Here is a 72,089-nt window from a genome sequence, read left to right as displayed (position 1 = left end):
TTACCAATTGTTTGTGCCTGTGTAAGTGATCAAGTTGAGTTAAACTGCTGCAGGAGCCTGCAATGTGTTGGATTGTTTTTGGCTTCTCTTGGCATTTTCATCCTTTATCATCTTGAATTTGTTGGTCGTTTATGATGTATTTTTGATAATTTTTTGTGTTAACTGCCTGGTCCTGTATTGCCACAAGGAAACCTCTTATTATTATTATTAGTTTTTTGTGCATTTGCACTGTTTGTCTTTTGCACATTGGTCCTTCATCAGTCTTTGTGTGTAGTTTCTCATTCATTCAATTATATTTATTTGTTCTACTGTGAATATGGGCAGGAAAATAAATCTTGGGGTAGTATATGTTGAAATATATGCACTTGGATTATAAACTTATTTTGGAATTCGAATGATCATAAATGTCACCAGTGCATCTGCCTCCTCTAGCGCCCCTGGCTCCCATCACTCTCTGTGTAAAAAAACTTAACTCTGACATCACCCCCCACCCACACTTCCCTACCAAACCTTAAAATTATCCCCTCACGGAGGTATTCACAGAAGAACACAGAACGTAGAACATGACAGCACAGTACAGGCCCTTCAGCCCACAATGTAGTGCTGACCTTTCAACAGACTCTAAGATCAATCTAACCCTTCCCTCTCACATAGCCCTTCATTCTTCTATCATCCATCTGAGAGTCTCTTAAATTCCCCTGATGTATCTGCCTCTCCCACCACCCCTGAAGCACAATCTCAATAGAAATGCAATTTGCCCAGCACATCTCTGCTGAACTTAGTGCCTCTCATCTGAAATGAATGCACCTCTCCCAGACCTCTGGGACATTACTCAGATGAGTGATGACATTTGCTGCACATTCATATCTTTCCTTTGATGTTTCTCTGTGTCTGTGGGCAGCTTTGAATATTCTGCTATGGAATACAGATTTGGTGGAGTGAGGATATGATAGATCGTTGGCAGTTGCTTTCTGAATTAATTCCACACAAATGCAAGGCACTGAAGCCTGCATAAATAATATTCACAGAACAATAACTTAATAACTTAATGTGCTGAAATAAAGCAATAAGACTCATTTCAGAGAGTTAGATGATTTTTTTTTCAACATGTATGGCATAGATGGAGTAGTCAGCCTGTATCTCTATCCCTGGTCTGAAATGTCTAATATCAAATCGCATGCATTTAAGCAGAGAGGGGGCAAGTGCAAAGATGTGCGGGGCAAGTTTTTTTTTTGCAGAGAGTGGTGCAGTCTAACCAGAGTTTTATAATGCTGCACATCCCGTTCTTAATGGTTGTTTCCTTCTTCTGACCAGTGAGCCTTCTCTCCAACTCTACTCTCCTGTCCAAGTTCCAAGTAAATATATTATCAAAGTACATATTGTATATAGATAGATAGATAGATACTTTATTCATCCCCATGGGGAAATTCAACATTTTTTCCAGTGTCCCATACACTTATCGTAGCAAAACTAATTACATACAATACTTAACTCAGTATAAATATGATATGCATCTAAAATCACCCTCTCAAAAAACATTAATAAATAGCTTTTAAAAAGTTCTTAAATAGTTTACTAAAATACATTGAATGGTAACTTAAGTATATGTCGCCCTATACTACCCTGAGTTTCATTTTTAGTGGCTATTCACAGTAGATACAGACACAATAGAATCAATGAAAAACCACACACAAGATGGACAAACAACCAATCTCCAAAAGACAGCAAACATCGCAAATACAACAAAGAACAAAGTAAATGAAATAATAATAAATAAATAAGCAATAAATATTGGGAACATGAGATGAAGAATCATTGAAAGTGAGTCCACAGATTATGGGAACAGTTCAGTGTTAGGGTGACTGAAGTTATCTGCTCTGGATTAGGAGCCTGATGGCTGAGGGGTAATAACTGTTACTGAACCTGTTTGTGTGGGTATCTCCTCCCTGACCTGCATGTTGTGTGTGTTGCTCTGGATTTCCATCATCTGCAGAATCTCTTGTTTTTAGAGAATGGAATGGGTCAGCTTGAACTCAATGCGCTGAAGGTCCGGTTTCGATGCTGTATGACTCAGTGACTCAATGATAGTGAAAACCTGGATGAGTTTAATGGATGTCTGATCGGTGAAGCGTGTTTAATACCAAGAAACTTGCAGTTTCTGATTTTCATTTACTGCCTGATCCTTAACCTTCCTTGTAAACTGCTCAAAATGCTACTCCATTGAGAATGGTTAGTGAAGGGCATTCAACGCTGGGCTTGTGAGCAATACAAACATCGACTGAAGTGTATCAAAAATGACATGGTGAACAGGTAACACACACAAGATGCTGGAGGAACTCAGCAGGCCGGGCAGCATCTATGGAAAAGAGTACAGTCGATGTTTCAGGCCAAAACCCTTCAGCAGGACTGGAGAAAAAAAAAAGAGGAGGCAGAGGTAGAAAGTGGAGAGAGGGGAGGAAGAAACATGAGGTGATAGGTGAAACGGGGGGGGGGGGGTGGCATGGAGAGAAGAGGTGAAGTAAAGAGTTGGGAAGTTGTTTAGTGGAAGAGATCTATCTCTTTCGACTTTAGATATTATCCAGACCGTTGACTGAAGACACTGCACCAGGCAAGACAACACACCAAAAGAGACCAACTCAACCTGAGATGTTGGAATGTTCAGACAATGATGGCTGACTTCTCTGATAACCTCCAGCACCAGCACACTGTACTGTACAGCAGTGAGACCTGGACAACATATGCTAAGCAGGACAGGAGGCTCAACACCTCCCATTTAAGGTGCCTTCATCACATCTTGGGCATGCACGTGAGAGACAGAGTTCCCAATGCTGAGGTTCTCTCCTGTGCCAGCCTCCCTAGCAGTTACATAGCCATTGTGTTATACACAATGGTCTACCAGGCTAAAGTACAGCATGACTAACCTTGGGATTGTATAAAACATTGAGGAAAAGGGAGATTTTAAAAAAAGAAAGAAACCATTTTCCACAATTATCAATAGAATCACCTTAACACGAGGAAATCTGCAGATGCTGGAAATTCAAGCAACACGCACAGAATGCTGGTGGAACGCAGCAGGCCAGGCTGCATCACCTTTGCCGATTGCTGGAGGAGGAAGAAAACAAATAATGGGAAAAATGTGAAGAACGGAAAATCTTTAGTATTAAGTCTGAAACATGCTTGAGGGCTGAGACCTAGGAATGCATGCACAGAGTGTGATTAATCATTCACTCACCTATTATCATTCTCAAAGGGCTGCCAGACTCAGGACTCACAATCGATTAACTGAAGGATCTCTGCCCTCTTACAGCTTTGAACAGACAACAGCCATGCTGGGGCTATTAGTGGAGGACTGGAAGAGGATGTGCTCTCGTCCCCCCAAGTCAATCGTATAGGCAATGCAACTGTCAAAGCCACTGGCGGGTGAAAATTAAATGAATGCAGCAGCATTGAAAAGGAGCTGTTCTTTCAGCACTGTAAACTTGTTCTCTCATCCAAATGTTTCACATACCTTAACTCCAAACTGAACATACCTGACATCCAATAAACATCAGCCTAGAAAGAAGACACACAAAATGCTGGAGGAACTTGGCAGTCCAGGCAGTATGTTTGGAGAGGGATAAAGAGCTGACGTTTCAGGCCAAGACCCTTCATCAGGACTGGTTGTAAAAGCTGATATAATTAAGATAATGGCAGAGACCCAGCAGGTTTAGTCAGCATCCATGGAGAGAGGAAATCATGAGGGTCATAAATAGTGTGAATGGTCTTTGCCTTTCTCATGGAGATGGGGAATCAAGGAATAGAAATCATAGGGCTAAGTTAAGAGAGGCAAAATTTCATAGAAACTTGGGAAGCAACTTTAGAAGGTCAATCCAAAGTCTGGAGGATGATACCCTGGATCTGTGAGTTGCAAGTACACTGTGGAAGTCAGAAGCCCCATGTCTGTGGGTCTGCAATTTCACCAAAAGCCAGAGGCCCAGAGAGGCTCAGGGGCTGGAGCACTGTCTGTGTGTGTGACCAGATGGATGGGAAGTAATGTTCCCTCAAATCTTTTTTTACAACTGTGAGAACCAACTATTCTGAGCAGGAATTTTATACGTGGCCTGGAAACTATGCGGCACTTTTTTTTTGTAATATACATACTATGAATATTTAGAATGAAAATAGAAAAATCACATACTTTTGATTTTATTTATTGAATGAAATAGAGCATAATGAAATACAGTACAACAAGGAAAATCTTTCATGTTCTGTAAACTTTTTCTCATCTGGCTTTACTCCAAGTGTGTGGCAACAAGGGCCATGTGCTCAGGAGCATTTCAGTTACTGTACTGCTTAGAGGGATGAGTAGTGGGAGGATGAGGCCCTGTTTAGTTGTTGCTGTTGTTCTGTTGTTGTTGTTGTTGTTGTTTCTTGTGTCGTTCTGCTGAACATTGTGGGGGTGCTGGAATGTGTGGTGACACTTGCAGACTGCCCCAGTGCTGGTTGTTAACACAAATGACGTATTTCACTGTATGTTATGGTGTATGTGTTGATAAATAAATGATTCTGAATCTGAACTTCTTTATACAGAGGCTGTTACAGAGGGCAGTAAATATAAAGAGTGAGCTAGCAGAACAAAAGGCAGAGGCAGATACTACAACAGTTCTTAAAAGACAGTTGTACAGGTACATGGAGAGGGAAGATTTAGAGGGATATGGGCCAAACCCAGGAAAATGGGACCAGGGTTAGCATGGACTAGTTGGGATGAATGGCCTGTTTGCGTGATGTATGACTCAGCACAATCCTCGTTGATTTGATTTTGATGCAGATGATGCATTTCACTATATTTTTGATGTTCATGTGATAAATAAAGCTAATCTTTAAATCTTTAACTCTTTGCGTCTATGACATAGCTTTGATGTTTTGGGTTCATAAGCTGTTTCTCTCTTCACAGAAGCTGCCTGATCAGTTGAGAATTTCCAACATTTCCTAGTTCCTTCCCACTGCACTCAGGTCCATGCAGAATGGCCTCTTTGTGCCGGCAAAGGAAAATAATTCAGGTATCACAAATCTGAAAAAGATCAGAAGATATTCAACGGGTCAGGCAGCATCTGTGGAGAGAGAAAATGAGTTAACATTTCAGGGTGAAGAGCATCTGCCAACCTTTTTATTTCTGTTTTCCATCTACTTCCTTAATGACAGTGCGCGATAGCTAGATTGGAATAATCACAGTACATTACAAAAATTACAGGTTATTTCATGAATCGTTCCCATAGCAACCTGTCTCAATGAAAAAGCGTATTAAAGGAAGGATATTACCTGGTTTAGGAAGCTCCCTTCATCTTTTTATTTCACATTGAACACAGAGCAGTACAGCACAGGAAAAGTCACTTTGGCCCATGATATCTGTGCTGAACACAATAATGAATGAAATTGAATCTCTTTTTCCTGTGCATGACCCATATTCCTCCTGTCCATCACAGGAAAGGCCCTCCCCACCTCTGACCACTTGTACAAGGAGCACTGCCACAGGAAAGCAACATCCACCATCCAGGTCATGCTGTCTTCTTGTTACTACCATTGGGAAGGAGGTACAGGAGCCTTAGGTCCTACACCAGGATTCAAGAGTAGTTATTACTCTATAGCCATCAGACTCCTAAACCAATGTGGAAAACTTCACTCACTTCAACACTGAATTGATTCTACAACTTATGGACTCAGTTTCATGGACTCTACAGTTCATGTTCTCAGGATTATTTATTTATTTTTAAAAATGTGCACGATTTGTCTTCTTTTGCATATTGTTTTTCAGTCTTCGTTTATTCAAAGTACATTCATTATCGAAGTATGAATGCAGTATACGACCCTGAAATCCTTTTTCCCCACAGATAGCCACGAAACAAAGAAACCCATTCAAAGACAAACATCAACACATCACCACACACAAAGAAAACAAACTGCACAAGGAGCAACAAAAAAAATCCGAGTGAAAAACAGAGAATAAAAAATCACAAAATGGAAAGAGTCCTGGCATATTTTGTTCAGCTCGGTGTTTATTATCTGCAGGCCGCCCCGATTCAAAATCGCCGAAAATAGCAACAAAAAATGAGTGACCGGAAAGCTGAAACACATCGTAACATGAACTACAGAGTGCAATCCACTAACCACAGACCCAGAAATTTGGCACCAAGCTCCGCTAGCATCGAGATTGGGAGAGAGAGCGAGAGAGACCATTTGAATGAGGGTCGTTCCTTCGGGAGCAGTGAGCAAGAGGGAAAGCGAGACTGTCACATGCAGACATCTTTCTCCGGCGGCAGCGAGCAAGAAGCTGGTAGATGGCGCTGATCTCCTGCTCGCCTTCTGCTCACTCCTTGGTGCTTTAATCGGCGAGACTGGTGTGAAATATAACAACTGATCATGGGCTCACATCCTGTCTGCAGGGTTCTTGGCCTCCAGGCCATACACGCTACTCAAAGCCTCACAGAACCTTTCCAGAGACAGCAAAGTGCCAGATGGCTCAATTGGCCCAAAAACACGCCAGCAAAATGTAGATCACAGGCTCTAACAGCAGCAGAACCTCGTAAAAGAAATAGTTTCGTGAACTGTCTGGATGTTGTTCACAGGCATGTTTTCATAGATTTACTGTATTTCTTAATTTTTCTGTAAATACCTGCAAGAAAATAAATCTCAATGTGGTATATGGTAACGCACATGTAGACTATAAGACATAGGAGCAGAATTAGGCCATCCGGCCTATTGAGTCGGCTTCGCCACGTAATCATGGCTGATCCTTTTCTCCCACTCCTCCTCAACCCCAATTCCTGGCCTTCTTGGAATCTTTGATGTCACGTCCAGTTCAAGAAACAATCAATCTCTGCCTTAAATACACCCAACTTCCATAATAAATTTCCTTTGACTTTCCTTGCCTATTTATGTTTATGCCTAAAAGCCCTTTAAATACCATTACCATATCCAGTTGCACCACTACCTGTTCTGGGGCATCTCCTTTACTCTGAGTAAGAGACCTGCCACACATCTCCTGTCACTTGCCAGCTTGTACTCCTTCCCTGCTCCCCCTCCCCCTATCTTCTTATTCTGGCTTCTTTACCCTTCCTTTCCAGTCCTGATGAAGGGTCTCAGCCCGAACCGTTGATTATTTATTCCCCTCCATAGATGCTGCCTGACCTGCTGATTTCCTCCAGCATTTTGTGGGTGTTGCCTCTGCACAATCTCTTGTGTTTATCCTTTCATGTTTCTCCTCTTACCCTAAGGGCATTTCCTCTAGTATTTGACAGTTGTAGCCTGGGAAAATAGGGCTTCTGTGCTCTACAGAGGATGAACTGGGCTTCCTAGTGTGAGAAGAATAAATTAAGAGGCTTTTCCAAATAAATATCTGGCATCTCATCAAAACTGAGCAAGAAAGACAGCCTGAGGACTTCCTGCTTTTATGTCTTAATTGCCTAGGAGGTGGGTCTGTCAATCAATGACAGACAAAGCAAGGGCTTTTCTTGACATGTGACAATAAGCAACAACAAAAAAAATCCTTCAGAATATAAACTATTAACTGAAGTTTAAACATATCAGGTTTCAATTTAGGCAAGTCGATCCTTTCTTTTTAACAAATCGCTAAGCTAAGATGAGAGAGGAATTATTTTATTCTGAAACAACAGAAATCTGCAAGATCTCTGCCAGTCAAGCAGCACAAACCTGATGGTTGTAGTACAGTTGCTGTTCTTGAACCTGGTGGTGCGGGACCTCGGGTTTTTATAACTCCTGCCTGACTCTAGAAGCGAGGGGAGGACATAACCAAGATGGTGGGAGCCCTTAACATAAGAACATAAGAAACAGGAGCAGGAGTCGGCCATCTGGCCCGTTGAGCCTGCCCCGCCATTCAATAAGATCATGGCTGATCTGACCATGGACTCAACACCACCGACCTGCCTTTTCCCCATAACCCTGAATTCCCCTACTACACAAAAATTGATCCAACCTCATCTTAAATATATTTACTGAGGAAACCTCCACTGCTTCACTGGGCAGAGAATTCCATAGATTCACCACTCTCTGGGAAAAGCAGTTCTTCCTCATCTCCGTCCAAAATCTGCTTCCCTGAATCTTGAAGCTATGTCCCCTAGTTCAGGTCTCACCAACCAGTGGAAACAATTTTCCTGTCTCTATCTTATCTATTTCTTTCATAATTTTATATGTTTCTATAAGGTCTCCTCTCATTCTTCTGAATTCAAGTGAGTACAGTCCCAGGCAACTCAATCTCTCCTCATAGTCTAACCCCCTCATCTCTGGAATCAACCTGGTGAACCTCCTCTGCCCCCCACCCCTCCAAAGCCAGTGCATCCGTCCTTGATGACAGTTGCTTTTTTGAGGCAATGCCTCCTGTAGGTGCTGTCACTGGTGGGGAGGGGCTGTACCTGTGATGGACCAGGCTATGTGCATTGCTCTCCGCAACCTTGGTTAAGTGAATAGATTAGAATATAGAACATAACCCTGCCAGCACAGTACAGGCCAGGCCCTTCGGTCCACAATGTTGTGCTGACCTTTATCTCTAGAATCAATCTAACCCCTCCTTCCTACATAGACCTCTGTTTTCATACATAGCCCTCTATTTTAATTGGTCAGCAGGCACTGGGAATGTAATAAGCTCTTTGGGTCTGTGTGTGGCACCGAGGTTTTTAAGAGTACCTCGTTTTTCCGAAACATGGCTGACGGCTAACATCCCGGATGTAAATGTAGAATTACCTGGTTTTACTATGGTAAGATTTGGCAGAGATGCCAAAAAGTGTGGGAAGAAGAAAGGAGGGGGACTCACTGTCTACATTAACGTAAGATGGTGTAACCCCGGGCACGTGAGTACAAAGATCTCCGTTTGTGAAAGAGATATTGAGCTGATCGCCGTGAGTATGAGGCCATATTACCTGCCTCGAGAATTCGCAAGCGTCATTGTGGTGAATGTGTATGTCCCGCCGCGTGCCGACGCAACAGTAGCGTGTGACGTCATCAGCTCCGCTGTTGCTAGGCTTCAGACACAGCACCCTGAGGCGGTGATAATTACAGGGGACTTCAACCATGTGACTTTGGACAAGACACTACCTGCTTTCTCCCAGTACGTGGATTGCTACACCAGGGGTAATAGGACTATTGACCTACTGTATGCAAACGTAGAGGAGGCATATAGTGCATCCCCACTGCCTTCATTGGGGAAAGCTGATCACAACCTGGTTTTGTTACAGCCCAGATATAAATCAATTGTGATGAGGCATCCCACTACCACACGCTCTTTTAGGAAGTGGACTCCTGAAGCTGAACAGGCCCTGAGAGACTGCTTCGGTACTACTAACTGGGATGTACTGCAAAGGGGGGTTCTGTGGGGGCGTTGAGGAGGTCACTGAATGCACAACGGACTATATTAACTTTTGTGTGGATGCCGTTGTCCCTGTTAGAACTGTTCGCTGCTATCCCAATAATAAGCCCTGGATCACTAGTCACATCAAAGGCCTCCTAAACCAGAAGAAGAGGGCCTTTAAAGATGGTGATCGGTTGGAGCTTAAAAGAGTTCAGAAGGAACTCAGAGTACAGATAAGGGGGGCAAAGGAGCAGTATAGGAGGAAGCTAGAACAAAAGCTGCAGAAAAAAAGCATGAAGGAGGTGTGGGATGGGATGAAGATCATCACCGGATGCGGTGCAAAGCGGGGGGCAAACATAAGTGGAGATGTGGAGAAAGCGAACCAGCTGAACAACTTCTTCAACAGGTTCGACAGCACAATCTCATCCTTACCACAGAAATCCACACCAGGCTTACTTCCCTCACAGGAAAATAGCCACTCACAGGAGACCTTGCCCACGCCCAGGATTACGGCTGCACAGGTGGAAGGTCAACTGAGGAAGATCTGTACCAGCAAGGCGGCTGGACCGGATGGAGTTTCCCCACGATTACTGAGGGACTGAGCTGGGAGAACCACTACAGCGCATCTTCAACATGAGCCTGGAGCAGAGAAGAGTAACCAGACAGTGGAAAACATCCTGTATTGTCCCGGTACCGAAGAAACCACAACCAAAGGAGTTGAATGACTTCAGACCTGTTGCCTTGACGTCGCACGTGATGAAGACCATGGAGCGGCTGATAATACAGAATCTGAGGCCACAAACCAGGCACGCCCAGGATCCTCTTCAGTTTGCGTATAAGGAGAAGGTGGGAGTGGAGGATACTATCACGTATTTGCTGCACAAATCACTCTCTCACCTAGATGGGGTCAGTTGTGCTGTGAGGATTACATTCCTTGACTTCTCTAGTGCCTTTAACACCATCCAGCCCAAGATCTTAAGGCACAAACTAACGGAGATGGGAGTAGACTCTCACATGGTGGATTGGATAGTGGACTACTTGACAGATAGACCTCAGTATGTGCGGTTGGGAGACTGTAGGTCTGACACGGTGGTCAGCAGCACAGGAGCGCCGCAGGGAACCGTACTCTCTCCGGTCCTGTTCACCCTGTACACATCAGACTTCCAATATAACTCGGAGTCCTGCCATGTGCAGAAGTTCGCTGATGATACGGCCATAGTGGGGTGTGTCAGGAATGGACAGGAGGAGGAGTATAGGAAACTGATACAGGACTTTGTGATATGGTGCAACTCAAACTACCTGCATCTCAATATCACCAAGACCAAGGAGATGGTGGTGGACTTTAGGAGATCTAGGCCTCATATGGAGCCAGTGATCATTAATGGAGAATGTGTGGAGCAGGTTAAGACCTACAAGTATCTGGGAGTGCAGTTAGACGAGAAGCTAGACTGGACTGCCAACACAGATGCCTTGTGCAGGAAGGCACAGAGTCGACTGTACTTCCTTAGAAGGTTGGCGTCATTCAATGTCTGTAGTGAGATGCTGAAGATGTTCTATAGGTCAGTTGTGGAGAGCGCCCTCTTCTTTGTGGTGGCGTGTTGGGGAGGAAGCATTAAGAAGAGGGACGCCTCACGTCTTAATAAGCTGGTAAGGAAGTCGGGCTCTGTCGTGGGCAAAGTACTGGAGAGTTTAACATCGGTAGCTGAGCGAAGGGCACTGAGTAAGCTACGGTCAATTATGGAAAACTCTGAACATCCTCTACATAGCACCATCCAGAGACAGAGAAGCAGTTTCAGCGACAGGTTACTATCGATGCAATGCTCCTCAGACAGGATGAAGAGGTCAATACTCCCCAATGCCATTAGGCTTTACAATTCTACCGCCAGGACTTAAGAACTTTTTAAAAGCTATTATTAATGCTTTTTGAGATAGTGATTTAGATGCATATCATATTTTTTACTGAGTTAAGTATTGTATGTAATTAGTTTTGCTACAACAAGTGTATGGGACATTGGAAAAAAAGTTGAATTTCCCCATGGGGATGAATAAAGTATCTATCTATCTATCTATCTAATTGGATAACTGTTGTCTAATAAGGGTAGTTAATCATCTAGAGTTCCTTGTGCATTTCTTGAATGATCCACTCTTTGTAATGTGGTCTCCTGGTGCTTTCTAATTAAGCTTTCTGAGTTTATTTTGATAGGCTCAGGATGCCATGTTACTTGTATTATTTAAGCAGATGCCTGATTAGCACTAATCACAGGGTCCTAGTTTTGAGAATGTTATTGCTCAGCTGAGCCATCCGTGTTCTGCTGGAATTCTTATGAATAAGCTCTTGGTGCTGTCTCTACATCAGAGTCTGTCTTTCCTCTGCACTTGGGTGCTGTGTGACAGGAAGGAGATTTGCAGGATTGATAAGGTGAGATGCCTCTTTGCTAGGTCATTGTCTGGTGGGCTGCCTTTAAGCTCTGTATCCATTGATACAGGAACCAGACTCCCCTCCATGGGCCTTGTCTACACTTCTCATTGACTCAGCGAAACAGCCACCAATATCCCACCCTAGACATTCTCTCTACACCCCCCTCCAACGACAAAAGCTTGAAAGGCATACCACCAGGCTCAAGGACAGCTTCCTGGCCACTCTAACACATACAGAATGCTGGAGGAACTCAGCAGGTCAGGGAGCATGTATGAAAAGAAATGAACAGTTGAAATTCTGGGCCAAGACCTTTCACTAGCACTGAAGAGAGAAGAGGAAATAACCAAAATAAGAAGGTGAGGAGCGGAAGGAGTAAAAGCTGGAAGGTTGAGGGTGAAGATCACACTTCAATCCCACTGTTATGAGACTATTGAACCAATCTGTTGTATGTTAAGATTGATATTAGTATTGGTTTAACACTTACCAAGATAGAGTGAAAAGCTTGTCTTGCATTCTGTTTACACAGATCAAATCATTACACATAGAAAAAGGTAAAACAATAACAATGTGGAATAAGGTGTAGAAGTTACTAAAAAAGTTCAGTGCAGGGAAATGATTAAGGGCAAGGAGATAAAAAGGACCATTTGTTCACAACAAGATCATAGTGAAGTAAATTGTGAGACCAAGATTCCTCCTTGTTGTACAAGATGTGCATTCAAGAGACTGAAAGCAGTGGGGTGGAAGCTGTCTTTCAGCCTGGTGGCATTTGATTTCAGGCTTCTGTATCTTCTGCCTGATCAGAGGGGAGAGATGAGAGAATATCTGGGGTGGGTGGTGTCTTTGATGACACTGGCTGCTTTACTGAGGCAGTGAGAAGTGTAGACAGAGGCAATGGAGATGGACTGTTGCTCTCAGAATTTACCTCAATATGATTTTGCACTTCATCATTTGCCTGTACTGCAATTTGTCAGTAATTTTTACACTTTATTCTGCATTCTGTTATTGTTTTTCCTTGCTCTACCTCAATGCACTGTGCAATGATTTGATCTGTATGAACAAAATGCAAGACAAGCTTCTCACTGAATCATGGTCCCTGTGACAATAATAAACTAATACCAATAACTGTACCATTTCAGAACGTTTGAACCAACCCTCCTTCACAATAAACCTTCCCTTCTTCACACAATGGACTTGAGCTTTTCTCTAACCCTGTTTTAGATCTAAGCTAATCACTAATCCTTCCAGTTAAAGACATTGTAATTGTCATCCTCACCCCTCCCTTGGCAATTTAATGTCTCTCATCCGACACAGACGGTAATATTTCAATTTAAATTCAGAATTTAGAATCTCTGTGAACAAATTATCCCTTTTACCTCTTTGTTCTTTATATATCTGAATGAACTGCAAAAACTTTTTTAATGGCTCAAACTTCTGCTGATGTTTTGTTAAAATTGATTCGTTCAGAAGGTTAGTTATTATTTAGTCCAAAGTAAATTCATCTGACAAGCTGTCAATGCATGCTGGAGCCTTCTGTGCTGAGTTGCCATGGTAACAGGGCCTAAGAATGTGGAAACAGAGTGGAGGAGAAGGGGCAATGGCCCCACATCCTGGCATTGGCCCTTGTTAAGAGCTGGAAGGAGGAGATGTAGTTAAGTAAATGGATTAATATTGCTCTGATTATTGATCCAGAGACACAGTACAAATCCCACTATAACAGCTGGGGAATTTAATTTGGAGCAACATTTATAAACGGTGAACGGGCAAATTGATTTATTATTTTCATATGTACCAAGGTACAGTGAAAACTTATCTTCTGTGCAGATGATTCACTATAACAGTGCATTGAGGTTGTACATGGAAAATAATAACTGAGAGAAGAGAAAGTGCAGTGCAGGTAGATAATACGGCGTGAGGTCACAACAAGATAGATCATAACTGTCTCATTGTCCCAGTGGTCTTGACTGCTGCCTCAACAGTGCTGTTTATGTTGGGTTTCCCCCTGTAAACCCATGTTTCCTAACGTGTTAGACACTCTACTGTAGGAAAAACACTCTGACTGTCTACCCCATCTATGTCTGTCATTATATTATATATTTCCATCAAGTCCCCCTTCAGACACCAGAGAGAAAAAGATGTCTGTTTATTGTAAATACTCTCCAATCCAGGCAAAATCCTGGAGAACCTCTTCTGCACCCTCTTCAAAGTCTCCAAAATGTTCCTGTAATGGAGAGACCAAAGTTTTATATAACTGTGACATCAGCACCCCAACAGACATCAACATCCTTTGCCTTTTATGCCTTGGCAACTCTATACTTGATTTGATGTTTCTTAAATATTGTGAAAGTATCTGCTTCATTCATTCATCCATTGATTTATTGATCTATTTATTTGTCTATTTATTTATTTGTTTATTAATGCCAGTGTCTGTCTGTCTGTCTATCTATCTATCTATCTATCTATCTATCTATCTATCTATCTATCTATCTATCTATCTATCTATCTATCTATCTATCTATCTATCTATCTATCTATCTATCTATCTATCTATCTATCTATCTATCTATCTATCTAGTTATAAGACCATAAGCCATCTGCCCCATTGAATGAGTTATTTACTCATTCATTCATTTACATATTTATTTAGAGATATGGCAGGTAACGGGTATTACCTCCCCAGGCAGTGTGTTGCAGATTTCATCCACCCCCTGTGTGAAAGATTTCCTCTCAGATTACTAACCACCCTTGTCCTCCTCGTCCCTTGGAATAAAGGCATGTGCACTATTTGCTTGCAGTGTACACATGCTAAAGCATGGCACATTGTGCTTTGTATGTAACTTGTAGGATCATAAAAATATTATACAATAAACTCACAAGGATGCATTGTTCCTGTGCTGACCAGAGGTGGACTAATTTCACGTGGTAATTCAGAGTGAGTGGTGGGATGGAGATACATCTCCAGCACAGGAGGTGTAAGGCGCTCCTTCTCTCTGTCAGCCTATAGGTCACCCTTAGGCAAGGTGATGCATCTGCTTAGCCCACTCCCCTCGGTCAACGTCACGAGAAGTCATGGGAGCAGGTGGTGGACGGTCGTATGAGCAGCTGGTGCACATCACAAGTCCTGGTTATGTGACCACTGACGCCAGGCAGCCAATCTCTGAACAGTATTGATAATGGCTGGGGTCACCCATGTCACATGACACAGCACATAATGATGATGATGATGAATTCAGAGCAAACTCAGCAGGCATTGACATGTCTTCGATGGCAGGAATGACTGTGTCTGGGATGGAGCTGTCTGAGTGTCTGCAGCCTCTTTTGATCCCGTTCGTTGGAGACCCCATAACAGATGGTGATGCAGAATGCTCTCCACTGTGCATCTATGGAAATTTACTGGAGTCTTCAGTGATGAATCAAATCCCTAATTCTCCCAATACAGTACAGCTGCTGGCATGCCTTCTTCCTCCCTCACCATCTGGGACATCTTCTCTTCTTGTTATCACACTCATTGACTCAGGAACAGCTTCTTCCTCTCCATCATCAGATTTCTGAACAGTTCATGAACCTATGAAAATTATTTCCTTCCTTTCTTTGCTTTTTTTTAAATATATTTTTGTAACTTATGGTAATGTTACGTCTCTGCTCTGTCTTGTTGCTGTAAAACACCAAATTTCATGTGATATAAATGGTAGTAAATCTGATTCTGCCTCTAGGTCCTACCCGAGATTCATACACAAGACTGTTGTTTTGCCTGATCTTGTCCCACTGAACTTACTCCTCAAACCTCAACTCTATATTATATTCGCACCCTCACTCCCACGCCCCCCCCGCAACAGGTTCAGTCCCTTCCCACCTATACCTGAAACACCTCACACCCCTTCACTACTTTAACAAATTAGACCATAAATCCATAAAACAGAGGAGCACAATGAGGCCACTCAGCCCATTGGGTCTGCTCCACCATTCCATCATGGCTGATTTATTATTTCCCTCTCAACCCCATTCTCCTGCCTTCTTCCTGTAACTTTGATGCCCTTACTAACCAAGAACCTCTGCTTTAAATATACCCAAAGTCTTGGCCTCCACAGCTGTCTGTGGCAATGAATTCCACACATTCACTACCCTCTGACTAAAGAAATTCCTCCTCATCTCTGTCCTAAAGGGATGTCCTTCTATTCTAGTGCTGTGCCCTCTGGTCCGAGACCCTCCCACTGTAGGAAACAACCTCTCTAGATCCACTTTATCTATGCCTTTCAGTATTTGACAGGTTTCAATGAGATCCCACCTCATTCTTCTAAACTCTGGCAACTACAGGCCCTGGCCCATAAATTCCACTACCCTGGGCCCCACTATGAGAATATTCAACATCTGCAGCCTTTGGTATCTCTTCTGAGATACCAGTCTGATTCCTCTTGTTTAACAGTTATCATGCATATTCCTGTCAAATGCTCTGGGAGACATGCCAGACTGTCAGCTCCATCTAACTGCTGAGGGTGTTACCAATAAAAGCACTCAAATTCATCAAACTGACAATTCGAATCACATTTAAATTCTTACAAAATTCCTCAGGCACCAATGAGAAAGCCTTGACAAAACAGGCTGCATTCATAGTCTGGACGTGGATTGGGAATGATTGTACCTGATCAGGAAGGGAAATAAAAGAAACATCTACTCCAGACCTGAGTTCTGTTCTCTCTGCACCCATGAAAACCGAAAGGCAGTCTTATGAAAATGAAGAAGACGTTGAGGGGACACAAGAGATTCCGCAGATGCTGGAAATCTTCAGCAACACACACGAAATGCTGGAGGAGCTCAGCAGGTCAGGCAACGCCTATGGAGGGGAATGAACAGTTGACATTTCAGGCCGAGACCTTTCATCTGGACATCTTGAGGAGGATTAATTAGATCTGCTGTGGGAGGCTGCTCTCTCAGACTGGTGAGTACAGAATAAAGAATTGGAAAGAGACTCTTAAACATCTCTAATATATCTACTTTTATCACCACCGTTGGTAGTGCTTTCCACTAAATCGCTACACCCTGTGTTAAAAACCTGCCACTGACATCCCCCCTACACTGTCCTTCAATCACCTTAAAGTTATGGCTGTTTCCTCCTGGGAAAAAGACTCTGGCTAGCCATTCTATCTATGTCTCTTGCACACCTCTGTCTCATCCTCCTTGGCTTCGAAGGGAAAAGCCTTACCTCACTCAACCTTTCCTCATGAGAGATGCTCTACAATCCAGACAGCATCCTGGTAAATCTCGTTTGCTCTCTGTCTAAAGCTTCCACATCCTTCCTACCATGAGGTGACCATGGAAACTGGAAGGCTGAGTCATTGCTGGCCATCAATCATCCACATGTATTAGCCTTAAACCAGCATCTCATAGAGAGATACAACACCCTTTAGCCCATCCAATTGGCACCATCCATCAACCGTCTGTTACACTAATCCCACGTTCATCCCATTTTTAAGTTATGCCCACATTCTCATCAGCCCTCCAAGATTCAAACTCTCACCCTCACTCGCACACTACTTACACTAAGTTACACCAACCAATCTGCATATCTACCCGGAGGATGCACCCGGAGCAAACTCACGCAGTTACAGGGAGAACGTGCAAACTCCACACAAACAGCACCCAAGGTCGGTATTGAACCCGGGATAGTGGAGCTGTTCGGTTCTTATACGCTCATGGTTTGGATAGATATCCTCTCCGAGCTCCAGATGGCTCAGAGATCCCGAGAGTGATGCTGTCTGGCACTCAGCTCCTGGTAGGTTCACCCATGGCGGTAAGATCAAGGGGGAGGTTCCAAACAAATAGCAAACCAAACAAGGTCTCAATGGTGGAGCTGGCAGAAGATGCATCACAATGACAGTGAAGAGAGAGGAAGACTGCAGCAGAGAAGGGTTCCCAGTCGCCTTACATTCCATGCCACTGGACCCTGGCCCGTATGGTGGCTGCCCGTGCATCAGCCTCCCCACATTTAACAAGGAGTGACCTGTACAAAAGGGACGGGTTGCACTTGAATCCGAGGGGGACCAACATCCATGAGGACAGGTTTACTAGAACAGTTGGGAGTGGTTTAAACTAATATGGCAGGGGGATGGGAACCAGTATGATAGAGCTGAGGATCAGCCAGCAGGTTTACAAGGAGATGATGGGTGTAACATGAATGTAAGGAAAGACAAACTAATGATTGGGTACAAACGCAGACAGAGCAAAGAGTTAAATTGTATCACAGAGGCAAAATTCAAAAGGGTGAAGAATGCAGGACTGAAGGTGCTTAAATGTGTTTGGCATTTGGAATAAAGTGGCTGAACTCATGACACAATTAGAGATTGGTCGGTATGACGTTGTGGGCATCACTGAGTTGTTTCTGAAAGGCCACAGTTGGGAGCTTAATATCAAAGGATATACTTTGTATTGAAAGGACAGGCAGGAAGGCATAGGCGGTGGTGTTGCTCTGTTGGTAAGAGATGGAATTACATCTTTAGAAAGAGGTGACATAGGGTCAGAGAATGTGAATCTTTGTGGGTGGAGTTAAGAAACTGCAAGGGTGAAAAAACCACTAGGGGAATCATATATAGGCCTCCAAATAGTAGCCATGTTGTGGGGTTGAGATTGCAAAGGGAGCTGGAAAGGGCATGTAATAAGGGTAATGCCATAATTGTAATGGGGGATTTAGATATGCAAAGGAATTGGGAAAATCAGGTTGGGGTTGAATTGCAAGACACAGTTTGTTGAATGCCTATGGGATGGCTTTTAAGAGCAGGCTGGGCTTGAGCCTACTCGGGGGAAAGGCCATCTTAGATTAGGTGTTGTGTAATAACCCAGATCTTACAGGGAGTTTAATGTAAAGGGACCCTTAGGAAGCAGTGATCATAAAATGATTGAATTCATAACACTGCAGTTTGAGAGGGAGAAGCATAAGTCATGTGTATCAGCGTTGCAATGGAATAAAGGGAATGACAGAGGCATGAGAGAGGAGCTTGCCCAGGGGGATTGGAGAGAGGAGCTTGCCCAGGGGGATTGGAGAGAGGAGCTTGTCCAGGGGGATTGGAGAGAGGAGCTTGCCCAGGGGGGTTGGAGGAGGATACTGACGGGGATGACGGCAGAGCAGAGGTGGCTGAAGTTTCTGGGAATAGTTCACAAGGCACAGGGTAGATACGTCCCACAGTTAAATGGCTGTCAAAGAAAGTTAAGACTGCATAAAAGCCAAGAAAAGGGTATATAATATAGCAAATCTGTGTGGGAAGTTGGATGGTTTGGAAGTTTTTAAAATCAAACAGAAGGCGACTAAAAAAGCTGTAAGAAAGGAACAGATGAAATACAAGGGCAAAGTAGTCAATAATATAAAGCACAATACTAAAAGTTTTTTCAGTTATATAAAGAGTTAAAGGGAGGTGAAAATTGATATTGGACCACAGGAAAATGGCGGATAAAGAAATGGCAGATGAACTTAATGGGTACTTTGCATCTGTCTTCACTGTGGAAGGCACTAGCAGTGTGCCAGAGGTCCATGAGTGTCAGGGAGCAGGAGTGACTGGTATTGCTAGGCAAACTCAAAAGTCTTAATGTGGATAAACCGCCTGGGCCAGATGGACTACATCCCAGAGTTCTGAAAGAGGTTGCTGAGGAAATAGCAAATGCGTTGGTCATGATCTTTCAAGAGTCAGTAGATTCTGACATAGTTGCAATGTCACTCCACTTTTTAAGAAGAAAGGAAGGCAAAAGAAAGGAAATTATAGGCTAGTTAGCCTAACCTCAGTGGTTAGGAATGTGTTGGAGTCTATTATTAGAGATGAGGTTTCAGGATACTTGGAGACGAATGATAAAGTAAGTCAAAGTCAGCATGGTTTCTGTAAAGGGAAATCTTGCCTGATAAATCTATTAGAGTTCTTCGAGGAAGTAACAAGCAGGATGGACAAAGGAGAGGCTGGATGTCATTTACTTAGATCTTCAAAAGGTATTTGATAAGGTGCCACATATGAGGCTGGTTAACAAGATAAAATCCTATGGCGTTACGGGAAAGATACTGGCATGGATAGAGGAATGGCTGACAGGCAGGAGGCAGTGAGTGGGAATAAAGAGGGCTGTTTCTGGTTGGCTGCCAGTGACTAATGGTGTTCCTTAGGGGTCAGTATTGGGACCGCAATGGATTTGATGGCTTTGTGGCAAAGTTTGCAGATGATATGAAGACAAGTGAAGGAGTATGTAGTGCTGGGAAAGCAATGCGATTGCAGAAGGACTTAGACAAATTGGAAGAACGGGCAAAAGGGTGGCAGATGGAATACAGTGTTGGGAAATGTATGATAATGTATTTTGGTAAAAAGAACAAAAGTACAGACTATTATCTAAATGGGGAGAAAATTCAAACATCAGAGGTGCAAAGGAACTTAGGAGTCCTTGTGCAAGACTCCCAGAAGGGCAATTTACAGGTTGAATCTCTGGTAAAGAAGGAAGATGCAATGTTGGTATTCATTTCAAGGAATATAAAAGCAAGGAGATAATGCTGAGGCTTTATAAGACTCTAGTCAGGCCACACTTGGAGAATTGCCAAGAGTTTTGGGCCCCATATCTCAGAAAGGGTGTGTTGTCATTGGAGAGAGTCCAGAGGAGGTTCACAAGGATGATTCTGGGAATGAAAGGATTAACATATGAGGAGTGTTTGGCAGCTTGGGCCTATTCTCACTGGAGTTTAGAAGAATATGGCGGGGAGGGGGGGAACCTCATTGAAACTTACCGAATATTGAAAGGGCTAGATAAGGTGGATGTGGAGAGAATAAGAACATAAGAAATAGGAGCAGGAGTCGGCCATCTGGCCCCTTGAGCCTGCTCCGCCATTCAATAAGACCAAGGCTGATCTGACCATGGACTCATCTCCACCTTATTGCCTTTCCCCCATAATTCCCCTATTTTGCAAAAATCTATCCAACCTTGTCTTAAATATATTAAGTGAGGTAGCCTCCACTGCTTCATTGGGCAGAGAATTCCACAGATTCACTACTCTCTGGGAAAAGTAGTTCCTCTTCATTTCTGTCCTAAATCTACTCCCCCGAATCTTGAGGCTATGTTCCTTAGTTTTGGGCTTGCCTACCAGTGGAAACAACTTTCCTGCCTCTGCCATATCTATTCCTTTCATAATTTTATATCTTTCTAGAGATATCCTCTCATTCTTCTGAGTTCCAGTGATGGGATGTTTCCCATGGGGGCAGTGTCCAGAACTAGAGGGCACAGCCTCAGAATTGAGGGTTGACCCTTTAGAACAGAGGTAAACAGGAATTTTTTTAGCCAGAGAATAGTGAATCTATGGAAGGCTCTGCCACAGACTGCAGTGGAGGTCAAGGCCGTGGGTATATTTAAAGCGAAAATTGACAGCTTTGATCTGTCAGGGCATCAAAAGTCATTGTGAGAAAATAGGTGTATGGGGTTGAGTGGGATCCAAGATCAGCCATGATGGAATGGTGAAGCAGACTCAATGTGCTGAATGGCCTAATTCTGCTCCTATGACTTACGGTCTTATGGTTTAAGGCCACGCAGCCATGTTCTCCAATAAGAGGATCCACCCTAACATCCCAGAGTAAGTCCCATGGTGATCAGCAAGTAATGAAGGGTGTGGGATTGTGAGGTCAGGCCCACGCTGCACCAGAACACGTGGATTCCACATCGGATTCACAGCCACCAGTAGGCAACCCCTTAGGAGACCATCATACTAGACTGGAGCAATCATACTGCTACTGGATATCAGGCAGCAAACGATTGGAGAGACGCAGGTATAGTCATGTACTTCGGTAGAAGGAATAAAGGCATAGACTATTTTCTAAATGGGGAGAAAATTGAGAAATCTGAAGTGCAAACGAGCCCTCATAAAGGATTCCCTAAAAATTGACTTGCAGGTAGAGTCAGTGTTAAGGAAGACAAATACAATGTTGGCATTCGTTTTGAGAGGACTAGAATACAAAAACACGGATGTAATACTGAGGGTTTATAAGGCATTGGTCAGACGGCGCATGAAATATTGTGAGCAGTCTTGGGCTGGCATTGGAGAAGGTTCAGAAGAGGTTCACGAGAATGATCCAGGGAATGAAAGAGTTAATGATTGAGGTGTGTTTGATGTCTCTGGGCCTGCACTTGCTGGAGGTTAGAAGAATGAAGGGGGATCTCATTGAAACCTATCAAGTAATGAAAGGCATAGATAGAGTGGATATGAAGAGGATGATTCCTATAGAAGGAGAGTCTAGGATCAGAGTAAACAGCTTCAGTATAGAAGGATGTCTTTTTTGAACAGAGATGAGGGGGATTTCCTCAGCCAGAGCATGGTGAATCTGTGGAGGCCAAGTCAGTGGGATTATTTAAAGGGGAGATTGATTGGTTCTTGATTAGTAAGGGTGCCAAAGGTTAACAAGACAAGGCAGGAGTATGGGGTTGAGAGGGATAATAAATCAGCCATGATAGAATAGTGGAGTAGACTCGATGGGCTGAATGGCCTAATTGTACTCCTATGACTTCTGGATGGGATAGTAGGGTTGTGGTCAAGGATCAGGCATGATCTAACTGTGTTGCAAGGTTTAAGAGCTGAGTGATCCTCACTCACTCCTCTATCCAATGCTACTATGACTGCTCTTTGGGGAATTACCTGCAGGAAGGATGGAAATAACCCTGAATAGGTCATCTAATTTAACAGTTATAAATCTCAAATTCCCTGGGCTCAGAACGTAATGAAAATGTCATTCAAGTGCAACTAAGAGTAGGAGCCCAGCTTTACCATGGGGAGGGGCATGCAATTCGTATCATAAATGGGTGAGAGATGACTAATACAATGAGGGAATAAACTGCAAGGCCCCACTGTCGCTGGAGCTAGAGAAACACAAGAGATTCTGCAGATGCTGGAAATCCGGAGTAACACACACAAAATACCTAGCAGGCCAGGCAGCATCTGTGGAGAGGAACAAACGGCAGGGAATAAACAGTCGCCGGAAATAGGGTTGTGTTTCTCTGTGTGAATTAACTCTGGTAAAAACATTCCTTAATTTTTGCAAAGTAGTTTGAAATCACCAACCCAGGCACGTAGCATTAGATACACAGCATTTACAAGAAAAACATAAACTGGACCTAAATAAAACAGAGTTTTTACAAGAAAGAACACAATTAAAACAAGAAAGAAGCCCGTTGCAGTTCAAAGTGACCGCAGGGGTCACAGAGTTTCCTTTTATAAATTAAACATAATAAAACATAAGCTTTACAAAAAGAACACACACAAAGAAAAGTCCATTGTAGTGCAAATTGCCCAAAGTGATGAATAGGTTTGCTCTGCTGAGGTTCAGGTTGGTTCCAGCAACGAATGTTTGAAGGGAAGCAGCTGTTTCTGAACCTGGGCCTATGGGGCTTCAGGCTTCTTGCCTTCATCAGACAGATTGACTATGAGAGTTGGGACTAGATGTACAGCTGTAGAAGATGTTGGTCAGACCGCACCTACAAGATGTGGGACGCCACCGTGGTGTCACAGTTAGCGCGACACTATTACAGCTCGGGTCCTTCTGGAGTTTGGAGTTCAATTCCGGTGTCGCCTGTAAGGAGTTTGGACATTGTCTCCATGAACCGTGTGGGTTTCCTCCGCGTGCTGCAGTTTCCTCCCACGGTCCAAAGCTGGATCTGTTAGTAGGTTAATTGGTCTCTGTAAATTGTCCTGTGATTAGGCTGGTGTTAAATAAGTGGGTTGCTAGGCAGTGTAGTTCAGGGCCTGTCTCTAAAGTAACACACACAAAATGCTGGAGGAATTCAGCAGGCCAGACAGCAGCTAGGGACAAGAATACAGCTGACGTTTTGGGCCAAGGCCCTTCATCAGAACTGGAAAAAAATGATGAGAAGTCAGACGAAGAAGGTAGGGGGAGGTGATAGGTGAAACCAGTAGAGGGGGTGTGGTGAAGTAAAGAGCTGGGAATTGATTGGTGAAAGAGATAGAGGGATGGAGAAGGGGGGAATCTGATAAAAGAGGACAAGAAGGCCTTGGAAGACAGGGAAGGTGGGGAGTATCAGAGGGAGGTGATGAGCAGGTAAGGAGATAAGGGGAGAGAGAGGGGGAAACGGTAATGAGGAATGGAGGGGGGAGGCAATTACCAGAAGTTCGAGAAATCGACATACATGTCACCAGGTTGGAGACTACCCAGACAGAATACGAGGTGTTGCTCCTCCAACCTGAATTGGCCTCATCGCGGCTGTCGAGGAGGCCAAGGATTGACATGTTGGAATAGAAGTGGAAATAGAATTGAAATGGATGGCCACCAGGAGATACTGCTTTTTCTGGCAGATGGAGTGTAGGTGGTTGGTGAAGCAGTCTCCGAATCTGTGTCAGGTTTCACCCATATATAGGAGGCCATACTGGAAGCACCAGATACAGTAGATGACCCCAACAAACTCACCTGGAAGGACTGTTTGGGGCCCTGAAGGGTGGTGAGGGAGGAGGTGTTGGGACAGGTGTGACACTTTTTCTGCTTAAGAGGATAAGCACCAGGAGGGAGATCAGAAGGGATGGACGAATGGGCAAGGGAGTTGCATGGATCACTGTGGAAAGCAAAAAGTGGAAGGAGGGGGAGGGGAAGATGTGTTTGGTGGGGGATCCCATTGGAGATGGTACAAGTTATGGAGAATTATGTGCTGTACGTGGAGGGTGCACCCCACCAACCTCCACATCACATCTTTTTCCCAGTCCTGAAGAAGAGTCTTGGCCTGAAACGTCAACTGAACTCTTGTCCACAGATGCTGCCTGACCTGCTGAGTTCCTCCACATTTTGTGTGTGTTGCTTTGTTTTCCAGCATCTGCAGATTTCCTCTTGCTTCTAAATAAATAAATGTTGTGGGCAGTTCTGCTCATAATACCACAGGGAGAACGTGATTATGCTGATGGTCTCTGACTATTTTGTTTTTTTGCACTAATGTCTTGTTTTTGCAAAGTCTTTTCTTCCCTCTCATCATTTTCTTGCGTAACTGATGTATATATAATTTATGTTCTGCATGGTGCCCATGAAGTTGCCAAAGGTGTTTCATTAAACCAAAACCTCACCTTACTTGTGCACATGATAATAAACTGAGCTTGTTTTGTTGAATAAAGGCTTCTAAATCACCAGCGTCAATGCCTCTCTGGATCCTTTATTCACAGCCACAACACACAGTTAAAAATTCTTCAGGCCACTGTTTCCAGCATGAGACAACAGTAGTAGGCCACTCAGCCCATCAAGCTTTCCCTACCAATCAATATGACCATGGTTGATGCAGCCCTCAACTCCTCCTCTTGCCCATCCCATTAAATGTTCTTACAGCCACGCAGACCACCCATTACTCTGAGCAGGAAATTTTTTCACTGCCTGAAAACTGCATGGCACTTTGATAAAGCGATATATAAAATTAAATCCCAGCTCTGCAGCAACACAGTCTACGCACATGGGAGCATTTCAGTTACTGCACGGCCATGCTCCCGTGCAGATTAGAGGGAACGCTGCCCATCACCTTCAACCTCTCAACACCAGCACCATCTTACTGAGGTTGTTGGTAAGTCTGGAGAGGAAGATTCCTACCTGGCTTCTCCTATCACTATCTAGCTAGCCTCCTTCCCTTCCCCCCACCTTTTTATTCTGGTGACTTCCTGCTTCCTTTCCAGTCTTGGCCAGAAATATTGACTGTTTATTCATTTCCACAGATGCTGCCTGAACTGCTGAGTTCCTCCAGCATTTTTGTGTGTGTGTGTGTGTGTGTGTGTGTGTGTGTGTGTGTGTGTGTGTGTGTGTGTGTGTGTGTGTGTGTGTGTGTGTGTGTGTGTGTGTGTGTGTGTGTGTGTGTACTGACTGTTTTTTACAAGTCTCCCAGTTGTTTGGCGTTAAATGGTGCTGGTGCAGAGGGGTTGAAAGTGATGGGCAACTGACAGAGGAGAGGAGTTGAGGCCAGCGTTGATCAACCATGATCGTATTGAACGGTAGGGCTAGCTTGATAGATCAAATGCTCTACTCCTTGTGCTCTTCTAACCAGCACCCCATTTCATCAATGATCTTGCCATTTCCGTTGTCACATTTTGTGAGTAATTTTGGGCCCATGTGTTGTGGCTGTGAATAAAGTCACCAGATTTTAAAATGCAGCCAGTGATTTAGAAGTCTTTATTCAACAAAACAAGTAGGCGTCATTGGAGACACACTGGGTAATGGCTCCCTGACCCAATATTACATCACATTTTATATGATAAAGATCAAAGGTAATGATGGCAGGACATTCTAAAGTCCCAATGTAACCACAATGCTTCCTTTGAATTATATGTCATTTTCAAACATTTACAGATGGGCACTCCAGACACCCAAAATGAATGTTAATCCCTGCTGTCTTCAAGCTGCATTCATACATATGCAGACATCCCAGGTCCATGGAGTGTTTCCTGGTCTGCAATCAGCCCCAGTCTGCGGCTCCAGGAAGACCATCGTTCTGAACTGCATTTTAAATTCAATCTACAATCCACATTCAGATCTGAAGACTGGTTGCTGTTGAAATTAATACTTTCTATAAGTCAATAACTCCAGAATATGCCCTAATACCACATGTAGTAGTAGGCCTCCGTTTGTCTCGATAGACCATGGATTTGCACCTTGGAAAGTTTCCAGGGCGCAAGCCTGGGCAAGGTTTTTTTTATGGAAGACCGGCAGTTGCCCAAGCTGCAAGTCTCTCCTCTCCATGCCACCGATGTCGTCCAAGGGAAGGACCCATACAGCTTGGCACCGGTGTCGTCACAGGGCAATGTGTGGTTAAGTGCCTCAGCCAAGGCCTGAACTAGCGACCTTCAGATAACTAGACGAATGCCTTAACCACTTGGCCACGTGCCAACTAATACCATGTACACACAGAAGGAAGCATTGGCTGTGGAGAGGGTCCAGAGAAGGTTCATAAGAATTATCCCAAGAATGAAAGGTTTAAACTATGAGGAAATTTGATGTCTTGAGGGAATTCAGAAGGATGAGGGGGGATCTCATTGAAATTTGACAGATACTGAAAGGGATGGATAGAGTGGGGACCTATGGAGAATGTCTTCATCAATGGGAGAGTCTAAAATCCAAGCTACTGTCCCAGAATAAAGGGACGCCCCTTTAAAACTGAGATGAAAAAGAATATCTCCAACCAGAAGGTGGTGAATCTGTGGAATCCATTGACACAGAGGGTGGTGAGGCCAAGACAGTGGATATACTTCGGGCAGAGATGGATAAGCTCTTGATTGATAATGGGGTTAAGGGTTAAGGAGAGAAGGTGGGAGAATGTGGTTGAGAAGAATACCTACTATGGGGAGAGTAGGTCAGCATAGTGCTTAGCACAACATTTCACAGTACAGCTGACCAGAGTTCTATTCCTGCTGCCCATAAAGAGTTTGTATGTTCTCCCCATGACCGCAAGGGTTTCCTCCCACATTCCAAAGACATACTGGTTGGTGGTTTAATTGGTCTTTGCAAATTGTCCATGCCTAGGCTAGGGTTAAATCGGGAGACTTATGGATCAAAGGGTCTACACTGCACTGTATCTCAATAAATACAATAAATAAATACATAAATAAATAAATCAGACATGATTGATTCAATGGGCCAAATAGCTTAACTCTGCTCCCATGTCTTTATAGTCTTACTATCTTTCCTTTCGGTTAGTCCTGACGAAGGGTCTCGGCCCGAAACGTCGACAGTGCTTCTCCCTATAGATGCTGCCTGGCCTGCTGTGTTCCACCAGCATTTTGTGTGTGTTGTTGTTTGAATTTCCAGCATCTGCAGATTTCCTCGTGTTTGCTCTTTATAGTCTTATCGCTTTTGAGTCCAACCTTTTATCCAAAATATAAAACACTCAAGAGGTCAGGCAGCTTCTGTGAAGACTCAAAGGGAGATAGTGTCTCTCCGGCAGCTCCAGTCTTCTTTTGATTCCTTTTTGTAGGAATCCACTCCATGTTTTACAAGGTTCCATTCCACGCTCACTGACTGTTGCCCTATGCCAGCTCAGGGAAAAATCAGACGAAACTACTTTTTAATAAAAAAAAACTGCTGAAGGAGTTAGTTCACAAAAGCAATTTGAACCCTGGATGCTGCTGATACCTGAAAATGTGATTGTGTTTAACTCTATCTGATATAAGAGGGGCCACATGGTTAGGAATTTTGCATTTAATTTCAAGCTAAAAATCTCTGTTCAAAGTATAATTACATTGGTAGGAGGATCAATCAATAATGCACATGGATGGTAACATCTGTAGTCCACTGATAGGCAATAGAAATATGCACCTAATCACAGATTATTATTTAATCATTGTCCAGGACTTCAGACATCAAATTTAAATTTCTTTGGGAAAAAGACCCAGACAAATCTTCTGGCAAAGCTCAGATATCTCATTCAACTGTAGTTGCTGTTTGGGTGGTTGAGGAAGAGAGAGGGGAAAGATACAGCAAGAGAGAGAGGAAAAGAGAGAAAGAATGAAGAGGGGAGATGGAGAGAGTGAAGGAAAGAAGGAAGAGAGAGGGAGTGGGAGAGAGGGTGAGGAAAAGAATGAAGATGAAGAGAATGGGAGAGAGTGAGGAAAGAAGAGAGAGAGAGAAACATAGAGAACCTACAGCACAATACAGGCCCTTCAGCCCACAAAGTTGTGCCGAACATGTCCCTACCTTAGAAATTACTAGGCTTACCTATAGCCCTCTATTTTACTAAGCTCCATGTACCTATCCAAAAGCCTCTTAAAAGACCCTATTGCATCTGCCTCCACCACCATTGCCGGCAGCCCATTCCATGCACTCACCACACTCTGAGTAAAAAACTCACCCCTGACATCTCCCCTGTACCTACTCCCCAGCACCTTAAACCTGTGACCTCTTGTGGCAACTGTTTCAACCCTGGGGAAAAGCTTCTGACTATCCACACGATCAATGCCCCTCATCATCTTATACACCTCTATCAGGTCACCTCTCATCCTTCGTTGCTCCAAGGAGAAAAGACCGAGTTCACTCAACCTATTCTCATAACGCATGCTCTCCAATCTAGGCAATATCCTTGTAAATATCCTCTGCACCCTTTCTATGGCTTCCACATCCTTCCTGTAGTGAGGCGACCAGAACTGAGCACAGTACTCCAAGTGGGGTCTGACCAGGGTCCTACATAGCTGCAAGATAAGGGAAAGAGGGGAGACTGTGAGTAGGAGAGAAAGAAAGAGGGAAAAAGGGAGAGAAGGTGGGATAGAGTGAGAGAAAGAGGGGAGTGAGAGAGGGGAAAAGAGCAAAGGAATGATGTGAGGGAGAGTGAGGTGAAGAAAAGATAGAAGGGAGAGAAAATGACAGAGCAAGGGAAAGAGGAGTGAGGGAGAGTGTGGGAGTGAGGGAAAGAGGAGTGAGGGAGAGTGTGGGAGTGAGGGAAAGTTGAGAGAGGGAGAGTGTGGGAGTGAGGGAAAGGGGAAGAGAGCATAGTAATGTAAATATATAGTTTTATTAAGCATTCTTTGTTGTTTTACTAAATCATTATGGGTTACATGTTCAAAGTTTGCAAATGGCATACACCATTTTGCCACCAAATCTTATGTGTGCACCTCACCAGAAGTAAAGAATGAAGTAGACGCAAGATATCCCTGGCTTTCCCATGTTTAATGTTTTGGAATTACAAAACATAACAGTTGAGTAAGTTTTAAAATGAACCTGAGACGACTACTTAACTGTTGAAGCACAGTGGGATGTTTGAGTTAAAAAAAAAGGCAGGACAAGAACAAAATTCACGGGTTCATAAACAGCGAGTACCAGGCAATAAAAATCATAGATATAAAAAGCAGAAGTGGCTGGGTACATTGGAAAGATAGACACATTTGACTGCACAAGAGATAACTGGATATTGTATACTGAATGAATTGAACAGTATTTTGAAGCAAATGAAAAGTGAGTGCCAGATTTGCTGAGTGCATCGGGTCAAAACGTATACAGTTTGCTTAGAAGTTTGACTTCTCTGAACAAACCAGCTGAAATGCAGGAACAGTTAGAGCCAAAACCATTATAGATTGCAGAACACTTTAGGTTTCATAAGCAGAATCTAAAAGAAGGGGAGTCCCTTTCAGCTGAACTGAAAAGATTGTCTGAGCATTGTCAGTCCAGTGATGGGCTTAATGATGCATTGAGAGATCATTTATTTTGTGGAATCTTACAAGAAAGCATTCAAAAATGGCCCCTAACTGAAGCACTGCTTACATTCAAACGAACAGTGGAGATTGCTGTTTCAATGGAAACCGCAAACAGAGACTCAATTGAGTTGCAGTCAGGAATGAAAGTGACAGTGAACAAAATTGCAATGTTTAAACAGAAACCAGCCTGGCCAAACAAATTGTGTTACTGTTGTGGCAGGGGCTCATGTGCTCCAAACCAATGCAGGTTTAATGGTGAAACTTCTAGAAAATGCGAAGTAGGACATGAACAAAGAACATGTTGGGTAAAATAAATGACTGCACAGGGAAGAGAAAACACTAAAAAATCAAGTTGCAGTTTCAAGCAGAGCACTAATCTGCATATTGTTAATGAAAAATATGATATTGGTGAGAGTGACACAGGACTGAGTAGCCTTGATATTTACATGTGAAAACTAACAATAGACAAGCAATATGACGAACATCAGAAGTGAACAACAAATTAATTAAAATGGAATTGGACACGGGCTCACATTTCAGTCATTCCACAAAAATAAGTTTGAGGTGGCATTTCAAAGATACTGAACTGAAGCCTGTAGATATCCAACTAAGAATTTATACTAGAGAAAGGTAACTCCTGTGGGAATAGCATTCGTAAGAGTGGAATACAATAGCCAGCATGCTGCATTGGGCTTGTATGTGGTAAAAACAGGAGGACAAACATTGTCGGGCCATGATTGGTTGAACAACTACAGCTTGATCCACCATTTGCATGCCACATCCCCTGCAATAGAGTAAACATAAAGCAAATTAAGAAAGGTACTGGTTGTTGCCACAGCAGTGTTTAAGGATGGCATTGGACAACTCAAACATGGCAAGAGTAAAATAGTGTTAAATAAAAATGCCATAGCCAAATTTTACAAAGCCCGTTGGGTTCCTTATACAATCCATGATGAAGCAGCCAGTGAGCTAGATCGCATGGAGACTGAAGGAATTTTTTCCAAGGTTGAGTGGAGCCTATGGACAATGCCAGTGGTCCCAGTAGCTAACTAGGATGGGTCTGGCAGGATCTATGGTGATTTTAAGGTCACCATCAATCCAGTACTGAAAGTAGATCAATACCCTCTGTTCAGGATTGAGGATATCTTTGCAAACCTTTTTGGAGAGAAACACTTCAGCAAAATCGTCTTAACTGAAGCTTAACTACAGCTGGAGATAAAAGAGCCCAAAGTGTTTCTCACCAGAAAGATCTCACAAAGGGCTTTATTGCTAGAATAGGTTTGTTTTTTGGAGTGGCATCTGAACCTGCTCTCTGGCAGAAAGCTATGGGTCAGGTGTTGCAAGCCTGCCCAGGCACTGAGTGTTCCCTGGACGACATCATTGTTACTGGGGAGGATGACAACGGATATCTCAAGACAGTGTTAAAAAGATTAGAAGATTATGGGCTTAGAGCATGACACAACAAGTGTGAATTCTTTAAACCACACATCACTTACCGTGGTCACACCATTGACGCACAAGATTTACACAAATGTGCTGACAAAATTCAAGTAACGGTGGATGCCGCAAGGCTGAAGTTTTTGTCACAACTGTGGTTCTTTTTAGGATCTGTCATTTATTATAAAAGGTTCCTGCCAAACCTGGCTACTGTGCTCCAGTCTTTGAAGTCATTACTACAGATCGGGAACAATGGCAATGGACAAAACAATGTGAGGTGACTTTCCAGAAGGTAAAGGAAATAGTGATATCAGACACTGCACTCATACATTATAATCCACACCAACCAGTGTAGCTTGCCTGTGATAGCTTGCCTTATGGTAGAGGTACAGTCGTATCATGTTGTGAATGACAGAGGTGAAAGTCCCACGGCCATTCCAACACATTCTCTACTGTTGCAGAGAAAATAAGATGCACAGATTGACAGAGTCTGGTTTGGGGTGTACAACATTTCGACCAGTACCCATATGGGAGAGAGTTTATCCTCATTCCTCATCATCAACCTCTTGTGTTCAATTTCAATTCACAGAAGGGGGTTGCACTATCAGCAGCAGCATAAGTAGTGATAACTTTATTTATTTATATAGCACCTTTCATACATTAAGATGCAGGCACAATGTGTTTTACATAGACTGCAAACAACATCAACAGGCACTAAGTAATCCCATAAGTTAATAAAAGTAGGTTATGAGAAGTGTTTTGAAACGTTTCACAGTACTAGCCTACCATATCTACAGAGATGGGCTCTGTTTTTTGGAGGACACAATTACAAGATCGAATTCAAGAGGACAACTGATCATGGAACTACTGGTGGATTGTCTGTTTTACCCTGGAAAAGGAAATAGCTGTAAAATTTACAGAAGAGGACACTCCTTTTGTTGCATTCTCCCGAATGCAAATCCGAAGTCTCCCTATTACGGCAGAGGTGATCCAAAGGGAAACCAGAAAAGACTCCTTACTGTCTCAGGTCTACATAGCAACCCAAAATGGCTGAAATTCCAGTTCTCCTATTTTTACCAGTGCTGCAATGAAATTGCTCTTGATGGGGCTTATCTTAGGTGGGGATTGAGAGTTGTTGTACCACCCAAACTGAGAGCTAAAGTGTTGGAGGAGCTACACGCTAGTCTGCTAGGCGTGGTCAAAAGGAAAGTATTGGCTCAAAGCTTTCTCCCTTGGGATAGATCGGCAGATTGAGCACCTTGCCATGTATTGTTTGGGATACCAACACGTCCAAAAGAAAGGTGTCGGAACTACTCCTTGCAGTCCCAAAGTCAAATCCTATAACCACAAAGCAGGAAACTACAGAACCTGAAATTGTTTCACAGCCACTAGACTCACCTCCCAAGAAGGGTGACCTCCCTTGTCAGAAAAGGTGTTACCCCACCAGAGTTAGAAATCTTCCGCGGTGATTAAATCTTTAGACGATATAACAATTACTATGCTGTGGATGTCAATATTCTATTATATACAATACTGGATACATGGGACATACAGTACTTCGCACAGTATTGTCTTAGGCACATATATAGAGCTAGGGTGCCCAAGACTTTTGCACAGTACTGTATTGTAGTAATTTTAAGTACTGCTGCCACAAAAAAAAAACAAATTTCATGACACGTGAGCAATGATAAGATATGCAAGTTGAAATGCATTCTATATTGAGTTGGAGTTTATGGCTAAACAGGGAGGAGAGTTGTGTATTTAATGCTTCAGTAATATTTGAGTAATTTTGTAAATATATTATTTGTTGAAGCATTCTTTGTTGTTTGCATAATACTTTACTGGTTATATGCATGAAGAACGTGAATGGCATACGTCATTTCACCACCACATATTATGTGTGCACCTCTCTAGACGAAAGAACAAAGTAGACACAAGTTATCCCACGTTTCTCCTGTGTTTTTCTTTCAATTAGTTTTTGGAGAGAGAGAAAGTGAGAATGGAGTTACAAAACGAGAGGGAAAAGTGAGAAAGAGCAAGGGAAAGAGAGGAGGGAGTGAGTGAGGGAAAAAGGTGAAGAAGTGGGAGAGATAGAAGAAAAGAGGGGGAAAGAGAGAGGCGAGAAAGAAGGGAATAGAGAAAGGAGAAAAGGGGAGAGAGGAAAAGGAGGAGAGTGAAAGAAAGAGAAAGGGAGAGGAGGGAGAGAGAAAATGGAGTGTGAGAAAAAAAGAATGAGAACAAGGGAGGGTGAGAGGGAGAGGAAAGAGAGATGAGAGGACCAAATAAAAAGGGGTAGAGGGGGCAACAGAGAAAGGGAGAGGTAAAAAGAGAAGACAGGAAAGGAGAGAGGGGGGTGGGGGAGAAAGTGAGTGACAGGAGGTCAGGTTTGCAATGTTTTGAGCCTGTGGTGACCGCGGGATGTGTGAAGTGTGTGGTGACGTGGGAAATAACTCGAAAACAACACGCACACAGCCAGCCAGATCTCAGAACAACCCGAACCGAACAGGCAAATTACTCGAGAGTTAAGTATTGTTGGAGGACGCGGAGAGAATAACCAGTCCACACAACTCATCATGAGGTGACACGCGTACACAAATCAAACACAAGACCATATCACAGGATGTGTTGGTGACTGAAGTCCGGGTGACAAATTAGTCTGTTGGCCAGTGGACAGGATCGTACTTGGGCCAGCTCACTGGTCTCACTACATCACTGACAGACATCAGAATTAGAAAGCGTCACCCTGATGGGCACAGGAAGTTGTGAGCAGCACGGCTTACGAGTTCCCTGCAGGTTAGCAGCATCTCAGCTCCAGGTGTGTGTGTGTGTGTGTGTGTGTGTGTGTGTGTGTGTGTGTGTGTGTGTGTGTGTGTGTGTGTGTGTGTGTGTGTGTGTGTGTGTGTGTGTGTGTGTGTGTGTGTGTGTGTGTGTGTGTGTGTGTGTGTGTGTGTGTGTGTGTGTGTGTATGGTATGCATACATGTGACTTGTTTGTGAGTGTATTTGTATGTAATTGTGTATGTGTTAATGCATTTTTGTGTGTATTTGTATTTGTGTGTGTCTGTGTGTGTGTTTGTGCATTGGTGTGAATGTGTGTGTCTGCACGTGCATATGTTTTTGTTTGTGTGTGTGTGTGAGAGAGAGAGTGTGTACGTGACTGTTGCAATGGCCAAGGAAGTGAATATGTGCAGAATGAGTGTGTGAAGTGAGTGAGTGGATGGAGTGTGTATTGAGTGTGTGGGCATGTGAAGGAGTGTGTGGGTGTGTACAGTGAGTGTGTGGGTATGTGAAGTGAGTGTGTCGGAGTGTGAAGTGAGTGAGTGGATGGAGTGTGTATTGAGTGTGTGGGCATGTGAAGGAGTGTGTGGGTGTGTACAGTGAGTGTGTGGGTATGTGAAGTGAGTGTGTCGGAGTGTGAAGTGAGTGAGTGGATGGAGTGTGTATTGAGTGTGTGGGTGTGTGCAGTGAATGTATGGGTATGTGAAGTGAGTTTGTGGGAGTGTGAAGTGAATGAGTGGATGGAGTGTATATTGAGTGTGTGAAGTGAGTTTGTGGGAGTGTGAAGTGAGTGTGTGGGCGTGTGAAGGAGTGTGTGGGTGTGTGCAGTGAATGTATGGGTATGTGAAGTGAGCGTGTGGGAGTGTGAAGTGAATGAGTGGATGGAGTGTATATTGAGTGTGTGAAGTGAGTGTGTGGGAGTGTGAAGTGAGTGTGCACTAGCAGTGAGTGTATCAGACAAGTCCCAGAGCATTGATCACCGCTGAGCAGATTCCCGACAGACGTTGCAGGGGTAACCCCTCATGATGGATGGTCTGCCGAGGTCCTGCTACACTGAGATATTCATACTGCCTCTGACTCAGGAGTGTCTTTAGTCCTGAGGTGTTTATTAAATGAAAAATAGTTCAATTTTCCAGGCAATGGTGAGTATAAAAATATTCAGTGTTCAATCAATTACTAATTTTTCAAAGTCAGAATTTTTCTCCACGGGCTGGGCTTAAAAATGAAAGCAGTCTTGATTCATTTCAGTGAATGTGTGTTCGTATTCTCTATGTTCTCCTGTCATGCACAAATTGAATTTGTCAGTGTCAAACAAAAAAAAGGCAGAGCAAGAGAGATCTGAATTATTTTAAATTTTAGTTTTATTTTATTTAGAGACACAGGCCCTTCTGGACCAACGAGCCCACACCCAATTGCACCCATGTGGCCAATTAACCTACTAACCCTTATGTCTTTGGAAAGTGGGGATTAAACCCACACAGTCATGGGGAGAACGTACAGGCAGTGGCAGGAATTGATCTGGGGCTAGTGATGGTGTAATAGCATTACACTAACTGATACGCTAGAGTACTGCCATAAAATTATAAAATGCTGGGACTAACCAGCAGGTCAGGCTGCATCCCACACGTCTCGCATCTCCATCATGGGTAACACAGTGGTGCACATCGATGTTGGGTGCTGTTGCAGGAAAGCAGCATCCTTCGCCGCTGTCCAGGCCATGCTCTCTTTTCACGGCTGCCATCAGGAAGAAGGTACAGGAGCTTCAGGACCCACACCAGGTTCAGGAACAATTATTACCCCTCAACCCTCAGGTTCTTGCACTAGAGGGGATAATTTACTCAACTTCACTCACCCCAACACTGAACTGTTGCCACAACCTATGGACTCATTTTCAAAGACTCTTCATCTGTTGTTCTTCATATTTATTATTATTACTTTTTTGTATTTGCACAGTTTATTGTCTTTGATAGTCCATCCTGTTGGGTGCAGTGTTTCATTGATTCTATTGTGTTTCTTGGATTTACTGAGTATGTCCACAAAAAATGAATCTCAGGGTTGTATATGGTGACATATATGTACTTTGATAATAAATTTACTTTGAACTTGTTTGTTACATCAACACCTCCTGGTTTATTCAATCATTTTTCCAATGGGTTTTGTTGACAAGGCCAACAGTCATTGCCCTCCCTAGCTCTGTAGATGTTCCGTGGAGAGCATTCTGACTGGTTGCATCACTACCTGGTATGGAGAGTTCAATGCCCAGGATCACAAGAGGCTGCAGGGGGTAGTAGACTCAGCCACCTCCATCATGGCCAGGAGCCTCACCACACTTGTCATCTGGGGACAGGCCCTCTTCTCGTTACTACCAGTGAGGGGTGGGGGGAGGTACAGGAGCCTGAAGATCCACACTCAACAATTCAACAACAGCTTCTTCCCTCTGCAGGGAGAACGTACAAACTCCTTACAGGCAGTGGCAGGAATCAAACTTCTATTTAACAGCTGACAATGTAATAATGTTACACGAACCACTACACTACCATGTGCATGCAGAAGAAAGCCTTTGCGCTACCATACACACGTCCTCTGCAATGAAAACCCCAGTAAGCCAGGTAAAACTACCAACACTTTAAGGTCTCCAGCTATTAAAGCCTAAAAGCCTGATCTCGGAAACATTCGTCACCATTGTGTGCTGTGTTGTATGATGTGGGCGATCATGATTTATCCATGACCATGACTGTTGGCAAATTTTTCTACTGAAGTGGTTTGCCATTGCCTTCTGCTGGGCAGTGTCTTTACAAGACGGGTGACCCCAGACCCCAGCCATTATCAAAACTGTTGTGTATTTAATACTTAAGTAACGTTTGAGTAATTTTGGATGCATATTAATTGATTAAGCATTCTTGTCATTTAAGTAATTAATTACGGGTTTTATGTTTCAATACTTAAATTGCATACGTCGTCATGGTACTGACATGGGGTGAGAGGTTGATGTTGTTACACCATTCACCCAGATTTTCAGACTCCCTCCTATATGTATCATTATCATTCTCTAACTCAGAACTACCACCCTTACTATCAGTGTCGACCAATTTTCATGTCACTCATGGACTTGCGATTCATTCCTTTTATACGTACAATAAGTCATTAAACAACAAGGATCCCAGTGCAGAACATCACTGACCAATCACTTCTAAATGCCAAAACAATCTTTTTCTCCTGTCCTTCCTTCTATCATCATCATCATCATCATCATCATCATGTGCTGAGTCATATGATGTGGGTGATCATGGTCTCTTGATTGTGATTGATCTTGGCAAATTTTTCTGCCGAAGTGGTTTGCCATTGGCTTCTTCTGGCAGTGCCTTTACAAAGACGGGTGACCCATAAGACCTTAAGACCATAAGAAATAGGAGTAGAGTTAGGCCATTTGGCCCATCAAGTCTGCTCTGTTATTCAATCATGGCTGATCCTTTTTTTCTCCTCCTCAGCCCCACTCCCCGGCCCTCTCCCTGTAACGTTTGATGCCACGTCCAGCCATTATCAATACTCTTCAGAGATCGTCTCCCTGGCATCAATGGTCGCATAACCTGGACTTGTGATATGCACCATCTGCTCATACGACTACCTGCTCTCATGGTTTCATGTGACCCTGATCAGGAGGTTAAGAAGGCGATACATCTTGCCCAAGGGTGACCTGCAGGCTAGCAGAGGGAAGGGGTAGCTTACTCCTCCTTTGGTAGAGACAAATCTCCACCTCCATAACATTGGCCCTCCAGCAGGAGTTCTCCAGAATACAATAAAGAAAGCAAAACTTTCTTCAATAGCTATAAAAAATGTAGGAGATGGAAAATGTTGTTTGATGACTTCATCCCACCAAGAATTCCTGGGCATTCATCTTCTTGTAGGAAGTGTGGGGAGGGCAAAGTGGTCAAGATAACCCAAGGAAATTCGGATTGACCCTGGTGGCCCTTCCCAACATTTAAGACTCGAAGATTCAAGATTCAAAAATTCAAAGTATACTTATTAGCAAAGTGTGTATGCAATATACAAGCCTGAGTTTCGTCTTCCCACAGACAGCCACGAAACAAAGAAAACCATGGAACCCATTCAAAGAAAAATATCAAACCCTGACCTGCAAAAAAAAAAGAACAATCGATCTGAACTGAATTGTCTTTATTTCTTACATCCTTCACATACATGAGGAGTCAAAATCTTTACATTACGTCTCCGTCTAAATGTGCAATGTGCAATCATGGTAATTTGTAATAAATAGAACAGTCAATGTAACATAGAAATACACTCAAATCAGTGTGAATTAATCAGTCTGATGGCCTGGTGGAGGAAGTTGTCCTGGATCCTGTTGGTTCTGGTTTTTATGCTGTGGTACCGTTTCCTGTATGGTAGATGAGTCTGCCATGGATTGCACATGCAGGGGTTCCCAGTGTAGGAAAGGGGGCACATAGCGGGTAAATGCCATCTTTCTGATGTTCAGGAGGGTCAGTCTATCATTTCTGATGTAACAATCAGCTACTTGAACAGAAGATGCTAAGAAAATTGTAAAATTAGTAGTATACTATAGATTTGGAACGGAACTCACCACATAGCCGCCGTACGCAGCAAATGATGCAAATGGCAAAAAATGAACGAAAGAGCACAGAATATAAAACATCAAACCACAAAGTCATTGGAACAGTCTAGTTCAGTTCAATTTTGCACTGTGTGGCTCATTGACTGGAGTTCTGCAGAGCCAGTCCGTGTGTAGAAACATAGAAAACCTACAACACAATACAGGCCCTTCGGCCCACAATGCTGTGCCACACATGTCCTTACCTTAGAAATTACCAAGGGTTACCCATAGCCGTCTATATTGCGAAGCTCCTTGTACCTATCCAAGAGTCTCTTGAAAGACCCTATGGTATCCTCCTCCACCACCGTTTCCAGCAGCCCATTCCACGCACTCACCTCTCTCCGCATAAAAAGCTTATCCCTGACATCTCCTCTGTACCTTCTTCCAAGCACCTTAAAACTGTGCCCTCTCGTGCTAGCCATTTCAGCCCTGGGAAAAAGCCTCTGACTATCCACACGATCAATGCCTCTCATCATCTTATACACCTCTGTCAGGTCACCTCTTATCCTCTGTCGCTCCAAGAAGAAAAGACCACGTTCACTCAACCTATTCTTGTAACGCATGCTCCCCAATCCAGGCAACGTCCTTGTAAATTTCCTCTGCACCCTTTCTATGGTTTCCACATCTCTCCAGTAGTGAGGCGACCAGAACTGAGCACAGTACTCCAAGTGGGGTCTGACCAGGGTCCTATATAGCTGCAAAGTTATATAGCTGCAATGGTCTATAATTTCCTGGGCTATCTCTTCTCCCTTTCTTGAATAAGGGACAACATCTACAACCCTCCAATCCTCCGGAACCTCTCCCAACCACATAGATGATGCAAAGATCATCACCAGAGGCTCAGCAGTCTCCTCCCTCACCTCCCACAGTAGCCTGGGGTACATTTCATCTGGTCCCGGTGACTTATCCAACTTGATGCTTTTCAAAAGCTCCAGCACATCCTCTTTCTTAATATCTACATGCTCAAGCTTTTCAGTCCACTAAGTCATCCCTACAATCGGCAAGATCCTTTTCCATAGTGAATACTGAAGCAAAGTTTTCATTAAGTATCTCTGCTATCTCCTCCGGTTCCATACACACTTTCCACCTGTCACACTTGATTGGTCTTATTCCCTCATGTCTCATCCTCTTGCTCTTCACATAGCTTGGGGTTAGAATACCTTGGGGTTTTCCTTAATCCTGTCCGCCAAGGCCTTCTCATGGCCCCTTCTGGCTCTCATAATTTCATTCTTAAGCTCCTTTCTGCTAGCCTTATAATCTTCTAGATCTCTATCATTACCTAGTTTTTTGAACCTTTCATAAGCTTTTCTTTCCTTCTTGACTAGATTTACAACAGCCTTTGTACACCACGGCTCTTGTACCCTACCAGTCTTACCCTGTCTCATTGGAACGTACCTATGCAGAACGCCACGCAAATATCCCCTGAACATTTCCCACATTTCTTCCGTACATTTCCCTGAGAACATCTGTTCCCAATTTATGCTTCCAAGTTCCTGCTTGATAGCATCATATTTCCCCTTACTCCAATTAAACGCTTTCCTAACTTGTCTGTTCTTGTCCCTCTCCAGTGCTATGGTAAAGGAGATAGAATTGTGATCACTATCTCCAAAATGCTCTCCCACTGAGAGACCCGACACCTGACCAGGTTCATTGCCCAATACCAGACCAAGTACAGCCTCTCCTCTTGTAGGCTTATCTACATATTGTGTCAAGAAACCTTCCTGAACACACCTAACAAACTCCACCCCATCTAAACCCCTTGCTGTAGGGAGATGGCAATTGATATTTGAGAAATTAAAATCTCCCATCACAACAACCCTGTTATTATTACACCTTTCCAGAATCTGTTTCCCTGTCTGCTCCTCGATGTCCCTGTTTCTATTGGGTGGGCTGTAAAAAACACCCAGTAGGGTTATTGACTCCTTCCTGTTCCTAACTTCCACCCACAGAGACTCTATAGACAACCCCTCCATCACTTCCTCCTTTCCTGCAGCCATGACACTATCTCTGATCAACAATGCTGCGCTCCCACCTCTTTTGCCTCCCTCCCTGTCCTTTCTGAAACATCTAAAGCCTGGCACTCAAAGTAACCATTCCTGCCCCTACACCATCCAAATTTCTGTAATGGCCACATCATATCTCCAAGTGCTAATCCACGCTCTAAGCTCATCCACTTTGTTCACAACACTCCTTGCATTAAAGTAGACACATCTCAAACCATTGGTCTGAGCGTGTCCCTTCTCTATCACCTGCCTATCCTCCCTTTTCCACTGTCTACAAGCTTTCTCTATTTGTGAGTCAACCGCCTTGTTTCCATCTCTTCAGATCGGTTCCCACCCCCCAGGTCACACCTGCCCCAAAAGTGGTCCCAATGATCCAGAAATCTGAATCCCAGCCCCCTGCTCCAATGCCTCAGCCACGCATTTATCTTCCACCTCATTCTATTCCTATACTCACTGTCATGTGGCACAGGCAGTGATCCCGAGATTACTACCTTTGTGGTCCTGCTTCTCAACTTCCTTCCTAACTCCCTGTAGTCCGCTTTCAGGACCTCCTCCCTTTTCCTGCCTATGTCGTTGGTATAAATATGTACCACCACCCCGGCTGTTCTCCTTCCCACTTCAGCATATCGTGGACACGATCAGAAACATCCTGGACCTTGGCACCCAGGAGGCAAACTACCATCCGTGTTTCTTTCCTGGGTCCACACAATCGCCTGCCTGTTTAGTTTCTTCGAAAGCATCCTGTCTGAATGGGTCACAGGTTGGTATGCCAACTGCTCTGCCTAAGACCATCAAAGATCTCAGGGCTGTGAACACAGCCCAGTCCATCACGCAAACCAATCTTCCTTCCATTGACTCTGTCTATACTTCCCATCGTCTTGGTAAAGGAGATCGAACCACACAGTGAAATGCGTTTACGTTAACAAACAACACAGCTGCCCACAAGTGTCACCATGTTCCAGTGCCAGCGTAGCCTGCCCACAATGAGCAACAAAAGAGGCAAAAACAGCAAAACAAGAGAACAAGAACAAACCACGCCCCTTTTCCTATCCCTCTCACCCACCCACTCACACCTAGATAGGCCTCCAGCCCCAGGGCAGCCTGCTATCCAGCCTCCAGTCCTTGTCCCCACATTCTTAGGTTTGCAGACATCAGGACCCCAACTTTGGGCTTTGCCCCAGCCCATGGATCAGGGATTTGATCTTTGGGCCTTGACTTGTGGGCTTGCGTGGACCTCCGACCCTGGTGACCTGGGCCATCATGATTCCTTCGGGCCTCTGCCTTTAGGCTTCAGACCTCCACCTCTGGACTTGCCATGCTCTGGGCTTCGCCCTTCAGTTTCCCCTTCTGGATTTCATCAGGTTTCACCTTCAGACCTCCACCTCTGGACTTGCCATGCTCTGGGCTTCGACCTTCAGTTTCCCCTTCTGGATTTCATCAGGTTTCACCTTCAGACCTCCACCTCTGGACTTGCCATGCTCTGGGCTTCGACCTTCAGTTTCCCCTTCTGGATTTCATCAGGTTTCACCTTCAGACCTCCACCTCTGGACTTGCCATGCTCTGGGCTTCGACCTTCAGTTTCCCCTTCTGGATTTCATCAGGTTTCACCTTCAGTCCTCCACCTCTGGACTTGCCATGCTCTGGGCTTCGACCTTCAGTTTCCCCTTCTGGATTTCATCAGGTTTCACCTTCAGACCTCCACCTCCGGACTTGCCATGCTCTGGGCTTCGACCTTCAGTTTCCCCTTCTGGATTTCATCAGGTTTCACCTTCAGACCTCCACCTCCGGACTTGCCATGCTCTGGGCTTCGACCTTCAGTTTCCCCTTCTGGATTTCATCAGGTTTCACCTTCAGACCTCCACCTCTGGACTTGCCATGCTCTGGGCTTTGCCCTTCAGTTTCCCCTTCTGGATTTCATCAGGTTTGACCTTCAGGCCTCTATTTCTGAACTTAGGCGGGCCTCTGACCCCAGTGACCTGGAACAGTCACCAGTCTCTGTGACCCCCACCCTTTGATTTCACTTGAAGTTGCCCTCCTACCCACTCATACAGTGGGGAGGGATTGGCTCTCTGATACCCCGATCTTGATGGGTGAAGCCTGAGGTGAGCCATCTTGAGTTATGGCCCCTTTAAGTTCTCCTGAGGGAGGGGATGGATTCACATGACCTTGTGGGCTTGCTATTATCATTCTGTCACTAGAATTGGAAACATGTCCTTCCCTGTGGACTGCCATCTGCTCTGCCTCCCTTCATCCCCCACCTGTCAACCTTGTGCGGGTACTGCTCGTATGCTTGGAGGAGTGGCGAGGTGGGAGCAGGTTAAACAGAAACCTGTTCATGGAAATCAAATAAGTATTCGAGTCAAACAGACTGAAACAGGCCCTTCAGCCCAACTGATCTGTGACAAAGAATATTCCCATCTAAGCTAGTCTCAATTGCCCCATGTTTGGTCCCACTCCTGCTAAACCAGGGCTTCCCAACCATTTTTTTGCCATGAACTCCCACTGTTAACCGAGGGGTCCACGAACCCCAGATTGGGAACCCCTGCTCCAAACCTTCCTTGTTCATGTACCTGTCTCAATTACTTTTAAAAGTTATTTTTGTACCTGCCTCAACCAATTCTTCTAGCGGCTCATTTCACATACTCTGTCTGAAGAAGTTGTTCCTTGGGCTCCGTTTTAAGACTTTCTCCCCTCATCTTGAACACGATTCTGCTTGGCTGGAGGAAAAGTCTGTGTACACTCAACCTATCGGTGCCTCGACATGACTTTAGGCACCTCTATAAAGTCAGCCCCTCAGTCTCCTACACTCCAAGGAATAGAGTCCTAACCTACTCAACCTCTCCCATCTAAGATGGACCCATTTGCCTGAGTTTGGCTCACGTCACCCGAAAGCAGGAATTCCCAACGTTTTTAATGCCATGGACTAGTACCACTTAGCAAGGGATCTGCGGACCCCAGGCTGGGTACACCTACTCTAAACCTTCCCTATCCGCTCAGCATTTCAGGAACAGCTTCTTCCCCTCCACCATCAGATTTCTGAATGGACAGTGAACACAGCCTCACCATTTTTTACTCTCTTTTTGCATCATTTATTTGAATTAATTATATATAATACACACACACAGTATTTCTTATTGCAATTTATAGTTTTATTACATATTACATTGTACTGCTGTTGCAAAACAACACATTTCACAACATATGTCAGTAATTTTAAACCTGATTAAGATTCTGATCCATGTACCTGCCCAAATGTCTTTTAAATGTCATTAATGTACTTGCCTCAACCACATCATCTGGCAGTTTGTTGCATACCCTGAGTGAAAATATTACCTCTCAGGTTCCATTTAAATCTCTCACCTCTCACGTTGAATCTACACCCTCTTGTTTCTTGAATTTCTAATCCTGGGGAAAAATGTGTGCATCCGTGTCCCTCAGGATTCTATACATCAGCATATATATCTCAATAAGATTACCCCCATTCTCCCACGCCCCGATGAATAAATTCCTACTCTGTTCAGCCCCTCCCCCCCTCCCCGTCTCTCTATAGCTCACTCACTTCAATCCTGGCAACATCCTTGTTAATCTTTTCTGCATCATTTCATAAGGTGGAAAGGCATCTTTCCTGCAGCAGGACAATCAAAACTGAATGCAGTCCTCCAAGTGCAGCCTCTCCAAATCCTTGTACAACTGCAACATAACGTACCAACTTGTATAATCAATGACTTCAATTGATGAAGCCCTGTCTACCTGAGGCACCGTTTTCAGGGAAGCATGTTCTTGTTCTCCTCTGTCTCTCTGTTCTACCATTCACAGTGAATATATTTGGTGGGAAAAGTTGCCTTGGGCAAATCATGGGACTAACTGGATAGCCAGACACAATGGGCTGAATGGTCCATGCTCTTGGGCAAATAAAGCAGAAAAACAATTTTTTTTTCATTTACTCATTCCAGGGTTGTGGACTTCAGACGTTGAGCCAGCGTGTAATTGCCCCTGGAGAAGGTGATGAGTTGTCTTTTTGAAATGCTGCAGTCCATGAGGTGCTGGGATCAGCCACAAATCTGTTAAGGAAGTGCCGTGAATTGAAATGGTAAGAAACATTGAGGCTTGATACATGATCTATCTAATTAAGTACTAAGATAGGTTGCAAATACACAGCAGGAAGGAGTCCCAGGGTTTCAACTCAGTGACAGTGAACTATAACAGGGTTCAATAGTCCTACAACAGGGTCATAGCTGTTGGCCCTCTCCTTGAGCCTGGTGGCATGAGTTTTCAAGCTTTTTTATCCTTTACTTTCAATTCCAATTCCCATTCTCATTCCAACATGTCGGTCAATGGCCTTCTCTTGTGCCAAGATGAAGCCAACCTCAGGGTGGAGGAGCAACACCTCATATTTCATCTGGGTACCCTCCAACCTGATGGCATGAATACCAATTTCTCCTATTGGTAAAAAAAAAATTCCCTCCCCCTCCCCTCTTCTTCTATTCCCCACTCTGGTCTTATCTCTTCTCACCTACCTATCCTCTCCCCCAGTGTCCCTCGTTCTTCCCTTTTTCTTATGGTTCACCTCTCCTATCAGATTCCTTCCTCCCCTGCCCTTTACCTTTCCCACCCACCTGGCTTCACCTGTCACCTCCTTCCCCTTCCCCCCACCTTTTTATTCTGGCATCTTCCCGCTTCCTCTTCAGTTCTGAAGAAGGGTCTTGGCCTGAAACATTGACTGTTTATTCATCTCCATAGATGCTGCCTGACCTGCTGAGTCCCTCCAGCATTCTGTGTGTGTTGTCCTGAAGAAGGGTCTCGACCTGAAACATTGACTGTTTATTCATGCAGGATGGGTGGGGTCTTTGATTGCGCTGGCTGCTTTACCTAGGCGATGAGACGTGTAGAGAGGAGGGGAAGCTGGTTTCTGTAATGTGTTGGGTTGTCTTTGTTAGAATTTACTCATCAAAATAAAGCACTCGGTATTTAAAATAATAGAACAGCTTCAACAGCTGGAAGCATCTCCTCATTAGCTGGGAGATAACTAACTAACATGAAATTAATAAGAGCTAATATTCAGAAAAGAAACTGAAGTACTTAAGAAAATTAGTATTTGAAATATAAATTAGTACAGTATAATCAGTTCCAAAAGTTGTTATAGCTGGGGATGGTAATGAGGAGAATCTCCCACTACCAGTTAAATGTTCCCGATGACGTGCATCTCCAAGAGCCTCTGACAACCAAGTCCATCTCCTGGCCTACTTCGCCTGGCAGAACCATTTCTATGAGAGGAGACAGGACAAAGGCAGGTTACTCTCACCTTAAAACCAATCGCTTTGGGCAAATGAGACTTGCCAGCCATGGTGAAGCGGAGCTCTGGTCTAGGCGAAGGAAAACTCCAATCTCAAACCTCCGCTATACCCCCTCGGGGGAAAGGCTTCGGGAGTGAACATTGAGATGAAAATCTGGAACTGGATTCCCTAAGGCAGTCTTACGATGAGTTTGACGGCTGACGGCACAAGTCCTGCAATGCCGCGGGTGCCGAACTGAATTGGTCTCTGCGTGGAGAGGGGGAGCCTGTTACATAGACAGCAGCTTGCTCTCCATGTTGTACTGCCCCGGCTTACGTGTCACGTAGACATCTAGGATGCAACATCCGTGGTCAACCCTGACCAACAGAGGGCCTCAACTGTATACTCTCTCTGAAGTGGAAGTATCAGTGGACACATAAATGATAAGGTCTTGACTTAAGTTCAGGACTCTAGACATTCCATATCATGGCACTCTATCAGGAGGGCTATAGTGGCAGCTCAACAGTTCTTCCCAAGGGCAAGTGGGAATGGAGAGCAAAGGCTAACTGTGCCCAGATCTGGCAACATGAATAAAAATATAATCTGCTGTCAAACCCATTAAGAATTCTGAACAATTCAATCACATCACAACTCTAGAGAGTACAGGCCTATGTTGCTGATGGGAGAAAGCACACCCCCTCCTTTTTGAGGAAGCAATACAGTACAATAACTCCAGTAACAGAAGCCTGTGGCCAGAGGGTGTTGAGGTTGAAACACCAGTTAATAAGGAAAATGCAGTCTGCGCATTGTTAAATGCCACGAGTGTTTTCCACACAGTGTCACCACCACATCCATCAAACACACAACACAACTCAGATTTCAGTCTGCTATTTTTCTTCAGAACCTAACACCAGGACAGTTCTAACTCAGCAAGCAGCTCTTTGAGAAGCGGACCCTCAGTGCTGAGGCTGAAAGTCCCCGGAAAATCTGTTGCAATGAAGGAAGTACCTCACCTTGAAGATAAATTCCACTATTATCAGGTGAGAAACAATTCAGAAAATCATCCCGTGCGGTTTACCCAAGGTGCGATAATTACTTTGTGAAAACTTTTCCCTATACCACAGACCTCTTCTGCAATGTCAATTACAGTTTTGTTTCCACAGGATGAGACAGGAAGTGGCCAATGTCGCTATTCTCTATTGGTTTATCCCAGACTCCAGCAGACAACTTGAAAGCAGCCACTGTCAAGGCAACTCTTCAGGTTCCCTTAATAAATATACTATGCTTCCTCAATTTCTATATTTCTCCCTGACTTTATGTGCGACATTTTATATATTGTTGGGCTGTGTGGGATAATTTAGTATGACAGCATTTAGAAGGGAGAAGAGAGACCTCCTCACTATTACCATCAGGAAAAGGTACAGAGGCCTCAGCTCCCACACCACCAGGTCCAGGAGCAGTTATTATCCTGAAACCATTAGGTTCCTGAACAAGTGTGGATAACTTCACACATCTCAGCTCTGAACTGACTTCACAATATACAAACTCACTTTCAAGGACCCTGCAAATCGTTTTCTCAGACTTATTTGTTTCTTTAGACTTGCCCAATTTGCCTCTTTTGTATATTTACATAAATTCTATTGTATTTCTTTATCTCCCTGTAGTTACCTGCAATAAAATGGTTCTCAAAGTAGCGTATGGTGACATAAATGTATTTTGATAATAAATCTACTTTGAACTTTGACTTCATCCTGAACCTCTGGCTGTGTTAGCCAAGCAGAATCTTTAATCTCAAAATTAGAACCAGGTTTAATATCACCGGCATATGGTGTGAAATTAGTTAATTTGCAGCAGCAGTGCAAAGCAATACATGATAATATGGAATAAAAATTGTGAATTACAGTAAGTATAGAGAAATACAGTGCCTAAAAAAAAGTATTCACTTCCCACCCCCCCCCCCCCCGGAAGTTTTCATGTTTTATTGTTTTACAACGTTGAATCACAGTGGATTTAATTCGACTTTTATGACACTGATCAACAGAAAAAGTCTCAAGTCTGAGTGAAACAGATCTCTACAGAGTGATCTAAATTAGTTACAAATATCAAACACAAAATAATTGATTGCATAAGTATTCACCCCCTTTAATATGACACACCAAATCATCACTGGTGCAGCCAATTGGTTTTAGAGAGGTCACTTGTGTGCAGTCAAGATGTTTCAATTGACTGTAGTAAAAATACACCTGTATCTGGAATACCTGTATCCTGGCATAAACTGCACCATGAAGGCCAAAGAACACTCCAAGCAACTCCGCAAAAAGGTTATTGAAAAGCACAAGTCAGGAGGTGGATACAAGAAAATTTCCAAGTCATGGGATATCCTTGGAGTACTGTTAAGTCAATCATCAAGAATGGAAAGAATATGGCACAGCTGTAAATCTGCCTAGAGCAGGCAGTTCTCAAAAACTGACTGACTGTGCAAGAAGGGGACGAGTGAGGGAGGCCACCAAGAGACCTGTGACAACTCTGGAAGAGTTACAAGCTTCAGTGTCTGAGATGGCAGAGACTGCACACAGAACAACTGTTGCCCGGGTGCTTCACCAGTCACAGCTTTATGGGAGAATGACAAAGAGAAAGTCACTATTGAAAGAAACCCACATGAAATCCTGGCTAGAGTTTGCCAGAAGACATGTGGGAGACTGAAGTCAACTGGAAGAAGGTTCTATGGTCTGATGAAACCAAAATTGAGCTTTCTGGCCATCAGACTTAACACAATGTTTGGTGTAAGCCAAACACCGCACATCATCAAAAACACACCATCTCTACCGTGAAGCATGGTGGTGGCTGCATCATGCTGTGGGGATGCTTCACTGCAGCAGGCCCTGGAAGGCTTGTGAGGTTTGAGGGTAAAATGAATGCAGCAAAATACAGGGAAATCCTGGAGGAAAACCTGATGCAGTCTGTAAGAGAACTGTGACTTGGGAGAAGATTCTTTCTTTAGTGAGAGAATGACCCCAAGCATAAAGCCAAAGCTATGCAAGAACAGCTTAAAAATAAAAAAAGTGAATATCCTGGAGTGTCCAGACCTCAATCTAATTGAGAATTTGTGGTTGGATTTGAGAAGGGCTGTTCTCTCATAATCCCCATGCAACCCGACAGCTCGAGCAGTTTTGTGAAGAAGAATGGGGAAAAATTGCAGTGTCCAGATGTGCAAAGCTGATAGAGACCTATCCACACAGACTCATGGCTGTAATGGCTGCCAAAGGTGCATCTACTAAATGCTGACTTGAAAGGGTGAGTAATTATGCAATCAATTATCTTGTGTTTAATAATTGTAATAAATTTAGACCAATTTGTAGAAATATGTTTTCACTTTCACACATAAGAGTCTTTCCTGCTGATCAGTGTAAAAACAAAATGGCCTAATTAAATCCACTGTGATTCAATGTTGTGAAACAATAAAACATGAAAACTTCGGGGGGGGGGTGAATACTTTTTATAGGCACTGTATATCAAATGGTTAAATTAAGTAAGTAGTGCAATAACAGAAATTTTAAGGAAGTACTGAGGTAGTGTCCATTCAGACATCGGATGGCAAACGTGAAGAAGCTGTTCCTGAATTGCTGACTGTGTGCTTCAGCCTCTGTACCTCCTTCTTGATGGTAACAATGAGAAGAGGGCATATCCTCAGTGGTGGGGGTCCTTAATGATGGATGCCGTCTTCTTCAGACATCGCTCCCCGAAGACATCCTGGACACCATAGTACTCACAAAGGAGCCGACCAATTTTACAACTCTCTGCAGCTTATCTAGATCCCATGCAGTAGCCCCCTCCATACCAGATGGTGTTTCATGTTCCTGTCTGGTGAAGAATGCTGGTGAAGAGGATGGTTTCTCTTCTGTGTCAAAAATGGCCTCAGAAGTCCTTGCATATTATAGCCGTCGCTTACTCATGGGCCATGGGTCATGCTGACACTTTGGCATCTTTTTCTAATTGCCCTTCAGCAAAGCTTCTTTGGGCCATTGGAACTGGTTCATCTTTGCCACGTACTGTGGCACAGTGAAGAGCTTGTGCCGTGTCCTGTTTGTATGGATCAGGTCATTACACCGTGCGTTAAAGTAGTGCACAGTAAAGCAATAACAGATGCAGAATAAAGAGCAGGTCTTCTCATTGCTACCATCAGGTACAAGACACAGAATCAATGTTTCAGGAACAACGTCTTCCCCTCCACCATTAGACTTCTGAAGAGACAAAGAACCCATGGACACTACCTCAGTATTTTTGCTCTCTCTTAACACCACTTTTCACTCATTTGAAATATTAAGTTTAATAATTTTTTGACATCAGTGATATTAAAGCTGATTCTGAATCTGAGTTACAGGGAAGTTGGAGTGTGGGTAGACAATAAGGTGCAAGATCATAACAAGGCAGAGTGAGAGGTCAGGAGTCCATCTTGTCACACCAAGTAACTGTTCAATGGATCTGCAGCCTTCTATGCTTCTTTAATGTTAGACTATAAGACATAGGAGCAGAATTAGGCTATTCAGCCCATCGAGTCTGCTCTGCCATTCAGTCATAGCCCGTCTTCTCCCCATAACCCTTGACCCTCTTACTAATCAAGAACCTATCCATCTCTGCCTTGAGTACACCCAATAAATTGTTCTCTGTCGCAATACATTCTGCAGATTCACAGCTTCTGACTGATTTGCCCATTGCTGTTTGTTGAATCCTGCTGTGCCCAAGTGATCAGACTCCCACTGCTCTACTGCCCCCGCTCTCACGCCTGTGTGGCCGGGCACAGCTCAGGTGTCAACTGTAATTTCTCCGACGACACCACTGCCATTAGCGGAATCTCAGGTGGTGACATACAGAAGGGAGATAGATTGGCTAGTCGAGTGCTGTCATCACAATAACCTCTGACTCAACGTCAGCGAGGAATTGACTGTGGATTCAGGAAGTGGAAGTCGGGAGAACACAGAGGAGTTCTCATCGGGGGGGGGGGGGGTGTCAGCAGTGGATAGGGGAGATCCACACTCAGTGATTTAGGGCCAGATTTTCCTCCTCTGCCGTCATCCCATGAACACTGCCTCACTATCCCTCATTTTCTGTTTGCGTTTTTCTGGGTTTTATAATAATCTTTAATGTCTCTCACTGTGCTGCAGCTTCAAAACAACTAATTTCAGAATCGGAATCAGAACCAGTTTTAATGTCACTGGCATACGTCAGGAAATTTCTCTCAATATGTCAGTGATAATAACTCTGATTCTGATACATAGAAACCGTACTTGTAAAACAATTCTCTGTTGTCTGTAGAGAATATTCAGGGCATGAAGTTGTGCAAAGCAACTGCACAATATAACAATGAGTCTTTTCATGCTATTTTGCACTCAGCAGCATCTGAATCAGCTGTTTACATTGTGTTAAACCTCAAAGAAGCAGTTTATATACTAATGGGTCTATTTATATGTTTTTAATGGTTTACTTTGCTGAGGTAAAGAATTACTAAACTGTATCACTGTAGATGCAATTGAAGTGGAACATAACAGCTAGTTTAAATAGGTACGTACAACGACCTGTCAAAAGTCCCCCGGCCCATCAAGATCAAAATCTCCACTAAGACTGGATGCAAAATGAGGAGGGTTGGGCACGGGGCTCGCAACCCCATCCCATTTAAACAAAAAACCAGAGCTACAGAAATGCCAACAGCAGCTCCGAAGACCTCACCCCTGGGGAGGAAGGATCTTCGCCTAAAAATAAATGTATGAAGTCATGTGGTGAAAGGGCTGATCGGGACAGATGATTCTGGTGAGCCTTAATTGCCTTTGCCCCAGTGGGGGTGATTGGTTTAAGCAGAAGAAGATCAAGATCAAAGGAAGGGCAACAATCACTGGTGTAGCACCAGTGACATTAAAACGGGTTCTGATTCCGATTCTGAAATTAGTTGTTTCAAAGCTGCAGCACAGTGAGAGACATTAAAGATTATTATAAAATTCAAAAAACAAATGTCCCACAGCTAATGAAGTACACCTTGAAATCCAGTCAATGTCACAATGAGGGAAGCGGGGCAACAAGATCCCACAAGCTGGAAGTATTGGAGACACTGAGAGACAGGATGCAGACTATGGCATATGGAAATGATATCTCGGGTGGACAGGGAGGTGAAGCAGGAATCTGACACACTGACCTTCATCTGTCTGGGCATCGAGTGTAGAAGCTGGGATGTCAAGTTGCATTTGGACAAGAGGCTGGTGGGGCCGTGCTTGGACTAGATAGATAGATAGATAGGTAGATAGATAGATAGATAGATAGATAGATAGATACTTTATTCATCCCCATGGGGAAATTCAACTTTTTTTCCAATGTCCCATACACTTGTTGTAGCAAAACTAATTACATACAATACTTAACTCAGTAAAAATATGATATGCATCTAAATCACTCTCTCCAAAAGCATTAATAATAGCTTTTAAAAAGTTCTTAAGTAGTTTACTTAAATACATTAAATACAATCAACCCCGGCACTTTAACATATCTTACTCCTGGCGGTTGAATTGTAAAGCCTAATGGCATTGGGGAGTATTGACCTCTTCATCCTGTCTGAGGAGCATTGCATCGATAGCAGCCTGTCGCTGAAACTGTTCAGCTTTCTGTTCAGTTTTGATAACTTTGCTCTAGGAACTAGGCCATAAAGTCAGCATCATTTATTTCTTTTTTTTGTATTGGCACAATTTGTGTCTTCTGCAATCTGGTTGAACACCCAAGTTGATGTGGTCTTTCATGGATTTTGTTACGGTTATATTCTGTAGAGTTATTGAGTACGCCCACAAGAAAATGAATCTCATGTTTGTAAATGGTGACATGTCCGTACTTGGATAATCATTTTACTTTCAACTTTGAAATTGCACAGAGGAGATTTTGCTGAGATGAGGAACAGAGTTGTGGAGAGAGTTTGAACAGAGTGGGGCAGTTTTCATTGGAGCTGATGAGAATGAGGGATAATCTTATCAAGGCGTATAAAATCATGAGGAGATAGATTTATTTATTTCAACTGGCAATAAGACATGGTGAAGGCCCTTACGGCTCTTCAATCCGCATTACCCCAGCAGCCCCTGACAACTCCAATTTAACCTGAACGTGATCATGGCACAACTTACAATGGCCAGTTAACCTACCCAGTGGGTCTTTGGACAGTGGGAGGAAACTGGAGCACCCAGAGAAAAGCCAGACATTCTGCGTGGAGGATGTACAGAGACTCCTTACGGGTGAGGCTGGGATGAACTCTGAACTCCGACCTGAGCCGTAATGGTATCGTTCTAACCGCTAGGCTACTGTGGTGCCATAAAGATGGGGTCAGTGTACACAGTCTCTTTCCCAGGACTGGGGGAATCCAGAACTAGAGCCACAGGTTTAAAGTGAGGGGGGAGAGAGTAACAGGAACCTGAGGGGCAACTTTCTCATCCAGAGGAAGTGGCTGAGGCAGGTACATTCACAACATTTAGAAGATACCTCGACTGGTATATGGATGGTTGTAAGAAGCATAGGTTGAGAGGGCAGCCAGAGATCTTTTTCCCAGGGCAGAAGTGGCTAATAAAAGCAGGTATAATTTTAAGATGATTGGAGAAAAGTATTGGGGGGATGTTTGAGGGAAGTTCCTTACACAGAGCGTGGTGAGTGCATTGAACACCCTGTCAGTGATGCTGGTAAAACAGATACATAAGGGGCATTTAAGAAATGGATAGGCACGTTGAGAGGCATTGATTGTGTGGATAGTCAGAGGCTTTTTCCCAGGGCTGAAATGGTTGCCACAAGAGGACACAGGTTTAAGGTGCTGGGGAGCAGGTACAGAGAAGATGTCAGGGATAAGTTTTTTACTCAGAGAGTGGTGAGTGCGTGGAATGGGCTGCCAGCAATGGTGGTGGAGGCGGATACAATAGGGTCTTTTAAGAGACGCTTGGATAGGTACATGGAGCTTAGTAAAATAGAGGGCTATAGGTAAGTGTAGTAATTTCTAAGGTAGGAACATGTTCAGCACAACTTTGTGGGCGGAAGGGCCTGTATTGTGCTGTAGGTTTTCTATGTTTCACATGGATGAAGAAAAATGAGGGCTATGTAGGAGGGGAAGGGTCAGATTCTTCTTGGAGTAGGTTAAACGGTCAGAACAACATTGTGGGTGAAAGCACCTGTGCTTGGCTGTGATGTTCTGTGCTCTATGCGGTATGTTTGGAGGGATAAGAGCCAAACATGGGTAAATGGATCTAGCTTAAACCGGAATCTTGATTAGTATACGCCAGTTGGGTTTGAAGGGCCTCTTTCTGTACGGTATGACTCTGTGATTCTACTGGAATTTCCAAAGGGTGGGATAGTGTTTTAGACGCAAAGGCTGATTTATACTTGTGCATTGCATCTATGCTGTACCTACCCCATACCCTACACCGTAGGGTGACGTGCGTCTCCCCAAAAAACTCACTCACGTGTTGCTGCGACGCAGACCGCAACAACTGCGATTGGTCTGCTTGGGAGCATCGCATTTCTGGTTGCTTCTTCTCCGCCATGTCTGTACACCGATGCAAAATAGATGAACCAAATCGTCAAATCTACCTGCCGACATGCGAAAATGTTTGAAATGCATTTCCTCATCCATGTCTGTCACGAAGAAACTCAACACAGTGGCATAGAAACCCCACCGCCAACTAGTGTTTTGGTGCACACCAACGCATGCTCACTACGGCGTAGAGCGACGCAAAAGTGCAAATCAGGGCTATGGCGTAGGCTGTGGCGTAGCCCGTACGCACAAGTATAAATCAGCTTAAGGGTTAGGGTTTGTGTTAGTTAGTGTTTATTCAAGTTTAGCTGTTGATTTGGTCCCATCCATGCAGTTATCTGGAACCAGATGGTCCACACCCTGGCCCACTGTGCTTTCTTGCTACACTACTGAGTTCAGAGCTCTGCATATCACCCAGTGGTCTGGCAAGGATCCTGAACGAGTCTGAAATGCCATTTCTCACAGTCACTCCCAGCACACAGACCGCACTGCTGTAGAAATACACCCGTTGCCCCTGAAAACCACTTCTATCAACCTTATTGGATTTGAGAAGCCGAGTCCAGCACACTGTTGTTATGGTATCAGAATATCTGTCAAGGAAACTGGGGACCAGCCAAGTTATGCTGATAGTGAGAAACAAAAGAATTCACACTGTTACGATACGGAACCAGCAGCAATGAATATAGAATTGAGTCCAGGTTTTTATAAACAAAGAAACATTTATTTAAACTCAGCTCAACAACAAATGAAAAGTAAACAAACGACTAACTTAACCGGAAGTCAACTGCTATATGGCAACTCAAACAGTTCTTAAAGCGATAAATGTGAACACAGTTCTTAAAGTGATAAATGTGAAAGTCCAAGTGAAACAATTTGGGTAGAAATAAGAAATAGTAAAGGGAAAAAAGCAGTGGTGGGAGTAGTCTATAGGCCTCCAAACAGCTGTAACTCAGTTGGTCGGAGCATAAATCAGGAAATAGTTGGGGCTTGTAATAAGGGAACAGCTATAATTATGGGGGATTTTAACTTTCATATTGACTGGACTAATCAAGTCGGACACGGCAGCCTTGAAGAAGAGTTTATTGAGTGTATTCGGGATGGGTTCCTTGAACAATACGTTACTGAGCCGACAAGGGCGCAAGCAGTCTTAGATCTGATCCTGTGTAATGAGACAGGACTAATAAAAAATGTCCTAGTAAAGGATCCCCTTGAAATGAGTGACCATAACATGGTCGAATTCCATATTCAATTAGAGGATGAGAGGGTTGGATCTCAAACAAGCGTACTGAGCTTAAATAAAGGAGACTATGATGGTATGAGAGCGGAATTGCTTAAGATGGATTGGGAAAATAAATTAAAGGGTAGATCGGTACTTGATCAGTGGTGTATATTTAAGGAGTTATTTTACAACTATCAAGAAAAATATATTCTACTGAAGAAAAAAGGGTGTAAAAGAAAAAATAGTTATCCGTGGCTAAGTAAAGAAATAAAGCAAAGTATACGACTAAAAAGAAAGTTATATAGGGTAGCTAAATCTAGTGGGAAGATTGAAGATCGAGAAGCTTTTAAAGATCAGCAGCAAATAACAAAAAGATTGATTAAGAAGGGGAAGATAGATTATGAAAGTAAATTGGCGAAAAACATAAAAGCAGATAGTAAGAGTTTTTATAGTTACATAAAAAGAAAAAGGGTGGCTAAAGTAAAGGTTGGTCCCCTAGAAGATGAGACCGGGAAATTAATGGTAGGGGACATGGAGATGGTGGAAACGCTGAACAAATATTTTGTATCAGTTTTTACAGTAGAGGACACTCAAAATATCCCAACACTGGATAAACGGGGCTCTAGGGGGAGAGAAGCTAACTACGATTCAAATCACAAAGGAAATGGTACTTGATAAATTAATGGGACTGAAGGTGGATAAATCCCCTGGACTGGATGGTTTGCATCCTAGGGTCTTAAGGGAAGTGGCGGTCGGGATTGTGGATGCATTAGTGATAATTTTTCAAAACTCGCTGGACTCGGCAATGGTCCCGGCAGATTGGAAAAATGCTAATGTAACTCCTTTATTTAAAAAGGGCAATAGACAGAAGGCTGGGAATTATAGGCCAGTTAGCCTAACATCTGTGGTTGGCAAAATGTTGGAATCGATAATTAAGGAAACAGTAACAGGGCATTTGGATAAACATAGCTTAATAGGACAAAGTCAGCATGGCTTTACAAAAGGGAAGTCATGTTTGACAAATTTGTTGGAGTTCTTTGAGGACATAACATATAGGGTAGATAAAGGGGAACCAGTGGATGTGGTGTATTTGGACTTCCAAAAGGCATTTGACAAGGTGCCACACCAAAGATTATTACTTAAAGTAAAAAAAATCATGGGATTGGGGATAATATTCTGGCATGGGTGGAGGATTGGCTTTCTAACAGAAAACAGAGAGTTGGGATAAATGGTTTATTCTCAGACTGGCAGTTGGTGACTAGTGGTGTTCCGCAGGGGTTGGTGTTGGGACCCCAACTCTTTACAATCTATTTTAATGATTTGGAGAAAGGGACTAAGTGCAACGTATCGAAGTTTGCTGATGACACAAAGATGGGAGGGAGTGTAATGAGTGCGGAGGACATTGAAACCCTGCAGGGGGACATAGATAGGCTGAGTGATTGGGCAGACATTTGGCAGATGAAATATAATACTGACAAGTGTGAGGTCTTGCACTTTGGCAGGAAAAATAATAGAGCAAGTTATTATCTAAATGGAGAGAAACTGGAAAGTGCTTCTGTGCAAAGGGATCTGGGGGTCCTGGTGCAGGAAACACAAAAAGTTAGTATGCAAGTGCAGCAGGTGGTCAAGAAGGCCAATGGAATGCTGGCTTTTATTGCTGGGGGATGGAGTATAAGAACAGGGAGGTCTTACTGCAGTTGTACCGGGTATTGGTGAGACCACACCTGGAGTACTGCGTGCAGTTCTGGTGTCCATATTTAAGAAAAGACATACTGGCTCTCGAGGCAGTGCAGAGAAGGTTCACTAGGTTAATTCCGGGGATGGGTGGGTTGATGTATGATGAGAGGTTGAGTAGATTGGGACTCTACTCATTGGAGTTCCGAAGAATGAGAGGCGATCTTATTGAAACATATAAGATTGTGAAGGGGCTTGATTGGGTAGATGCGGGGAGAACGTTCCCAATGATGGGTGAAACTAGGACTAGGGGGCATAATCTTAAAATAAGGGGATGCCGTTCCAGGACTGAGATGCGGAGAAATTTCTTCACTCAGAGGGTAGTGGGGCTGTGGAATTTACTGCCCCAGAGAGCTGTGGAAGCTACTACACTCAATAAATTCAAAACGGAGATAGACATTTTCCTGAATAAAAATGGCATTAGGGGATACGGTGAGCGAGCAGGTAAGTGGACATGAGGCTAGGTTTAGATCAGCCATGTGATCTCCTGGACCAGTTTTCGATAGCCTGGATGGGTCGGAGAGGAATTTTCCAGATTTTTTCTCCTCAATTGGCAACTCGTTTTTTTTTCCCCGGGTGATCACATGGGTTTGGGCAGGATGAATAATAAAATAAAATGGGTGGCATGGTGCCCTGTTGGTTGGCACTGTTGCCTTGTGGGATTCGGTGAAAACTAGAGTTAAGATTGGATCAGCCATGATCTTGTTGAATGGCGGAGCAGGCTTGAGGGGCTGATTGGTCTACTCCTGCTCCTATCTCTTATGTTCTTATGTATGTATGTTTATACAGTCAATTAGGAGAGACTTTCCTGAAGTAACAAATTCCTCTACGACATGACATTACTGCTGATCCCAGCCGAAATATGCCTTGCCCGAAGAAGGAAATAAAAATGGCTTGAAAGAACTGACTTTTTCCTTGATGAATAATGCTGCCCCAACCCTTTCTGCTTTTACAGCAGGGATTATCTCGAATGCAGGTTACTATCTCTATGAACGAAGATCCAATAAGGTCGATCCTGTATTACTGCTGATGACACCAACTTTACTCGATCCTTCGGGTTCCCATACTTTGATAAATTCTTCACTCTCCAACTGAATTGCAAAGGTAGAAACCAAACCACAACTGGCAGTGTTTGGTGAAACTGCCGGCAATAACCTTTGAGACTTAAGACAGAAAGTAAAACTCCACTTTAAAACAAAACTGCGTCATGAGACGAATACGCAGCATAACGGAGTAACTGACGAATTAAACAATGAACTGACCTGCGTCACAGCAAGGCTTTCCCATTTTATACCTGTTGAAACAGGCCATCACATACCTCTCACTGGTGGAAAAATTACATCACCCCACCATCACAAGACAATTACATCATGCTCACCAGATACTCAATTATATCATGGTCATAAGACAGTCACAAGATACCCACGGGGTATGTAACAACACAAATAAAGAGAAAAAGCTTTTTTCCATCTGTACTTGCTCCCAAACAGAGAAATTTGCCCAACCCGTTCAGAATAAACCTATAACAATAGAAGGATGCATTCAAGTTGCTGCTGTAGTTGATGGTGAGGAAGGTTGTCTACAGGTTAAAGGAAAAAATTAGCTTTATTTGTCACATGTAGATCCAAATACTGAAACTTAAAGTGAAATGCATGTTTGCATCAGCAGCAACACGTTCTGGGAAGTGCTGGGGCAGACCGTGAGTGTTGCCATGCCAGTTCCGGTGACATCATCATCCAGAATGGCAGCTTAAGTCAATAGCTCCTCTGGAAAAACACACATTTTGCCCGGTTAATCCATCAAATATAAGATCTTTTGAAAATATCTGAATTGATAAGGGGGGCAAGAATGGGGAAAAAGAATGGAGATGAAAAAAGCATCACTGCGGAGCCTGTGGGCGAGAGGGGTGCAGCGAGCGGCTCTCCTACCCGAACGCGTGGCAGCGTGCGGCTCTCCTACCCGACTGCGTGGTAGCGAGGCTGACGATGGGCTTCGTTCAGGCGAAGCAGCAAAGTTCTGGAAGAGATACGGGGATTCCAGACAGATGTAAAACAGCAACTAAATGATATCAAGTCAGAGCTCACCAACGTCAATCAAAAAATAGCGGTGGCAGAGACACGAATTGAGAAGGTGGAAGGTCGCATGCAAAACGTGGAACAGATACTAAGTAGCATGATAAAAATATTAAATCAACAAGAGAGTAAACTGATTGACCTGGAAGGAAGATCATGACAGCAAAATATCAGGATATACAATGTTCCTGAAGGAGCGGAGGGTTTGTCTATGACAGAGTTTGTAGGAAAGTTGCTGTGGGACACGCTGGAGCTTCCCTCGACTATGGAGCTGGAAATTGAGAGGGCGCATTGTGCGCTCGCCCCACGGCCTACTGGAGACAGAGAAGATACGCCACGCTCAATAGCAATTAGATTCCTTTGAGACAATACCAAGGCGGAGATTCTACGAAGGGCCTGGGGTAAGAAGAGGGTGTTTTTAGATGGGAAATTAATATTTCTGCAGAGTTGTAAAGAATACTCTAAAGTAAAGTGAATATTAAAGCAAGGAAAGATTAGATTTCAAACTCTATACCCTGCTAAACTGCGAGTGTTTTATGAAGATGGGATCCAACTGTATCAGACAGTGGAAGAGGCAACTACAGACATGGCCAGAGGGTTGCCCGTCAGCGTGATCAAATCGAGGGAAAGCCTGGCTGAGCTGTTATCCCGCTGTTATCCCGCTCTGCTTGGGAAATTGTGCGAGAATCGAGAAAGCAGGGGACAGGAGGAGGGCGAGAGAAATATATCAGGAAGAGACTGTGAGTTTTCCGAAGACAACCCTCATCCCCTCCAGTAGAGCCATGAGGTTTGGCTAACCTTAAAAGTGTTGAGAAGCTAAACGGAAGCAAAAATAGATGGTGATATACCTATCTTGAGAAATACTTATTATAATATGGATTTTATGTTACTCAATTATTCTTTTTTTATTCATTCATTCACTCCTTTTTCCCCACTTAAATGAGAATATATATGTGGGAGGAATACACAAGGAAATCTTTTCTGTGTAATGGACATAGATTTGTTCACTTACTTTTATGGGTACTGCAATGGGGGCCCTCAACTCACAGGTAGGAGGGGCTATCCCACACAGCTAGACGTTTCCTCTAGCTGAACCCAGGGTCATCTACTAGAGACCTCAGCCTTGGAATCACACCTTCGTTGCCATTTTAAATTATTATTTGCGTTTCTTGGTTCTTAATTTTCAGGTTAAGATCGATTAAGCTTTATTCTGCTAATTTCAGTGATACATTGACAAATAAATACACATGGCTCAGGACAAAGTAAAATTCATTTCTTTTAATGTCAATGGGCTGTTAAATCCAATCAAACGTAGCAGAATTCTATCCAAAATGAAAAAAGAACAAGCCCATGTAGTATATTTACAGGAAATTCACTTAAGTGATAATGAGCATAGAAAACTAAAGAGAATGGGATTTACTAATTTGTTTTTCTCCTCATATAAATCAGGACATAGGAGAGGAGTTGCTATTCTTATCTCAAGCAAGCTCAATTTTGAAAAAGTATTCAAAATGGGAGATAAGGAGGGCAGATATATTCTGGTAAGGGGGAAATTCAGTTACTCTATTGAATATATACGCACCCCCAGGAAGTGATATTAGTTTCTTTCAGAAAATTACTAATATTATGGTAACAGAAACAGAAGGTCTCCTGATACGTGGGGAGACTTAAATTTACAATTACAACAAAAGTTAGACTCTTCCAATAGAAAAACCTATGAAACAAAATCTTTACATAAGAAAGTTAATACACTTTCTGAGGATGTTGGTCTAATTGATATATAGAGGGACCTTTTCCCCAACAGAAGGGATTACACTCATTATTCTGCCCCTGATTCTGTATATACAAGAATAGACTATTTCGTAACATTTGGAAAAGACAAAGACAAAATAAACACCTGTGGAATTGGGACAATAGATGTAAGTGACCATGCACCAATATACTTATCTGCTGTTGGCGCTGTTCTTTTTTGCGGGGGGAGGGGGTTGCGGTTTTGATGTTTTTGCTGGCTTTTTTGTGAGGATCGGGGTTGGAGGTTTGGAGTTCTTGATTCTCTGACTGCTGACTTCTGGCGGGGCGATCTCTTGGTTTTTGTGTGAGGTGGGGGTGGGGTCTGGTGTTTCAGCTGCCGTTTTCCATGTGGGCAATAGGTTAGTTTCTTTTCGTGCGAGGGAGGAGGTGGTGGGTTTATGTTTTGCCAGTTTTGTTTCTTTTTCCTTTTTGTGTGAGGGGAGGGGGGATGCCTTTTCTTTCAATGACTCCCATGGTTTTTCTGTATTTCCTGACTATCTGGAGAAGACAAATACCAGAGTTGTAGTTTATATGCATACTTTGACAATAAAATGAACCTTTGAATGTTGGTAAAAAGAGGTACATCGAACATGGATCAGCAGAGGCCCTTCAGCTAACAATGTGGCAACTTCTTAACCTACTGCAAGATCAATCCAACATCTCCCTCCCAAATTGCCCTCCATTTTTCTTTCATTCATGTTCCCATCTAAGAGACTCTTAAGTCTTCCTAATCTCTCTTAAATCTCAGTAAGTACAAGGAGAAGAATGGGATAGAAGGGGTGGGCTCAAAGGAGAAGAGGCTATTTGAAGCACAAATGATTACTAGCATGGAAGATAGGCCAAATGGCCTTTTACTTGGTTGCCAGTTCAATGCAATCGCATAGAATTTACTTACTTACTTAAGCCCATCACTCCTGTTGGGGTATGGGTCACCAACAATAGCTGGCCATTTCTGGGCCAGTGTTTCACATTGTCTCCAACTGTAACCTATCTTCTTGGTGTATCCTTCTTCTCCAGGGACGAGGTCTTTAGAGCTTCTGTTGGTGTTTCTATTGTTCCTTTCCACACCCTGTGTCACATAGGGTGGCAACCTCGCCGTTTCTTTAGTGTTTGTCTGTTCCTTACAAGGCTGAGTTACTAGCTCGACACTCAACCCAGTATGGAAAGAGAGTGTGCAAGGAGCCGCCCAAATTCAAACCCGAGACAATTCATTTCACGGTCTGATGCAGACGCCATTACACCACCAGCCATCTAGGCATTTCTGTAGCTCTGGATTTTTGTTGGATGGGGTGTCTAGCCCCATGTCCAACCCTCTTCCTTTCGCAGCCAGGCTTGGGACTGTCTATGGCAGAGATGTTTGAAAAATACTGCAAAATAAAAACAGCTAAATAACACTGGACAACAAATTTTTTCAAAAGTGTTGCCTACTTAGAATTTTTTTTGTTTATGATAGACTGCTTGAAGATGAACACAAATATAATTTCAGAATACTTGTATCACGTAAGAATTTGGAGAAACAACAAATTAACTTTTATTGAATATAATGTGTTTAATTGTATAATGGTGCTGATGCTTTGCAATAGTTCAACCAAGTTAAAAATATTTTGATAATGATTTTCATTTGTACTCTTAAGTGTCCAACAATAATTCACCAGCATTGATGGATTTCAGTTGCCCTGATATCTTTTCTCCATGACTGCAATGTCCTGGTGAAACCTTTCATCGTGCTCGTCACTAATAGCACCAAGATTTGCAGGGAAGAAGTCTAAGTGGGAACGCAGAAAATGAATCTTTAGTGACATGTTGCATTTCATGGTTTTAGAGCGGCATGCAAAAGTTTGGGCACTCCTGGTCAAAATTGCTGTTACTATGAACAGCTAAGCGAGTAAAAGATGAAATGATTTCCAAAACGCATGAAGTTAAAGATGACACATTTCTTTAATATTTTAAGCAAGATTACTTTTTTATTTCCATCTTTTACAGTTTCAAAATAATAAAAAAGGAAAAAGGCCCAAAGCAAAAGTTTGGGTGCCCTGCATAGTCAGTACTTAGTAACACTCCCTTTGGCAAGTATCACAGCTTGTAAACGCTTTCTGTAGCCAGCTAAGAGTCTTTCAGTTCTTGTTTGGGGGATTTTTGCCCATTCTTCCTTGCAAAAGACTTCTAGTTCTGTGAGATTCTTGGGCCATCTTGCATGCACTAGTCTGTTGAGGTCTATCCACAGATTTTCGATGATATTTAGGTCGGGGGACTGTGAGGGCCATGGTAAAACCTTCAGCTTGCGCCTCTTGAGGTAGTCCATTGTGGATCAAGAGGTGCAAGATCCTCATTGTGGATTTTGAGGCGTGTTTAGGATCATTATCCTGTTGTAGAAGCCATCCTCTTTTCATCTTCAGCTTTTTTACAGACGGTGTGATGTTTGCTTCCAGAATTTGTTGGTATTTAATTGAATTAATTCCTCCCTCTACCAGTGAAATGTTCCCCGTGCCATCTGGCTGCAACACAAGCCCAAAGCATGATCGATCCACCCCCGTGCTTAACAGTTGGAGAGGTGTTCTTTTCATGAAATTCTGCACCCTTTTTTCTCCAAACATACCTTTGCTCATTGTGGCCAGAAAGTTCTATTTTAACTTCATCAGTCCACAGGACTTGTTCCCAAAATGCATCAGACTTGTTTAGATGTTCCTTTGCAAACTTCTGACACTGAATTTTGTGGTGAGGACGCAGGAAAGGTTTTCTTCTGATGACTCTTCCATGAAGGTCATATTTGTGCAGGTGTCGCTGCACAGTAGGACAGTGCACCACCACTCCAGAGTCAGCTAAATCTTCCTTAAGGTCTTTTGCAGTCAAATGGGGGCTTTGATTTGCCTTTCTAGCAATCCTACGAGCAGTTCTCTCGGAAAGTTTTCTTGGTCTTCCAGACCTCAACTTAACCTCCACCATTTCTGTAAACTGCCATTCTTAATTATATTATGAATTGAGAAAACAGCTACCTGAAAACACTTTGCTGTCTTCTTATAGCCTTCTCCTGCTTTGTGGGCATCGTTTATTTTAATTTTCAGATTGCTAGGCAGCTGCTTAGAGGAGCCCATGGCTGCTGATTGTTGGGACAAGGTTTGAGGAGTCAGGGTATTTATAAAGCTTTGAAATTTGCATCACCTGGCCTTTCCTAACGATGACTGTGAACAAGCCATTGTCCAAACAAGCTAATTAAGGTCTGAGACCTTGGTAAGAGTTATCTGAGAGCTCAGATCTCTTGGGGTGCCCAAACTTTTGCATTGTGCTCCTTTCCTTTCTTCCACTCTAAAATTGTACAAAACAAAAATAATACACTAATCTTGCTTAAAGTGTTGAAAAGAATGTTTCACCTTTAACTTTATGACTTTTGGAGATCAGTTCATCTTCTACTCACTTAACTATTCACAGTAACAGAAATTTTGGCCGGGGTGCCCAAACTTTTGCATGCCACTGTATATGCTTGAAGCATGCTTTCAACCAGTTGCAAGTAGTTTGGTGCTCTGAAGATGCCGAGAAAAGATTTCAACAACTTCCTTGAATGGCTTCCATGTGATTTCCTCCGGTCCCACTAGAAATTCTTCAAATTGCCTGTCATTGATGAACTGTTTGATTTGTGGACCAACAAAAACGCTTTCCTTAATCTTGGCAGCAGTTATTCTGGGAAGCAACTGTTTCAAATATCAAAATCCTTCATAGAAATTTTTGTGCCTGATGATAGCAAATTCCATCCTTACTGTCCTGAACCCAATAATCATTACTGAAACCTGTCCTGCCATGCAGCAGCCGTGCTGCCCAAGCACGCCTGGACAAGATAGGAAACTTTCCAGCTTACATTGTAGGCAACATTTTAATTGACTTGAATTATGAATTGAAATAATAAACATAAGTTTGTTTTTAAAAAATGGTGCGTGATAGGGAAATTTCATGGTGATTTTCATGATCAATAGCCCAAAATTCATAAGATACACCTAAAGGTATTTAGGAAGCAAAATCTTGCTGTCCAGTAAAATTTCTCTAAATGAAATGAGTTAACGGGGACGAAGTGTACGTTCTTTGGATTTCAATGCTGTGATTCTGTTTCTAATGCACAGTCTATCCAGAGGATATGCCATTGTTCACTCCTCTGCTAGAGAGGGGAAAAAAAGCTTCGCCGTGAATCTTTTATTAAGCCTGTTTCTTACTGCAAATGCCAGAAGGCTTATCAAAACTCCCTGGGACATTGCTACAAGATTGTGGGTCTTAGCCAGTAATTGTACTTGAACATGACTGCAATGATTCATGGGGACAGTTCACCACCCTGACACTCTTGAGTGTGAATGGGATTCTGTTAAATCTCAACAATCAAATTTCAAAGTAAATTTTATTATCAGATCCATGTATGTCACCATATTCAACACTGAGATTCATTTTCCTGTGGGCATACTCAGCAAGTCTATAGAATAGTAACTATACCAGGATCAATGAAAGATCAAACAGAGTGCAGAAGACAACAAACTGTGCAAATACAAATATAAATAAGTAGCAATAAATAACGAGAACATGAAATAACAAGATAAAGAGTTCCTAAAGTGAGATTATTGGTTGTGGGCAAATGAGTGTAGTTATCTCCTTTTGTTCAAGAGCCTGATGACTGAGGGATAGTAACTGTTATTGAACCTGGTGGTGTGAGTCCTGAGGCTCTTGTACCTTCTTCCTGATGGCAGCAGTGAGAAAAGAGCATGGCCTGGGTGGTGAGGATCAGTTCTTACTGGGATCTTCAAGGGATATGGCAAGAAGGCAGGTTGAGTGGGATCAGGGATCAGCCATGATGGAATGGCAGAGGGCTGATGGGCTTAATTCCTAGTCTTATGGTCTCATCTCTGATGACGGGTGCTGCTTTCCTATGACAGTGTTTCATGTCGATGTGCTCCACTACCTTTTGTAGTATTTTCCATTTGAAGGCATTGCTGTTTCCATACCCAGCCAGTCAATACGCACTCCACTACACTTCTATAGAAGTTTGTCAAAGTTTTAGATATCATGATGAAGAATGAAGTTATTGCTTGCATGGTGGTTGAGGCCAATTAGGGATAGGTAATAAATGCTGGCTGATGTACGGTGCCACTTTCTGAAAACAAAATGGAGATAAAATCTTAATAAACACAAGAGATTCTGCAGATGCTGGAGATCCAGAGAAATACACACAAAATGCTGGAGGAACTCAAAGTTCAAAGTAGACTTATTATCAAAGTGTATACATCACCATATACAACCCTGAGATTCATTTTCTTGTAGGCATTCACAGTAAATACAAAGAAACACAACAGAATTAATGAAAGACTACACACGAACAAAGATGGTTAAACAACCAAAGTGCAAAAGGCAACAAACTGTGCAAATATAAAAAGAAAAAAAATCAAACAGAAGAATAATAATAAGTAAATAAGTAATGAATATCAGGAACGTGAGAGGAAGAGTCTTTGAAAGTGAGTCCATAGGTTGTGGGAACAGTTCAGTGTTGGGGTGAGTGAAGTTGTCCCCCTGGTTGAAGAGCCTGATGGTTCAGGGGTAAGAACTGTTCCTGAATCTGGTGGTGTGGGTCTGATCAAGTGGCATCTAAGAAAAGAATAAAGAGTTGACGTTTTGAGCTGAGATCCTTCATTAATGCAACCTCAGATGTAACTATCCTATTGAAATATGAATGAAATGCTGTTTGCTTTACAGTGGGATTATCGTGTACTGCACAATGAGTGATCAAAGGGAAGCCACAGGCAAACAATTTCTGCTGCACAGTGTAGGCTTCAATTACCCTGATTGATTTACAACCGTGTCCTTTGTTCAACTCTCCCAGGAAAGAGACCTCACAGACTACAGGAGTGCTTGCTTGACCTGTTACCTTAACACTAAATCTAAGGTAGTGATCTGTGGATTCAAGGTCTGCCGAGTTGGAACTCGCATGGCTACATTTGGGAAAACAGACTTCTCTTTGAGATAACTTGACACCGACTCAGATTGGAAATGATTGGGTGATTATCTGTCACTGAAGCTAAGTGACAACACAGGGGTAATTAGAAATGCTTAAACACCCGTTATGCCACTGGTGCTGAGAGCAGCAGTGAAGGAGCTCCATCTCTGGAGGTGTTCAGAGCTTTATCGTGTCAGTAGCACTACTGTTAGTCATACAAGTCCTGGGTGGAGACTCGGGGAACTGTCGCAACAGGATGCAGACTGATTCTTCATTGCTGTTTCTGTAATGGCTTTGTTTGACCAGTCAGGGTTGTTACCCTGAATTGAATAGACAACAGACAATAGACAATAGGTGCAGAAGTAGACCATTCGGCCCTTCAAGCCTGCACCGCCATTCTGAGATCATGGCTGATCAACTACTATCAATACCCGGTTCCTGCCTTGTCCCCATATCCCTCGATTCCCCTATCCATAAGATACCTATCTAGCTCCTTCTTGAAAGCATCCAGAGAATTGGCCTCCACTACCTTCCGAGGCAGTGCATTCCAGACCCCCACAACTCTCTGGGAGAAGAAGTTTTTCCTTAACTCTGTCCTAAATGACCTACCCCTTATTCTCAAACCATGCCCTCTGGTACTGGACTCTCCCAGCATCTGGAACATATTTCCTGCCTCTATCTTGTCCAATCCCTTAATAATCTTATATGTTTCAATCAGATCCCCTCTCAATCTCCTTAATTCCAGTGTGTACAAGCCCAGTCTCTCTAACCTCTCTGCGTAAGACAGTCCAGACATCCCAGGAATTAACCTTGTGAATCTACGCTGCACTTCCTCTACAGCCAGGATGTCCTTCCTTAACCCTGGAGACCAAAACTGTACACAATACTCCAGGTGTGGTCTCACCAGGGCTCTGTACAAATGCAAGAGGATTTCCTTGCTCTTGTACTCAATTCCCTTTGTAATAAAGGCCAACATTCCATTAGCCTTCTTCACTGCCTGCTGCACTTGCTCATTCACCTTCAGTGACTGATGAACAAGGACTCCTAGATCTCTTTGTATTTCTCCCTTACCTAACTCTACACCGTTCAGATAATAATCTGCCTTCCTGTTCTTACTCCCAAAGTGGATAACCTCACACTTATTCACATTAAACGTCATCTGCCAAGTATCTGCCCACTCACCCAGCCTATCCAAGTCACCCTGAATTCTCCTAACATCCTCATCACATGTCACACTGCCACCCAGCTTAGTATCATCAGCAAATTTGCTGATGTTATTTTCAATGCCTTCATCCAAATCGTTGACGTAAATTGTAAACAGCTGTGGTCCCAATACCGAGCCCTGTGGCACCCCACTAGTCACCACCTGCCATTTCAAGAAACACCCATTCATCGCTACCCTTTGCTTTCTATCTGCCAACCAGTTTTTTATCCATGTCAATGTCTTCCCCCCGATGCCCTGAGCTTTGATTTTACCCTCCAATCTCCTATGTGGGACCTTATCAAATGCCTTCTGAAAATCGAGGTACACTACATCCACTGGATCTCCCCCGTCTAACTTCCTGGTTACATCCTTGAAAAACTCCAACAGATTAGTCAAGCATGATTTACCCTTGGTAAATCCATGCTGGCTCAGCCCAATCCTATCACTGCTATCTAGATATGCCACTATTTCATCCTTAATAATCTGCAGACCTGGAGGACCAGTGGGCTACTCTTAGTTTGACTTCTGCGCTATGACCTGCTTGGCATTGGTTACCCTACCAAGAAAATCTTCCAGCCCTGACTCTGGGCAGTGTAGGGTCTTTGAGGCATGCATGCCTCCAAACTCCAACAAGGTTGTGGTCCTGTTGGAGGGTAATTGGCAATGGTATTGGTTTATTAGTGTCATGTCTACAGAGATACAGTGAAAAACTTTGTGTGACCTGCAGGCGGTCCAGGCCAAATATACAATCAGTGGCCACTATCTTGGGTACCTGCTGTACCAAATAAAGTGGCCACTGAGGATATTTCTGTATGTCAATAGTCTGCTGGTTCAAAGTTCAATGATTCACTTGAAGGTTCAGCTTTCTTCTGCACACCACTCTTGTATTGTGGTTATCTGAGTTATTTTCAACTTCCTGTCACTTAAAACAGTCTGGCCATTCCCCTCTGACCTCTCTCGTCAACAAAACATTTTTTGCCCACAGAACTGCCATTCACAGGATGCTTTTTGTTTTTCGCACACCATTGTCTGCACATTCTCAAGACTGCTGTGCGTAAAAATTCCAGAAGATCAGCAGTTTCTGAGATACTCAAACCACCCCATCTGGCACCTACAATCACTTGGGTCACATTTCTTCCCCATTCTGATGTTTGGTCTGAACAAAAACTGAACCTCATGATCATGTCTGCATGCTTTTATGCATTGAGTTGCTGTTACATGATTATCTAATTAGATATTTGCATTGATGAGCAGAGGTGTACCAAATAAAGTGGCTACTGAGGGCAAGCACATTGAGGTAGTGAAAAGGAGACAGGACTGGAACTGGTCTATTATTGTTGTGTGTACTGAAGGGTGGCAGGGTGGAAATGTGTCTTTACCAAAGGAGGTGTAAGGCACTCCTTCCCTCCGCTAGGGAAGGTGTAGCACCTGCTTACCGCTCGCCCCCCAGTCAGGGTCACATGAAGCCAAGGGTGCAGGTGGTAGATGGTTGTGTGAGCAGTTGGACTATCACAAGTCCTGGTTATGCAGCCACTGACACCAGGCAGACAATCTCTGAAGAGGATTGATAATTGTTGGAGTCACTCATCTTTATAGAACATAGAACACAGAATAGTACAGCACATTACAGGCCCTTCGGCCCACAATGTTGTGCCGACCCTCAAACCCTGCCTCCCATATAACCCCCCACCTTAAATTCCTCCATATACCTGTCGAGTAGTCTCATAAACTTCACTGGTGTATCTGCCTCCACCACTGACTCAGGCAGTGCATTCCACGCACCAACCACTCTCTGAGTGAAAAACCTTCCTCTAATATCCCCCTTGAACTTTCCTCCCCTTACCTTAAAGCCATGTCCTCTTGTACTGAGCAGTGGTGCCCTGGGGAAGAGGCGCTGGCTGTCCACTCTGTCTATTCCTCTTAATCTTGTAAAGACACTGCCCAGAAGAAAACAATGGCAAACCATTTATGTAGAAGTGGCTAAGAACAGTCATAGTCTTGGAAAGACCATGGTCGCCCACATCATACCACACAGCACATGAAGGACACTGAAAAGCTTGCCTGGCGTACAGATCAACACCAAGATGGACTGGACCGCTTCAGCATCTATCTACAATTCCTTGCCAAACAGGGCAGTGTAGTTGCTATATCAAGCCGTGATGCATCAGGATAGAATGCTTTTTATGGTGCTGTTGTAAAAATACTGGCTCGTCATTTGGGGAACTACTGGATTTCCTTACGGTTTTATTGGCATTGACTCGATGGGCTGAAGGGCTTGTTCCTGAGTTAAATGAATCTGCGTCTCCTGTTGATTCAGTGTAACCTGTCCCTTTCCTTCCAAGAGTTGTTTGCGAACCCTTCATTCAGAAAATGGAGCAGGCACTGTGAGGTGGGACTGCTGCACACAGTGTGAAACATCTCACTGCTCATAATGTGGAGACGGCAGCAGCTGATTCACAAAAGCCACCTCCGAGCTTATCTGAATCTAGCTTCCTTTCCTTCCTGCTAACTAGCTGGCACCCCCACTGTGCAAGTATATCAGTGCACTGCCGTCCCACTGAACTGCAGAAGAGAGCAGCATTGCTACCTGAGAGGCTGCTCTTCGCACAAACTGTGTGAACGATAGCCGCCAAGAAACACGAGATGCGTTTGCCATGCAGACGCAATGTCTGCACCTTTGCTGAAAGACAAATCGAAATTTTTTAAAAACTGCAAAAGCCAGAAATCTGAAACAAGAACGAAAAAGCTGAGCAGGTCAAAACTCAACCATGGACAGTCCCAAGCCGACTGCGAAAGGAGGAGAGTTGGACATGGGGCTAGCAACCCCATCCTGTAAAAACTCAGGGCTACCAAAGCTCCAATGACCTCATCCTCGGGAGAGGCAAGACTTTGAAGATGGCCTACACCTGGGGATAACTTGAAAGACTGGCCCAGGACAGAGGACTCTGGTGAGCTTCTGTCGGTGGCCTGTGGTGGATTTAAATATCTAAGTCAGTAGGTCAAGTAGCGTCCCTGGAGAGAGAAACGGGCTTAATGCCTCGGGACATTCCTTTCATCTGGTGACTGACCTGTTGGGAGTTGCCAGCAGTTTCTTTATTCAAGGGTTGGTCAGATCAGAGTGTTTAGAAAAAACATAGAACATAGAAAACCTACAGCACTGTACAGGCCCTTCGGCCCACAGAGTTGTGCTGAACACATCCCTACCTTAGAAATTACTAGGCTTACCTATAGCCTCTATTTTACTAAGCTCCATGTACCTATCTAAAAGCCTCTTAAAAGACCTTATCGCATCCACCTCCACCACCATTGCCAGCAGCCCATTCCATGCACTCACCACTCTGAGTAAAAAACTTACCCCTGACATCTCCTCTGTACCTACTCCCCAGCACCTTAAACCTGTGTCCTCCTGTGGCAACCATTTCAGCCCTGGGAAAAAGCCTCTCACTATCCACACAATCAATGCCCCTCATCATCTTGTACACCTCTATCAGGTCACCTCTCATCCTCCGTCTCTCCAAGGAGAAAAGGCTGAGTTCACTCAACCT

This window comes from Hemitrygon akajei, chromosome 6 (assembly GCF_048418815.1).
Source record: "Hemitrygon akajei chromosome 6, sHemAka1.3, whole genome shotgun sequence".
Lineage (NCBI taxonomy): Eukaryota > Metazoa > Chordata > Chondrichthyes > Myliobatiformes > Dasyatidae > Hemitrygon > Hemitrygon akajei.
This window is presented reverse-complemented; position numbering follows the sequence as displayed.